We start from the raw sequence: 70,589 nt of genomic DNA on the forward strand, positions 1-70,589 counted from the left end.
GGTTTTATTGTCATTTTGTAAGTTTGAAGTTTCAGTGCCTTAGGTAGACTAATTTGACACTCACTGACTGGATAGCTACAGGGACAGAGGCAGGAAACAATAAGTTCAGGGATGCTCTACCACAGGTACATGAGTGTGCCATAGCCTCGTCACAGTGGACCACAAGCGTGTGTCAGCACAACTGGACTATAAACCCGGTGAGAGCAGAATCGCCGTCTGTCTTCTTCACTGATGTGTGGATGCCCAGCACAAAGCCCTGGGATCTGGTGTTGAGCACAGGGTCTCAAATGTCAGATCACTGGGGTTCAAATCCTGGGTCAACCACATAGCAGTTCTATGACCTAGTAAGTCACCTCATGCCATAACCCTTGCTATCCTTATCTTAAAATGGGGATAATAGCATTTGTATCTCATACAGTCATTGTGAAGATCAAATTTTCCACCAAAGGTTTTTTAGCATAATACAGTAGAACTCAAAAAGGCCTGTTGTTGAAGTAAAGTTACTCAATAAGTATTTTAAATGGTTTATGTGGTTATGTGGTTCTAGGCCCTCGCTCTTCCTGACCTTAAGGTCCCCTGACATCTGGGCAGTGTTCCCCATATGGAACCAACATTTCAGATGGGATGTGATGGGTGAAACTCCAGGAAGCCTGACCATCCCTCTTGCATGGTCATCTCTCTTGACTTGTGCTTGCCAGACCCCCAGAGTTTTCTCAAATGTGTGCCACTTATTCATTTGTCCAGGGAAATCCGAGGCTGGAGAGAGAAACTCACCAGGCTGTAATCTAGCAGGTGAGCTGAGAGATTTGGCTTCAGAATGAGGTGTGGAACTTGAGGGCAAGATAGAAAGGACCTTGCTTCCTTGGTGACCCAGAGAAGTGAAGAAAATGACTTTGGAATTAGAGTTGGGTCTTGGGGGAAAAAGAAGTCAAAGGGAGGAAGTAGGATGGTGATGACAATGAAGACTTACTCTATGAGTCAGCAAATGCAAGCGGGAGTAATAAAACTGTGCTTATAATTACTCACCCAGATACGGCGTGTGTACCGAGAGCTTACATATTGCAGTAAAGGGTCTCTGAACATGAAAACAGCTCTGGGGAGGGGTGGATCGGGTGAAGTGATGGAGAAAGGGTGTGGGTTCCCAGGCCTGAAGTGGAGGAATGACTCCCTCCTTTCTTGCGTGGAGACAGTGGAAATACACTCAGCAGCAAGAGTAGCTGCACAGCCTGCTATTTGGGGGCTGCTCTGACCCCCTCCTTTATCACATGTTCACGGAAGATTATGTGCCTTCACCAGTCCAGATGGATAGCACCTGTTTCTGCGCCAACATCCTGAACTCGAGGGCACTGGGCTGGAGCCAACGGGTTATGTCCTGACTACACCATAGCAGCGGGCTTGAGCCCTGACATTGAACCAAACATTACTTCTGTGCTCTTAAGGCCACTCTCTGGAGGGAGGACCCCATGGCCCAGGCATTCAGGGCAAAACCAGTACCTCCCTGCCCTGAGGTGCCTCTGAAGCTGAGCCAGGAGAGCCTTCACTCTGGTCTTGTTTGGAATAAATCCTTCCTATATCCTGGTGTCTTCAAAATGCATAACAGGTATTTGTTTAGATTTGAGTGGTTGGTCAATTGATTAATTGAAAAGTTGCCTTTAAACTTATGTTTTTGGCTTTTGCAACACAGATTTAAGCCTGTGTTTGCTCTGGCACATCCAAAAATAAAGTTCTCTTTTCTCCCAAACTCAAACCTCCATGAGAAACAGAATGTAATATAGAGTCATGTGATCCAGTCTTCTCCCCAGGTTGCATTGAAGATACTCTAAAAACCAGAAGATAGGTAAAGTCAGACAAAAATTGTCTCATCTTTATTTGACTTTAAAAACAGTTAAGGAGATATTGTTCTGACTCTGCAATATTTCTGGCACAGGCCAAACTTTTCAAAGGTAGTAGTTTTGCTTATGTTTTTATCATATTTTTCATTTATTATTTTTTATGCTCCATTCCCCAAGTTTCTGCCTCTCAGAGGCTCTGTCCTGAAACCCTAAATTCCTTTGTGAAGCCCCTGCTGAAGCACACATTGTGCCTGAATTACACAGAAAGTCTTTATCAGCTAGGAACATAAGCTAAATCAGTTTATCAGGTTGGCTTCAATCACTGCCCAGAGTCCAAAGTAGCAGAACCTTGGATTCCAGGCAGCTCAAAGAGATTTCTGCCCTCCAAACTAAAAAGCATTCAAAGAGTGCTGGTAAGAGGCTCAAACCCAAGTCTAAAAAAAGGCAACTCCCTTTAATGATTATAGTAGGAAAATAAAAATCCAGCTATATGAAGTCTCCAGTCTTAGAGACTGGAGAAGCAACCACCTGTAAATGCTGTGAATGTCAAAGAAGATAAATTCATAGACTTGCTATGTCATAGAGCAGGTGATGAGACTGCAATTAGAGCAATGAGGTCCTACTCAAAGTTATCTTCTACAAGAAGCACTGCAAATGAAGAGAGGATGTCTCTAGAATAACTTAGAGAAGCATTTCAATTATTCAATTATTAAGAAATACACTGAAACAGGAGGTCAACTCACCACCCAGCAGAAATTTTCTAGTATTATCTTTTAACAATATCCCAATCCTAATTCTAAATTCTGCACTTAGCAAATAGTTTTATATTCTCTACTTTGCCACAGTGTGACTTCAGTTAAGTTGCTGAAACTTCTGGGCATATCTTTAAACATTCAATGAAAAGACTCGAGTGGATAATTGCTACATGACTTTCAAGTGCTAAGAGTTTGTGTAAATTAATATCATTTGCAATTAATATCTCCTTAGCAGAACAACCTGCCAAGAAGCTGGTAAAAGAGGAATAGTTCCATTTCTTAAGATTTATGTAATGTGCATTTTCTCCTATTTATTTATGTTACTACCTCTGTTTGTCTTCAATTTGGTCCTCTTATTCTACTGCATTCTAGCAACATTATTGCTCACCTTGAATATGCAAAGTTTTATTGTTCCAGAAAAGAGGCTGTAGAGCAGTGTTATCAGAGAATGTGGATTCTGGAGCCTCGGTGCCTGGGTTTGAGACCTTTTCCACCTCTTCCTGGTGCATGGCCATGCCAAAGGGATGTCAATGGTACAGACAGGATAGAAGAGAACCTGTCTCCTAGGGTTACCAGGAGAATTGAAAAATTGATACATAAAGTGCTGTGGACAATTACACAGACCATAGAAGCTCCCAGGCACCATTGGCTACGACATTAATTACTATCATATCCATTGATCTTTAGGAAGCTTAGCAGGCATTTCCAATGAAACAACTTGAGGGTAAGACATGTTGGACTGATTGCCAAAAGCCCCCCAATTAAGAAGTGTGCAGTGATCTCTCTATACATGTGGAACTAGGGGCTGGAGCCTGACTATTGGCTGATCTGATGGTCTTCCCTTCAGCAGAATTGCCCCTAGGTCTCACAGCTGCACCAGAATCCCACCTGACATCTCTGGATGTTATCAGAGCTGGAAGTTATCAGCTGGAAGACTTGCAAGCAGGGTTAATAGCTATAGAACTTTCCATGGTGACAAAGCAGGTATCGTGCCTCCCAAAGGCAGTGCCTTTCTCTCTTCAATAGACATCATTGCTGCCTTCTCTTATGGCCTCACCACATCATCTCAGATGGAACAATCCATCCTTCTCCCACTCCACATCATCCCCCTTGGCTCACATGGAGCCCTGTACACATATTTACCTGTGACACTATTCACTCTTTGAGTAAACCATTGCTGTCTTATTCTTTTTTGCACCTGGTTATGAACTCTGTAAGTATTTGGTGATTGAACGGATGAAAGAATGCATGCCTACCTGAAGTATTGCAGCATTTGGGTTCAAAATCAAACCCCTGCCGAGAGACACAATTTAATTTGACGCAAGTCAATTTTGAGTGGTGAAAATGTGCTTGGCACTGTACCAGGTATCACACAGGATCCAAAAAATATGTCATCGTCTCTTTAAAAATTGTTGGACAGGCAAGACTTATATTCATGAAGAAATTATACCTGAGGGGGACAAGGAAAATGATATAAGAGAGAACTGGCAGCCCTTAAATTATAATGTTCTCCCCAAAACTCATTTAACTTAATTGTTTGAAATTTGGACTACATTTTCCTATGAAAACATTGTCATAAATTATGGTCTATTTTCAGTATCAGTCCACATATTTTACTGGAAAAGTCAGAGATGGAAAAGGCCTTAGAACAGGTCTGGTCAAACTCTCTACTTTGATAGAAATGCAGTGACATTGTCAGTGAGTGACCACACATGAGTGACCTGAGACTGGAATCAATCCCTTGACTTCCCTTGAGTGTTCACCCCAGCAGCATTCAGTGTGAGCAATAGGAAAAGCTATCGAGAGGACAGTGATCTGTAGACATAAATAATCGACAGACACCCAGCCCATGCAGACATCGGGCAGCCCTTCGGGGCAGACAGCATCCTGATGCTTCCCCTTCCTCTGCTCCTCTTGTCATGTTCAGCTCATTTTCCTCACACTGATCCCTTCTTTTTACCCCCACTGTCCTCCTATAACCTTCTAGTTCAGGCCATCCTGTCTCTGATCAGGTCAATTAGAGCCACTTTCTAAGTAACCTCCAAAGTAACTTACCTAAATTAGCTCCAAATCAAGTCACAACATCTCATGTCTCAGCATGTCAGATAAGATTCATGGTCCCTGATGTGTGTGCAAAGCTCTCCGACCCCTGCTGCCACCTTTGCCCCCATGTTGGGACACAACACTGACCTGCGTCCATTTCTCTGCGCAGACATTTCCTCCCTGTGCTCACATCCTCCCCTCTGCCTGGCGCCCCTACCCCCTATACCTGGCCAGCCCCTGTCTGTCCTGGGCAACAGAGGTCCCATTTCAACTGGGGAGTTGTTTCAATGAGGACCTTACCAAGGTTCTGAGCACCTTACCAAGTGGATGTGATAGAAGAAAATTTGAAACAACTCTTCCTCCATCCAACTAGTGACTAGAAATTTTCTAGAGATTTCAAGTGTCCAGAAGTATTTCTTCCATGAGTCAACTCAGGAAATCCATGATCTTCTAGCTTGACTGAGCTGTGGTCACCATCTTTGAGGCTGGCCAGAGCATGCACAATGACTTGGAGCCTCAGAAAACAGAGTGGCCAGGTCCAGATGTGGACAGGACAGCTTCCCTTCTCAAGAGCATCTCAACAGAATGGTCCCTTAATGCAGGCACTTCTTCCAGCTGCCTGACCCCTGCACACCAGCCCTGGCCACCCCTGGCCCCTGTCCTCCCCCACTCTGTAACTCCTCTCTCCTCTCAGATCCTCTCCAAGAAAGGCTGATTCCACCCTCTGCTCATAGGGGTGTTCATCTCTTGGGGTCCTCATATTTTCCCAAAAGCCTCTTCAGGAAGCTGTTGTCTAGGCTGCTCACAGCCGCCTGACCATTTCTCCTACCCGACCTCTGAGTTATGGGTGCTCTTTTACCCCAGGTGCCATTCCCAAGGGGCTCATTTTGCGCTGATTGGTGTCTCTCTAATCAGAAGGAAGCTGCTGCACTTGTTTACAGCAGAGTGTTTTGCTGAACTTGGAGACCTGGCCCAGCATCACCACTGACCGGAAGCCTCTCTGTGGGCTGGGTGTCCTGCCCTGTGCCTGGAAACAGGCAGATGGTATCTGTCACTGTGCTCGCCATACTTTGTCACGATCATCTGTTTATATGCCTGTTTCCACTCTGCCTGTGTGTTTTTGAGAGCAGAGCTGTGGCTTATTCTTGTCTGTATTTTCATCTCAACAAAAGTGCCGGACACCCAGTGAATGCTCAGTAAGTGCTGGTTGTTGCTTGACTGCATTTCACTGACTTTCTTTGATATCTGGAGCAAGCCAGAGTCACCCCCTGCCCTTGAGGAACTCACATCCGATTTAACTTCATCATGAACATTATGAACAGTGACATTTTCCTTCTATGAGGAAAGAGGAGACACCAAGAATTACTATGCAGACGGAAGACTCATAGAAGTACTTTTAGCGAACCCACCAACGACAGCTCAGGCCAGCTGCATGGTCCTTTGGGATGATCCGACATCTGTCAGAGACCCACAGAAAGAAGCCCATGAAGAACCTGGCTATTTTGCACCCTCTCCCGGGATCCGGATGAGGGGTACACTTTGTGGAATGTGGCAGTACTCTGCCCCAGAGTCAGATATCCAAGGAGTTTTAACCAATATTGCTTTCAAAGCAGCTCCATGACAAGGAATAATCTTAAAGTCTAGATAAGAATAGATATAATAATAAAAAAATAAATCTAGCAGAGTCTCAGGCATGCATGAAGGGTGATGATAATAGGGAGTCCTCCCGAAACTTTCGTTCTTACAGAAAAGATGAGGCCGGCACATGGGCAATTAGCATGTAGTTGTCTCTCTAATCTCTTTTCTCTGAATTGCATAAATTGGCAGAGAGGCAAGATCTAGTAGTGATGAGGGACTTCAACTAGCAGGACATCTGCTGGAAGTCTCGTGCAGAACATCTGATGAATTCTCGCCTTGCTGACAACTTAATCTCTCGGTAGGTAGGAAAAAGCAATGAGGGGGAACTGCTATTCAGGACTTAATTATGACCAGTAAGGAAGGCCCCCATTTTCCAATGGCATTTCTGAAAACTAATAAATGAGAGGGTGACCTCTTATTTAATAAGATATAACATCTCAATTCCTTTTGAGAAGCAGGCAATGTATGAATAAAGTAATTAAAATATTCAGATTGGTGTACCCCAGACATCAGGGCAGATTTCTAAAATTTTAGAGTAAAGAATTATGATCTTATGACCTGCGATAAAAAATAGTGATGGAACACCATTCCTTAATGGGATGGGCATTTCTTAGAAATGGAATTCAAATAAAATAATCATCAGTCATCTTGATAAAAAAAAAAGGAGCAGGCAGCTAACAAAACCCATGGGATTTCATAAAGAGCTCTTTGATGGGCTCAGATTGAATAAAGACCAGCACAATGGAGAAAAGGGGGAAGGCATAACTCATAATAAATCCCAAAACTCACATGATCCTGTAAGTACAGTAATACTGCGAATGCCCAATATTTACCAAGGATTTATTGTTTGCCAGGGATCATTCTCAGCATTTTACATATATGAACTCACTGATTGTTCAGAAGAACATTGTGAAGTAGGTGTAATATTTATCATATTTTAACAGATGAAGAATCTAAGTAACAAGTGGGTAAATTACTGGCTCAGGGTCAAAAAACCAAGAAGTAGCAGAATTGAGATTTCAATCCAAGTCAGCTAGCTCCACACTCAGCATTCTGAGTCTCTGCGTTTTATTCCTACTTACTTTACACCACTTCTCAGCACAGCATGTTATGGATTAAAAAAGCAGAGTGCATTGATCTTTGGAAAAATAATAATTTCATATGGCTTTTTCAGGGGATAGCCCACGTAACAGGAAGAAGGACATAATGGGCTTAATGGAGGTGATAAAATAGGAACAGATGTCAAAAGAAAGGCAGTCCTGTTAAACTCTTATTTTTGTTGCTATTTTTTCTAAAGAGATCTCTAAGTTGAAAAAGCTATATAAACATTGTCATAGTATTGAAAAGGAAATTAAAAGGAAAAGGCTTCTAGTTGCTCCCATTAATTACTGTACTTGGATTCTGGGGGGTTTAGCTGGCCAGGAAGAAAACAAGACACACGGATATTGTGGTGCAGTGCAAAATGTCCAGGTTGGAGGGATAAAGGAATAATAGTTACAGAACCATAATCAAGACCCTGAAGACCACCCCCATTCCAGCTCTGTCTCATTGCCATACAGTTGATTAGACCATGCTCATTCTGGGTGAATGCTTTGTGGGGAGCATTCACTAGCCATTCCACCCATGTCCAGAGGAGTCACAGGGTGGCAGAGTGAATGCTGTGCTCTCTAAGAGCTGATGGAAATGACCTCTCCTGTAGCTCTGGATACAGCCTTTGTGTGCCACTCCCCATACACAAAGCACTGCCACACACATGGTCTTCTTGACCTCCACACGGCTCTTTTACTGTGGATGCCCCTAGCCTATTTAACAGAGGGTTAGTGCAGAAGAGAGGGTAGATTTGTTCAGTTAGCTCTGTCTGGGCTCTTAAAAGGCAAGCAAAACAGCAGACAGCACCCTGACCCAGGAGTGTTCAAGGGGAGTCGAGAGATATTATAAAATCTCTCTACTGGGTAGAGGCTGGCCTGATAGGTCCTCAGACTCGAATGTCATGAACAAAGCAACAACTATAATAATAATAAATGGAGGGCTGACACAGGATTAGCTGTCTTTATCAGCTCATTTGAAAAAGAACATTGGACACCAAAGAAAGAAGAGTCTACTACTAGATTATCTTTTTTGCTTTTACATTTCACTGCATATTGGTAAGAAATTTGTCACACACTGACAACAATCCACAGACCATTATTTGGGAAACATTGGATTACAGGGTTTTTCAGGTTAATTCTAATTCTAAAAATTGGAGAACTCGAAATCATATATTTTGGGACCTAATGATGCCTTGCTTTTTTTCAGCTAACATTTTGAAAGGGCTCTGTGCCAAATAATGTGTTAGGTTCATTCCATGTCAGCTGATTTAAGGCTCCAAACAACCCTATGTCTTAGGTACCTGCTCATCTACCATTAGCAGAAAGTGAGATTCAGAGAGGTTGTGTGACAAGTCCCATGTCACACAGCTGAGAATTCACCTTTGTTCTCTGACTTTGCGGTCAACAACTGTGTTACACACCTTCAATTATTCAATACTAATAAAATATTTCAAGTACTTGCCTAGGCTCTGAGATGGTTCTTAGATGCAGGATGTGTACATTTTTAATTTCTGTGTCCATGATAGCAGCTTGCACAGCCCTTTACTGAGTCAGCAAAATTAGCTAGTATTTGTTGAGTGCCTGTAGGGTTCAGCTAGTGGCACCTCAGAGCTGACAGAGGTGCTCCAAGATCTTAGCTGATTAGTTAATTGATAAATTTATATACGAGAATGAGGAATCTATGAAATTGGTGAAATAGTGCACTCATTTAACTTATATGTTCTCTGAGTCTGCAATCTCCCAAGAACTACCAGCAAGGAGGTCTTATCTCTGCCTTAATAATCCAGAGGAGAAGGGTCCGGATGTCCTGCTACCCTTCAGCCTGGTCTCAGTGCAGGAGCACAGGGCCAGCCCGCTTGACTTCCTGTCTCCTCCAAGCATCAAGTCATGCTGCCAACTAGTTACAACCAGAACCTGGCAAACAAGTCTCCCTCTGGGTCTTTTTGAGGCTCTAAACCCCAGGCTGCTTGGCAGAATCCACTAGGAGCCAAATCGTAGAGAGGGGTCGGTTCTGTGAGAAGAGGTGTGAAGATGTGGGGAAATAGGGAAAAGATTCTAGGGGCTCCTGGAGCCGGTTGTCTGGCTTCACAGCTCATATGCCTATAACGCTCATCCCATGCTCACTGACCTGCTGCACTCGCTGCCCCACAACCATGCAGAAGTGTGGGACACGCCAAGAACATCTGCTCAGTCTAGATGTCCCCTGCCTGCAAGCATGGCAGATGCTGCTGCTGGGAGGACAGGAACCCGGGCTGGGCACAGTGGTCCTCTTAGGGTGAGCACAGCAGGTGTGATTCTCTATGCACAGTGACCCTGCTCAGGGCTGTCGCTGTCTTCCGGTGAGCCCTGAAGGTGTCATTGTTGGGGGTCACTTGGCTCAGACCTTGTCCCTCTCTCACCTCCCTTCCCACCAGAATCGCACACACTCATGGAGTGTGGGGCTCAGGGCTGTGGGTGGGTGAGAAGGAAAGTGAGAAGAACAAAATCTATCCATGACAACCTGAGGTGCAATAATCACTTTTACTGAAAATCGCCTGAGAAAGAAAGGCTGGATGTGTGCATTTGCAAGCATATGCAAATGTATGCAAATGCACTTGACTGCTTCCTCCAGGTGGCCGTGGCCCCTCCAGCAAGGCCAGAGGAAGTGGCTCCAGGTCTGAAGTTGCCTGTTTTCCCTCTGCTGAGGGGGTGGCCAGCAAAGAAACTTGTCTGGTTTCAAGCCACCACCTCCCAGAGCTGGGTTGGGAGGAGTTAGGGCGCCCGAGCAGGCTCACGATCAATAAATATATAATCTTGATTCTGCCTGATTTGATTGGAGAAGGTGGACTCTGTTCATGTCCCCTTCCCAAGCCCAGTCCCTCTCATCCCACAGGCTAAGTCTTGTCCTATTTCTCCAAGGTCACCATAAAAGGGGAGCATCCACATGTCCCAGTCCCAGCCGTCTTGTGTGAAACAAGAAGCCTGAACCCCATTCACCTGAAGATCCCTCCAGGTGAGGTCTCCACCTGAATCCAGGGTGGAAGTACAGCCACCAGCTGACTCAGGGCGGAGGGAGGTGGGCCTGACCTGGCTCTGGAGAACAGATCTGTGTTCATTTCTCAGTAGTTTGCAGTCTCAGCAAGATACACTTGGATAAATTGCACAATTGCTAGCATGAAGACTATTTTCCTTGCTGTGAAGAGCCCATCAGCCTGCAGAGGACAGGTACTTAACCTCTGTCCCAGGTGCAAGTTCAATGATAAAATGCACACCTCATGCCCAGCAGGGCACAAGTTTCTGGAAATGCTAACCTAAGGAAGCATAGACACCTAAGTCACAGGCCAGCACTCTGGACACGGGGCAGTCACTCTCTGCCCAAGACACTTGGGGAGCATGGCAAGGTACATGGCAAGGTACACGCTCACCAGTAGAGGACACAGAGGATGATGGCAGGTAAGCAGACAACTGTGCCAAGCCTGCTGGACAGGTAGGCATTGGCCAGACAAAGGGAGGTATGCAACACAGCCGGAGGCCTGAAAGAGGAGCTTGCCATAGGAGCAGCCTGTCCTGCATCGTGTCAGGTTCTTGTGCAGCTTGGGGAGGTGAGAGAGGATCACAGGTTCTGGGGAAGGCTTGGCTTTACTCTGGGGAGAGGCTCGGAGTATGATGTGGACAGGTGGGCAGAATCTCTCCAGCAAGAGGTGAGTTGTTTGGGGTGGGCCAGGCTAGAGTCTGAGAGCCCGTCAGGAGGCTGGAAATGTGGCCCCCACACCTGTCCCCTGAGGAGTTGGATCTGTGCCTCGGGGCCAACACCCCACACCAACGCCTGCACGGCTGCTCACAAAAGGGCAAGGCTGGCCATTAACCTTGGGCTCCCTCTTATTTTGCTACTCATTCCCCATCAGCTACTTGATTTTCTCCTGTTTCCTCCCTGTGGCAACATTTCTTATAGTGCTCTTAGTGTCTGCTGCTTGATTTGTCGCCCCCGAGAGGAATTCCATGTTCTGAGAGAGAGCCCTGAGGTGTTTCAGGCCTCAGGGATGCACATGGGCAAAGGGGTGGACATGAGTCCCCCCACCAGCTTCCACTCAGATCACATGGCATATCAGTTCCTGCTGACCCCAGACAGCCACTGGGGTCAGCAATGCAGACAAAGCTTGGCCAGTGGAATGGGGAGACGTGGCCTTTGTCTACAGCTCATGGGGCCTAGACACAGGTTCTGAAAGGGAGGTCACAACTGGCTGTGCACACCTCTGCCTGCAGAGCACAGGATCTGGATATGCGGGTCTGGAAATGAGGGGACAGGAGAAGGGACCGTTTCAGGGAGCCAGGGCCTGGCCTCGCTGGAGGTGGGGATGACAGAGGACCCTGAGTGGACACAGAGCCGATAGAACATCCAAAAGTCTGCGGTGTTCTCAAACCTCAGTGGGCAGACAACCCCTGCATTCTTATTCTAATCAACAGGGGGCCTGGTGGAGAATCTGCATTCCCTGCAGGCTCTTGTCTTGCCAATATTGGGATCCACAGCCCACACTTTGAAAGGCATGGGTGTGGAGTATGTGGCTCTCATCTTTTTCCAAAGAGTTTGGAGGAAGCTTGCAAAAGCTGAAAAGCTGATTCTCCCCACTGCTCTACCATGTATACAGGGAGACTCCACGACATATATTCCAGGGCAGAGCCCAGGAGGGACTTGTAAGGGCTGGATGCAGTCACTTTGGGGTCCCTGGTCACCGCAGAGTGTAATGAAAGACTTTGCCCAGGTAGCATTGCTTCTTGATCACTAAAGGACATTTAATGGGCTGTTCCAAATAATACTGAAAGGCAGGAAAACCATCACTCCCACTTCACCAACAGTCCCTCTACCACTTCACCCCCCTATCATCACATCACCCCACCAGCTCACCTCTCCTACCTCAGAGTTTTCTATTGAATTGTCTCAGCAGATGCTCTTGGCACTTTGGTTCAGGGCTAAGTGAGACAGTGGACAGGTCTTGAGGAGAAGATGTTGGGGGGCAGGGATAGGAGTCACACATGGGTGGTAGAAGTGGGGGGAGCAAAAATGGGGAGATGGGCAGGAACAGAGGTGAGGGGATGAGGTAGGGCAGTTTGGGGGTATAAGGGGTGAGGGCAGAGGTGGGAGACAGAGGTGGGGCTAGACATTGGAGGCCAAGGATGAAGATAGAAATGGGGGCAGGGGTGGGGACAGAGGTGGGGGCAGGGTGGGCCTCCCAGCAGCCAGTCCCTCCTGGTGCGCTGTTGTTGGGGTACCTTCTTCTCACCACTAAGTGCAGTGCTTCCTCCTGGCTATACCTGTTTGCACAGCTTCCACCCTTTAGTCTTTCTATGGAGCTGTGAGCCTGGTCAGCAGATGCCATTACCTGCATTTTCTTAGATGAGAAAATGGAAACTCGGAAAGTGGTAGGTAAGTGGAGGACTCAGAGGCCATGGCTACTCTCTCAACTAAACCTAGACTCACCCAACACCAGCCCACAAACATCCTGTGTTTTTCCAGGCAGTTGGAAAAGATCCCTTGAACCCCTTGTGGATGATGGGTGCCCAGAGGGCTGTCTACACTGGTTCTAAATTATCTTCATCAAAACCATCTGAGCCACGGCAATGGGGGAAGGCTTTGGAGAACAGTTCCCTAGCTCTACGGACTCGTTCTTAGTGATGACTCAAGCGAAGAGTTCCCTGCAGTGTGTTTTTAGCCTTCTTTGCCGCTTTTCATGGGCTCCCCACGCTCTGAGGTTGCAAGCCACTCTGGCCAAACGCGGGTCTGGAGAGAGGAGTGGCAGTGGCAGCTTCTGACCGCTAGAGGGACCCCAGGCTCCAGCAACACCTCTGCAGGGTGGGTAACCAGCTCGACACTGTCTCCTGCAAAAATTCAGGTCAGGTGCACTTTGGCTCTTAGTTGCTCTACAAACCAAATCCCAAGATACCAAAGCATCCAGCCCCAAACCAGAGCAATTTAATTCCAGGATCCAAGCAAAGAGATTAAAGTCATCCCAAGTGAGACCCAGACACCAGAATCAAAGAGTTTGCAATTTTATTCTCACTCTTTTTGCCTTACAAATTGTCACAGTCTTTCAAGAGACTTCTGGTCCCCCCAAATTCTGATTCTCAATATCTTGAATTGAGTCAAGGACTATTGGAACTCTCTCCCTGGACAAATCTGATATGCTGCCAGTTTGGGTGAAATCTGCAGGAGTGGTTCTGGCTCCACCAATGCTAAGGGCAGCCTCTCCTACAGGGCAATGATTTCCTTCTGTCCACTCTGGCCTGAGTCCTTCCTGTGACCATAAACTCGACTCAGATGCTTCTGCCCTCTTAAGCTCTCTTACAGCAGATTTGTAACTCGTCATATGTTTCTGTGTCTAATCTCTGCCTCTCATATTTGTCTCTAAACTCCACAGGCAAGGCCCTTAACTGCAAAGCTCATTATTTAAAACAAGGACACAGTGCCGTGTGCAGTGCATGGCGGTGCATGTGTGTGCAGGCACGCGCACCTGTGCTCATGTGTGTAATTGAAATGAACGACAACGCCACAGCCCATCTTGTGATCTGCCATCCAATAGCTGTAAGCCCTTCCTAAATGTCAGCAAAATCAAGCTCTGTTATTTCTTCCTGTCTAGTGTTTCTAGTGCTTTTTTTCAGTTTTGTATTTTTTTTTATTGCAGTAACATTGGTTTCGAATGTCTATGTATACGAATTAGAAATATAGGTTCACACTTCTTCAGATACATGTTACCATCCCCACCACCAAAGTCTCCATCATCCTCCACCACAGGCCATGGCTCCCTCCCCCACTTTGCTCACAGCCACATATGTGTGACAGCCCTTTCACAGGGCAAGTGTCCAGTTAGATAAAGAGAGATGGACACCTTCTACACTTCTCCATGGCCAGTGTCTCCCACCCACCCACTACCTCTCCCCTGTCCCCATTCCAAAAGAGAGGGATGTCTCCATGACCCTCACTTTGGCCCTTTCTGCTTGGGGTGCCCAGGGCTGAGCCTGCTATTCCCACGCTGGCCTGCTGGCGGCAGGAGAGAGAGCTTCTCCCCTGCCCTGTCCACTGTCTGCAGGCAACATGAGGCTGCATTAGCTTTTTGACCACCACATACCCTGTTGAATTATCTTAGCCTATGGCCAAGTGAAACTGCTAAGGCTTTTTGCATAATAACCTCTGTTGAGCCAGGTCTCTTCCATTCTGTATTTTGCAATCACTTTTTAAAACACTGGCTTGGTATCAATCTCTATTAAGTTTTATTTAAGTTCTGCCTCAGTGCCTTCCCTCCAGCTTGCTCCGTTTTTGCTTCCAGAGCTTTCCATGGATCCCATGCTGTTTACCACTAGGCAAGTGAAGAGGGAGGCCTGGTGCAGGTTGAAGGAAAGATTACATCATGTTGGGAGGAATAAGGCTCAGAGCCTCCCTTCTGCTCGGGTTGTAGAAAAGGGCCAGCAAATGTGTGCAGTTTCTTGCTACAGTGCTCCACACTTGGCCTGCTCCTCTGGGACACTGGCCTTCATGGTTCTGGCTTCCAGAATCTACCCCGCCCACCTCAGAAGAGTGTGTAAGAACAACGCCTGGCTCCTACTCCTTCTCTACATCTGTATGTGTGACAGTGGAACAGGGACTCTCGGGACAGGGGTTTTGCAGTTGTCTAAGGTCTTCGGCCCTGAAATAGAAGCCTGGACTGAAATACTCCACTCAAGGAACAGGAACCGCTTTCGGCCACCAGGACTCAAGCTTAGTACGTGTGGGAGACAAAGCCAGGGTCAAGTTGCCCAAGCCCTGCAGGAGTGGGGATGCATTGTCTTCAGTGCTAAGTGCAGAGGGGTGGAACCGCATGCCACAGTCAGGGTGTGGTGCTGTATTGCTCATGAAGTTCATCAGATTTTCCGGAAGATCCTAGTCCTCATCTCCCAAAGATTAATCCTCCTGCTTTGGAGGGAGCTATATGAGAGAGCTACTTCAGAAAAAATACAAATTGGCCCTTCAAGAGGGTGAGGCTGGAATCTAAGACATTATCTGCTAAACCTTAGGGTGCAGGCAACTTTGAGTGCCCTTACATTGTGGCAGAGACATCCAAAAACTGATGGGAGAAATACCAGTGATGGAAAGTCGGGGTGTCCTGCTGGAAACCAAGCCCATAAATACCTGGCCATGAAGGAGAGATGCTGGAGAGTGACAGGACTCCCCCTCTCATGCACACGCATGTGTCAGAGGGTTTCCTGGCTCTACGAGTGATACAGAGTCCTGAAACACCCCAAAAGCAATGTCCCCAAAGTTCCTTAAACCAAACAACCAAAGGCCGGTCTGTCTGTGGATTGCCTTGACCTACCAAACAGTTCTAAGAAGATGAAAGTCGATTTCTGAACCTCCCCCTTGTGGCTACCCTATCCCCTCCCACCCAAATCACCTAGATGTGTAGAGATGATTTGGAAGGACTTGGACTTGTTAATTAACCTAAACAGTCACATTCATCTGCAAGGTGCATTATTGTTAATTAAAGCCGCGATTCTCCTTGTGCCCAGACGGCGGTCTGCGGTTGTCAGAATAATTAGATAGCATACGACGGTTTTCATGCAAATCCCTGGCAATTAGAGCTGGCGATGAATTGGGTTTGAAATCCCAGTGAAGTTCTCAATCAGAATTCCTCTGAGAGCACTTCTGGAGGGAGGCAATGATGAGCTGGCCATACAGCAGCGGAGCTGGGGGAGAGGGCATGAGAGCCAGCTATGTGTTTCTGAAATCCTCTCAAGGGCCGGCCTGAAGTGAATGGGCCCCTGAAATACATGGGCTGGGGGGTAGCCAGGATCCTCTCTCATCCCCCCTGCATGTGTCTCTCTCCTTGGAGACCGGACCCGCCTCCCCAAGGGCTGTGTGCTCCCGCCCCCTGGCCTCCTTGCTCTCATTTTTTCGAGAGAGGACTTTTTCTTTAGCCTGGAGGCCCAATAACTCATGCACAGCTAAGTCCCTGCCAACCTTAAGATTAAATTCTTAAGGGCACTAAGGAAACCGGATTTGTATTCCTGAAGGGCTGCAGAAAAGACGCCAGATTCAGACCAATTTGGGAGTGGCTGGTGCTGCTCCGTGGGTTAAACGGGGAGTAAGACAACCAAGGAAAGCCTTAAAGAGGTGACCGAGGTCAGGGTTAGACTCAGAGAAGAGATCCAAAGACAGCCCAGATAAGGACTGAGAAAGGCCACCGAGGGGCTGCGGAGCCAACAGGGGAGTTGGGGAGGCGGCTCGGTCTGACCTCTTATCAGCTGCAGGCGGCTGCCTCTGCGGTCCCTGGGAGAGATGTGAGAGCTCAGAGCCCTGGGGTCTAACTGTCCCCAGAGGAGTGCATTTCCATCTGGAGGCGCGGCCGGGAGCAGATAAGCCAAGCCCCCCAGTCTGAAATGAAGCCTTTCTGCCACCTGCTGACCCTGGACGATCCGGGAAGGGAAAGTCCCTCATGCTCCCCTCAACTCGGTCAGCCTGGAATCCAGCCTCATCAGGGAACCAGAGGCCGGGTGAGCTGCGAGCCCGGGCTGGAGGCGCAGCAAGAGAAAGGGGGGACATTCGTGAAGTGTGGTTGCGACCCTCACTCCATTCATCTCCTTTTGCTTTTTCTCCCCTGCCTTTCGGTCTCGGAACGTCTCCCGCAGCGAAAGTCGTCCCTGAGTCCCGCCTTTGAATTTAGGAGGCGCCAATCAGCAGCTAACCTGGCAGTTGCCAAGAGACGGGAGGCGGGGACTCGGAAGCTTTGTCACCGCACCCACCTGGAAAATCCCCCAGCCTTTTGCAAGCAGCTCCTGACCGGGATCCTCTAAGTCATCTCTCTGCTCCTGTCCCGCCGGCTCCTATTTGTCTCCAAGCCCAAAGAGTCGATCAGAAACGGTATAGGGGAGAAGCCAGGTTTAGCACATCTTTGAAAAATGGAAAGACTCTATCTGGATTCAGACAGATGTAAGGTACCTCTCCAGCTTCCCCAGCTGTTAATTGGGTTGGAGGGAGGAGCTCTTTCCGTGTACATAGCATCCTGGATTGAGGGTGACTTTGTTGGTGGCAACAGAAGTTGTTTCCTCTAGAAAGAGGGGCTTATTCCTTGTCTTTCCAATCATCCCCCAATATTGGCACATGGGGGCTGAGAGAAACCCGCCAGTGTCCTGATGACACAGCTAAAACATTGGGGGATATTTTGGAAAGGGGTGCCCGGATAGGGCACGGTGTGGATGGCAGAGGGAAAGATGTGTGGGAGCAGGAGAGAAAGGGGTTTGTTTCCAGAGCTGGGGAAATCTGGGGGATTCTCCCCCAGATGAATCAGACTCCTCCCCTTTAAGTATTTCATGCCTCAAAACTTCTTGATTTTAGTTCCCTCTAAACATCCTACACAGAAAAGACTAGGTATAGAAACCAAAACTCATTTGGGGATGGAGTGAGTCATAAATCCTGCTTCCATATCTCAGAATAAGGACAGAGAGCAGATGGGGCGGGGTAGGGGCCTGAGAGATCAGAGGGCACACAGGTGAGCGGCTGAGCCTCCAGGGAAGCAGCATGTACTGTGCACGTGGGTCCCAGCAGATGGAGGCACGCACACCGGGGTGAGGGTCATGCCGAGCCCTGGGTGTGAGAGCGATGACTCCGAGGAGGCAGTTTTTAGAATTCCCTGGATACAGAAAGCTCCACCAGCGTGCATGTCCCCGTCTCTCTCACTACTCTTGGCTCTAAATGAAGCCAACAGGTGTCAGGGACCCAGAGCCGGAGGGAAGTGGGTCAGGCCAGGTAGGAAGGTCATGCTCCGGCTCCTCTCCCACCCTCTGCTTCTCTCTCCTGGTTCTTTTCCTATTTCATTTGTTCTCAGCAGCAACTTCCTTTTTCCTTTACCTGGGCAGCCATTTCCTCCAGATTTTTAGGCTTAACTCCTCTCCTTATAGTCTGATCCCTCTTTCCTGGAGACAGCAAAAATCCCACTCCCAGGGTAACCTCTGTGTACCCTGGGGATATTGGGGCATCCTTTGTCCTCCCCAGATCAGCTAGGAAAACAGGAGCGTCTGGCGTGAAATGTCTCCCTCTCCCTTCCCCTTCCTCTCCTCTCATTCCCAGATGAAATAAGAAACCACCCACTTCATAAAAGCAGCATAGACTTTAATACAGCTTTGCAGGTGGGAAGGGGGCTAGGATTTGCCTCCAAGGGTGTTCTGATGAGAAGACTGTCCCACTGGGAGAGGGAGGGAGGGCAGCACAGAGCTAGCGGCCTGGTGGCAGGACAGGGCCAGGAGCAGGGGGGTGGCCACACAGTGCAGGATGGCCACGGCTTCTGCCAGGTGCAGCAGCAGGTCCAGGGCCTGCTGGGCCAGACATGAAGACAACAAGAAGGCCCGGGACCTCACTAGGGAGTCCAACACCAGAACCACCCCATGAGGCCACCAGAAAATGAACCAGGCCCATAGGACATCAACCCAGGGACATGGCCCCCGGTTCAAGGCCTTCTTCAACCCCTTGGCTCCCAACAAACCCAGCGGCAACAAGATGAAGATGGCAAAACAGGCTGCAAGGTGTATGGCCTGCAAAGTCCCCCACCCCCTGCTGAGGGTGCAGAGTCCCTGGGAACTGCCACTGACCAGGGAGATTGGCAGTGCCAAGAGGATAGCCGCTCCCCAAAGTCCCACTGTGAGCATCAGAGTGAGACCTGGGACTCGGCCCGCACCCAATGTGGGGCCCAGGCAGGCCCTGCACCCGATCAGCAGAGCCTGGGCAAAGGCAGAACCATACCAGACCAGATGGGCCAGGTGGCACAGGGGGCCGCTGTCAGCACCACCCAGCCCCGGGGCCAGGATGGGCAGCACGATGCTGAAAAGGGCACTGCCCACAGCCAGCTGTGCCAGGACTGGCCGGTCAGCGCAGTGCTGCCAATGGAAGAGCGGCCTGAGCAGCGCGAAGAGGACGGCCCCGCTGGCCAGGATGCCCAGGATGCTGGCCAGGAGGAAGAAGGGCAGCGAGGACTCGTCCAGCAGGTTACAGGAGTGGCAGGGGGCAGATGATTCCAGCCCAAGGTCATCATAGTCAGTCTTGTCATAGGAGATGTTCATGTCCTCCCAAATGTCATCTCCAAGGGTCTCCTGACTGAAGTTCCTATCCACGAAGGCAGAGGAGTCCACCTGCAGGGCATGCCCAAGGCGCCATCAGAGCACAGCCACCAGAGAGCTGGCGGGAGGGGGTGTTGGGGGGGTGGGGGGTGCATCGGAGCCCCCAAGTCAAAGTGTGAGGAGCGGGAGCTGGGTCATGGCAAGTGCGGGACAGGTGTGAGCAGGACAGAGGAAAGAGCACGGATGGACAGGACTGAGAGCGCATGAAGAGGAAAGAATGGGGGCCTGGGAGAGAGAAGAGAGAAGGGAAGACATTCTTAAAATAAGAAAGAGAAAGAAGAGAGCAGAGGAGGGGAGGCGGGAGGCTTCCAGGCTGCCGGAGGGCCTGGTTGCGGGCCTGCACTCACCCGGGGCTGACAGTTCCCCATGGCTCCTGGCTCAGGCTGGCAGAGGGAGGACCGGGCGCCTGTCCTTGGCTGTGGCGCTGAGATAAGTGCGGGGCCTAATGAGGCTTCAGGGTGGGCAGGACTGGGGCGGGTGGGGCATCCAGGAAGCCTTTACCCCACACCCTCTCCTGCCCAAGCCTCAGCCAAATGGGGCACTGCCTGGTTTCCTGTTTTGAGGTTGGATCCTGCTGGTGGGACCTAAGGGAACAGCCCGGAAAAGGGAAAAGGTGGGCCCCGAAAGTGGTTGTTTTCCCGAAGGTGGAAAGGGAGGCTGAGAAGCCAGGGGCTTTCCACCAAAAAGTGCTCCTTCAAGTACAAGGAAGGAAGGGGGCCGGGGGCGAGGGCGAGGCAGAGATAAGACATGCTGGGAAGTCCAGGGGGGCAGCACAGGACCCTCCCATCTCCTGAACTCCAGCCACAGGAAGAGTTCAAAGGCCGTGGTGTGTGGAGGGAGTGGGGGTGGTGTCTGTTGGCTGGGAGGGGGGCTGATGGAAACCATTGTATGGGAGGGGGACTGGGTGTTGCTCTGAGTTGGACACGTGGCTGCTGACACCCCGCGGGTCTTGTGGCAGGGCTCCTGCTGTCAGATGGGGTAGGCGTGTGCTTGTTTGCATTGGGGTGTGGATGTGCTGTCACCTCGAGCACCTCTGAGTGCCAGGACAAGCGGGTGTCTGGGTGTGTGTGATGCATTTTAGGTCTAGATGTCCATGGGGTGTGTGGGAGGCGCGGGGGCGGGCTGCAACATGAAGCTGCCCTGGGTGGCTGGACACTGGCCGAGCCACCTGTGAGCATGGTGGACGCCTCTTCCATCCAAAAGGACATGTCTGACGAATTTCTGCAGGCTCTGGGGACTGTGGGGCTGTGGGGTAACTGCAAGCCATATTTCTGCTGGGTGTGCAAGGCTCTAGGAAATTGCTAAGTTGGCCTGGTCTCTTGGCAAGACATAAGTTTCTAATGGGGAGGGGGTTGCAGAGACTAAGCGTGTCCGCCCTGCAGGTGGACTCCTTAAGCCAATCTCTGCCCCTCCCCAGCCCCAGCCTCTACTCTCCATGACCTCTGCTGTTTCGCCTGCTCCCTTGTCCCCCCAATCTTATGTCCTTGCTTGGGAAAACAGCCCAGTCTTTGGAAGGGGTGAGTCACAGAGCTAGGGTTGCTGGATAAGACAGTGCCTTCATCTGTCCAGGAAAGCAGGGGGTGTTCTAATTCCAATTGTCCAACAGCTGCTCTCCATCCACAGGGGGTTGTGGAGGGAGGGGGGCAGGGGCACCGGACAGATGGCCCCTCCCGGGACACCAGCTCTGCTTCCAGTTCCACACCAGGGATTGGAAAGTGAATTTGGGGGGCTGTTGGTGCTGTCTGGGATGGTGCTGAAGTGCCCACCTCTATTTCCACCTTCCCTAGCCCAGCTTGGCAGATGGCAGTGGGGGTGACTGTCAGACACCCCCAAACACATTAGAAGCAAGGACCCAGCCAAAGGGGTGAATGCACTTCCCTCTCCGGAGAGTTATATTGCTTGCACACAGAGATGACCTTGGGGTGTAACTTGGCAGGACACAGACCCCCTCTTTGGGAGGTGCCAGGTGAGGGGGTACACATACACACACCCTCACAGGAGCAAGAGTAGCAAGAAGGAGGCAACCCAACAACACGGGTAATCAGATATATTGAGGGTGGCCCCTCTGAGATTAGCACAGGAGTTAGAAAGATTATAAAGATACACGACCCAGTCCCTGCTCCCGCCCCCCCACAGACAGACACGCACAGCACAGGCCCTCCCCCCGCCCCCGTACAAATATGGCTTCTGTGTAATGTGGACAGAGTGGTTCAGCTCAAAGAGGAAAAGTCATTTCCCGAAAGCGTGTGCTGGGAGTGGGGGAGCCCTACAGGCCCGGGGCCTGAGGTTCCCTGCTGCTGTAAGAGGAGGGTCCCTGGCTCAGGTGGGGGTGCCTGGATGCCTGGGGCCTAACCAGCGGCTGGAAGAGTCACAGGGCAGTACCTGAACTGAAGGTGAGCAGAGCTGCCAAGGGAGGCAGCTCCCCATCTGCACCCCCTGAGTTGTCAGAGCAGGAGGGTGTGCGGGGGGAAAGGCGGGGGGGGGCAGAGAATGAGGGGGGCCTGGCAGGATGGGGTGGGGAGGGGTGTGAGGGGGGAAGAGGGCTGCCTCATCTCCATGCCAACCAGCTCCCACCAAGGAAGACAGAACCGAAAGCAGGGCGGAGATGGGGGACACTGGGGTGGGAGTTCATTCCGGCCCTTGACACACCAGGCTCAGACTATGGGAAAAAGAGGTGTCATTCCAGGGTCAGTGCCAGGGAGAGGCCTGAGGGGTGCATAGCAAAGGCTGTGGCACTGACTCCATGGCTCCCAGAAGGGAAATCGAGGCGGGGCAGAGTGCTCTGTTTTCGGGAGAGATGGGCTGGACAACGGAGCAAACACATGTGCCGGGCTGTCTCCTCCACGACAGATGGGCACTGGGCTGGCAGGGTGATGCCAGGGTGGAGCCATGTCCCGGGGAGGCACAGAGCCCGACAGGGACCCTCCACGCCCCCAAGCCTCCTTGTCGTGCCCCACGGCCCGCCCACCAGTCTAGGACCCTCTGTCTCTCCCTCGCACCCACAGGAACACACATTCACGTACACACACCTCCACATAGGCACTGACACCCACACACGTGCACACTCACTGACACTCACAGAGTTCACATTATCCCTTAGTTGGGGCAGGAAACAGCTCAGAGCAGTGAAGCGCCTTTAGTATTTTTGTTGTTATATCTGCCTGGCTGCTGCTGAGGGGGCACCTGGGGGACACAGGAGGGGCGCGGCCCGAGGTGGGGGAGAGGAGCTGTGAGAGGAGGGGGACCGTGCAACCATCCAGGGCCCGGATGGGGCAGGGCCCTTGGCGAAGAGGACAGAGCCCCTACCCCCAGCAGCAGCGCCTCTCCCAGAGCTGCCGGAGCGAGGAGGGCGGCCTTGCCCTGCTCTCTTCCAAGGACGGTTCTGTGAACGGGGCCTGGGCTCGTTCCCTGGCAGCAAGGGGTAGATGGGGGCATCTCCGCCACCCTCCTGTCCAAATCCACCCGTCCTGCAGACCCGGCGTCCTTCCGGTGCTGCAGCCTGGGCCCCTGCGTGGCTGCGTGCCCTCTGTGGTCACTCCGGGGGAGCCTGTCCACCCCTCGCCCACTGTGGTGGAAGAGGGGTGTGAGGACGGCACCCCCCTGTCCACGGCTAAAGAGGTGTGACGAAGAGGAAGCCCCACCTCTGGCTCCTGTGGCAACTGTCCCGCTCCTGGGACGTGGGGGAGGCGCTCTGTCATGGGGGACAGGGTGCCGGTGAGACCCCTGCCAGGCCACCCGCGCCTGCCCTGCCGGGACCCTCACCTCTTCGCCTCACACTCCAGGTTTCTGCTTTCCTTACTCAGGGCCCCTGCCCCTCCAGCCTGGAGGCAGAGTTGATTTGGGATTGTTACAAAAATAATAATAACCCAAACGCAGAGAAGCCATGGAAAGGGCTGAGGGCAACCCTCCCCCCGCCCTCCTCCCTCCCCATTCCAAACCGAGTACAAAACGCACCCGAAGCAGACATTCTGTACAGGGGTGGGGGCCGGGGAGCAAGCGGGAGGGCGGCCCTGGGGTCGCTCTGTACAAGTCCGGTTGGTCGTGCCCAGCAGTCCCCGTGGGGCCCGGGGGGCGCAGAAGGTGAGGGCGCCCTAGATGAAATACTCCTTCTTGTCGTCACCACCCGACTGCCCGCCCTCGGCATTGATGATGGCCGTGTCGGCGTCTGGGGCGTCATCGGAGCCTTTTGCCTCGTGAGTCAGGTAGGTTCCTGGGGAGAGACGGTCCACCATCTCAGCGTCCGAGTCCCCTGCTGGCGCTCCCACTCTCCCCTGCACACACCTGCTCCTGGCTTTCTTTCCCTCCTGAGGGAATTTGCACCTGCTGCCAGCATCCCTCACCTGACCACCCCATGCATCCACAGATCCTGCCTTTAGTTAGAATCGCATTCATCACACAGGCACAAGACGGTCCGAGCAGGTATGTATCTGTGCACATGCATGTGTGTCCACAGTCATGTGTATACATGTACGTGTCTGCAAAGCTTGTGCACATGATCACGCACCCACCCACACGACTTTATCCATGCGAGCACGTGCTGGTGTACGTGTGCTGGCAGCTGTACATACATGTGCGGACACAGGCGTGGTGTGTCTGCACGCGCATCTGTTCTGTGTGTGCCTGTGCGTGTGCCCTTGCGAGAGGATGGGTGGAAAACTGTCAGCTCGTGAGTGGTCAGTTGAGCTCTGGCTTGCATCTGGCCAGCCCGTGTGGTCTGACTGCCCTAGAAGCCGTCACAGTGGGCGTGTGAGCGAGGACTGCAGGATGAGAAGAGAGACAGAGGGCAGGGCCACAGCTGACCACATGAGAAGACCTGATTCTGTGTGGATGCCCCAGGTGATGGGACTCTGTGCCGGGTTGCTGGTGCCTAGTTACCACGGGATGGCTGCATTTTTCTTTCCTAAACACTCCAAGGGGCTGACTGAGTCTTGAATGTCCTCCCTGAAACCCTGAGCTAGTCCAATCCCCCCAGACACTCCCTCAAGCTGCTGACCTTTGTGCCGAATCAAGTAGTGTCCGAGGAAGATAAGCAGGATGAGCAGCAAGAAGACGATGAAAGCCACGATCCCGCCAATGATGGCGTGGTAGGTGCTGGGGGACGATGAAGGCAGCGGACTGGGGTCTGCAGGGAGGGGTACACACAGTCAGGTCTGGGGAGACCCTCCCCTGATAGCACCTTTGACCCAGCCTGGAGTCACGGACAGCAGCAGGGAACCTGAACCAACCTTGTCAGGATGAGCGCCATCATTCAGCAGGGAGAAGGCTTACTTGTACCCTAGCTTTTTGCGTAATTTCTGGAACACAGTAATTGTTAAAAGGAATTGGTGTATTCGAGAATAAATAGATAAATCTGCTCATCCTCAGGCTTTTCAGCAAAACTCATGGTACTGGAGCTTGACGTTGGCAAAAGATCATTTCTTCAACATCTAAATAAGCTCTTTCTCACTCTCTTTATTTCTGGGGTATTAGAATATTCCTTCTCTATCCTCCCAGTCTTATCTTCCTGCTCCTGGATACTCTGAATAGCTGCTCTAGGGGCTTCTCAGACTACCCTCTGCACTGGTTCACCCAGGGCAGAAGCAGCGAGACCTGAGGGAACAGGGGAGTGGCTCTCTCTAGCACCACGCCACATATGGGACAGAGGCCCCCATGGAAGGAACAGAGATCCTCCTTGGTAAGAGGGTTCAGGGTTCCAGCAAAGTCCCAGTTTCTTGCCTGCCTGGTCTTTACTCCTATCTTCACTCCAGTGTGTGCAGCATGAACAGGGACAGAGACTGAGAGTTTCTGCCCAGGATGACTCGTTCCGCAGGCCCATCTGCAGAGGGTGGGGTATTGGCCAAGGCCAAGGCCAAGCGGGCAGCGCCAGCCGCAGGCAGGGTCCCAGTGCTCCGGGGAGGCGGTGTCCTCATATGCCCATCATCACATCGGCTGCAGGTATAGCCCTCCCCAGGCACAGCGGTAGGAGACCTACCACTCTTGCACAGACTCAGCTGGAGTCTTGACGCTTCATTGACTCTTACACATCCGTCTTTCCTACCTTATGTCTCCAGGCTTGACTGGGCCAGCATTTTAGTTCCTTGCCCTTCTCCACCTTATTTGAAAAGAAAACATTTGTGCTCTCGTTTTTTGTGCTCTTCTTGGGAGGGAGAGGATGGGCCCAGGCCTTGCATGAAGGGTGGTGCAAGGTTGTCCTCGGAGGCATCAAGGCAACTCACCCACTGGTTTCTTTCAGGGAGCATCTTAGACACAGTCCCCACTAAATCAATGCCGGGCAATCACTCCAGGGGCTATGGAAATGGTAATTCCTTAGATAAGTATAGGTTTCCATTGCCAAATAACCCTTGGGGACATCAACTGCCAGGCACTACCTCCAGGTAGAAAGAACACATTCCAGGGAGTTGAAATCTCACAATAGATGAGCCCACAGGCCCGGTAGAAGATGCAGTAACTGGCTCTACCACCAGGTGTCAGCACTGGGAGCAGAGGCGCCACAGAACCTGCTATCAGCACAGGGTGGTGGTTCTGCAAGGTCCAGGACCCCAGAGACTGTCAACAAGGCCCAGGAGTGGCCCCTCTCAGAACAGGAGAGGAGGGCAGCAAGGCCCAGGACCTCCCGGGGGACAACAAGGCCTCACAGGAGAATCATCAAGATCCAGGACTGATACTTTCAGCAAGGTCCAGGACCCTGGTCAACAAGGTCCAGGACCCTGCTGGGGTGGGGGTCAGTAAGATCCAGAACCAGCTCTCTGGGGGTTGGTAGTGGGCAGGGGTCACTTCCTGGGCACAGGAACTTTCTCTTGCCAGCAATCTGGAGAGCTCTGGGAGCAACTCTTGACCTCAGACCTCAGACATTGTCCTTGCTCCTGGTCCTGTAGCAGCTCGGTATGCTGTGTTGAGGTTGAAGTCAGACCACCCCGTCAAGACACCCCGTCCAGCTGCTCCCCTACTATGTTAACAGGCGTTTCATGGGAGGGAACCTCTAAGGGCCCCCTCCCCGACAAAGCATGGCCCCTAATCTTAGGAAAGGTCTAAAATTAAGGTCTCCCTACAGCTCTCCAATAGAGGGCCCTCTGTGCTCCCTGTCGCTTCTGGACTGGGGTCACATCTTGGGAGGAGCCTTGGGGAAGAAGCGGCACCTAGTCCCTCAGAAGATGCGGCATCTGAGAGAAGACGCAGCAGAAGACAAGTGCAGTGTCCAGAGTCTGCAGAAGAGGAGATGAGGGCGGCATGCACCCACACTCGCCACAGGGGGGCGATCAAGAACAGCCCACTGGAACAGAGGGAGAGGCGGCTACATCTGCAGGGAGGCCGGGGCCTCCACACACAGTATGACTCTTGCCATGGGATGGGTGCAGGGTCTGGAGGTGGTGCCATTTGAGTCAGCATTGCCACACAGGCAGCAAGATCCCACGCTCTGCGGCGCTTCCTGCCCATACCCTCCAGAATGCACTGGGGCGAGGTCCTCGGGGCCCCACACCTCCTCCACATCAGGGTGAGAGTGGAGAACGAGAGGGACAGAGAAGGGCAGGGTGCTGGAGTGGCGGGGCTCACCGTTCACGTTGAGGTTGTAGTAGGCCTTGTAGCTGCCCATGTTGCTGGTGGCCGTGCAGCCGTAGATGCCGCTGTCGCTCTTGTTGAGGAAGGGGAAGAGCAGGGCCCTCTCCTGGGTCATCTTCAGGGGCGGCACGCTGCCCTCCTTTTCCCACAGAAACTGCTGGGGGCTGTGGAGGCAACAAGAGCAGAGGTGTTGAGAAGGCAGTGGGCTGGGGAGCTAAAGGGAATGGAAGCAACTAGGCACAAGGAGTCCAGGGCTGCTTGGCGAAGGACTCCAAATACTGGCTACTCTTGGGGTTCATTTTGGAGAAGAAGGAGACTTCTTCGTTTGCATTTTACTAATTTTGGCTCCTTATGGGAACCTCGGGTGTCACCCAGGGCCGGGCCCCTGCAACTGCCACTTTGCAAGAGACACAATCAGAGGATGGATATGGGTAGACAGGCTCAGAGAAGCAGGGGCTCAGGGGACAGCAGGGAAGGGAGGAGAGCATGGAGCTTCTTACGCGGGATTGCCACGGCTCTCACAGTGCAGCAACAGCTTCTGGCCCTCTCGGGGGTGTGGTGGTTCTGGTCTAATCACTGCTGTCGGTGTGTCTGTAGAAGAGATGGTATCAGTGCAAAAACCCCTCGCTGAGAAGGAGGTCACCATGTCTTAAAACCACTCAGCTAAGCATTGCAGCTTCTCATCTAAAAGCCTCTAGAGCCCAGCAGCTGTGAACAAGACCTTCCGCCAGCTTGTGTGAGCCCTGAATGTGCCAGGCACTCGCCTCACGGAGGTAAAATCCCAGGACTGTGGGACCCAGGGGGTGTCTGACCAGAGAGCAACAAGAGGGCACGAGGATCCTCTGCCCAGCACCCTGCCCAGCGTGCAGATGGATCTAACACATAATTTCAACAGAAGAAATAAACTTGAACTTGCTCATGGGCTTACAGCCTCTCAATCCTCTCTGCTCTGAAAGAAGCTTCAACAGGTAGCAACGCCTGGGCACGAGATACCGATTTTAGTGGTCCATGAAGAGATGAAATGCAGGCTTTGCAACAGTCAGGGTGCGGTGGTTCTCTGATTGCAAAGAGGCACAGATACCACGGAGACAGCCCTACACAGGGGTGACGGCACTTGCCCCCGCCGATGCCCCAGGGCTTCACGGAGGCCAGCTCCAGATGGTGGCTTAGAACAACACAGCCAGATGCTGGTTTGGAACAACAAAGAGCTGCGCCTCCCCTGAGGACAGAGCCAACCTTAGCCAGGAATGAACGTGCTTCCGTCACACCAAATAAGACAAAGAGAACAGGCCAGGTGAGAGGATAGGTGTGCAGGGCCCACGACCACAGGAAGCTCTAGCACGGGGCCTGAGGTATGGCATTGTTGGCTGACTGCTGATCACAGGTGGGCCCGGAGGTCCCCGGTGAGTAAGGCCAGATGGTCTGGAACCTACCTGAGAGAGCTTGGGACTCAGACACAGGAGGGGCTGGGCATGAAGCCTCACAGTCAAACAATAAGCAGAAACACCTCATAGTTTCCAAAGTCCTGTTGGGCTTTTTTTTTGTATACTCATGACAATTAGCAAAAGGAGCAAGAACCACTGAGAATAAATGCTCTGGTGAAAAAAGGCACAGCTTCCAAGTAGGGGTACCGGGTGACCCCAGGCTGCAGGTTCCAGACAGAGGGTCTGTCAAAGAGAAGCCACTCTACCTGCCGCAGGTTCAAGTTTCAGTAATGGGGCAAGCTTGACTTAAATAGCACTGAAGCCAGGCCTGGCTCGTCCATAACAAAGAGATACAGGGTTCTGGTTATTTTAGAAAACCACCCCGCCTTCAGATAAGATGCATTATTATATAGCTCAATACAGTCTGTCTTTGCACTTTATTTTCCTTTCCCCTTGGTTTGTCCATTCAGAACAATTTTTTTTTTTAAGATCTCCAAACTTCCTCAGAGGAGGGGCCTGTTGATACTCAAGGCAGATTCCATAGAGGACAGGGGCCCCTGGGGAGGCTGGGGGCAGAGCTGGGGCACAGAGGGAAATACTCAGAGGGGAAAGACCACAAGTTGTGATATCAGAGAGAAGTTTTCCTGCCTCTGCATTTTCCTGAAATCACAGTATGTTCCACCAAGAAGCCTTGCTGACCCCCATGTTTATCTTCTCGTGTAGTGAAAAAAGAATCAAGCTCAGTGGGCAAAGTAATTTTCTTACCATCACAAAGCCCGCGGAGGTGGCGGGCAGATGAGAACTTGGGCCCCCTCACTCCTGATCTGCTTGTCAGCACAGTGCACACTCTGCTGCACACACGGGCCTCGCCAGGGGCTGGTAAACTCACCCACTTTGTCAATAAAGCTTTATTGGCACATGGCCAGCTCATTCATTCACGCATCGCAGCAACAGCAGCAAAGCAGTTGAGACACAGACCAGGTGGTCCTCAGCCTAAGATGCTGGCTGTGGGTCCCTTTACAGGAAAGTTTACTGACCCCCCGCCTAGTCTCATCCTGGGTTATTTTCACGTGGCTGCAAGTGTGGTGGCTTTGTGTAACCCCTCTACACCCCCCTTTCCCCTCTCCACCTCACCCCATCCTCCTCCTCCCAGGACATACATAGCACTTCGATGCGCTGAGAGGTGGATCGGTCGGCTCCCTTTAGAGATTCATGGTTCACAGAGCACACAATGTCCACTCCGTCATCTTCCCGGGAAACCTGGAATGTCACGGAGCTGCTCACGGTGAAGGTCTTACCATTGGGGTCTTCCTGTGTTCGGGTTGGTTCTCCTAGAGAGACCAGCGCACACAGATAGGTGAGCCCTAACCCAGAGACAGGATTCCCCGCACCCCATCAACAGCAAGTCTCAACTCAGACCAACTCAGAGAGTTGGGAGTGGATACAGACACATGGAGAGTGTGGGCCCTGTGGTACACACAGGCACATGTGTACACACAGCTCACATGCACTCAGATCCATGCACACAGGTGAGCCCACGCACGCACACACCCATGTCCACACGGTTCTATATCGCTCTCTGTACCACACCTGGTGTGCACAGACACAGACTGGTGGGCGGGTGCCCCTCCACCCTCTCCTCTGCTCTCCCCACCTGCCCGGCTCCTCCTGAGACTTACCCTGGAGCACTTGGTCGCCCTTCTTCCACGTGAGCTTGGCTGCAGGTTTGCTCCCCGAAGACTGACAGTTTAGAGTGACTGTCTCCTTTTCTCTCAACGACGATTTGTAGCCTGTGATTATGGGCTTCTGTGGGATTCCTGGCATGGACAGGGCGGTCAGGAGAGAGAGGAAGAACACCATGAAGTCATGCTCAGGTCTCCCTCCCAGGCGGCCTACTGGGGGCCCAGGCTACACAGGCTCTACTTTGGTTGACAGAAGGTGGATGAGTACAGAATCATCTCTTCCTGTGATCTCCTCCACAGGACAGGAAGGGAGTCCTGGGGGTAGATGTGGGGAGATATCCCACCTCGGAGGCCCGATGGAGAATGCATCCATAGCGCAGCTGGGTGGCCACGGACAGGGTAGAGCTCGGGGAGGTGGAGAAGGAAATCATTACGTAGGGTCAGGATGAGAGCAGGAGAGCCACTGCGGGGCTTGTCTTGGGGTTATCAGCAGAGCTGCCCGCACTGCTCAGGATTTCCTCACACCGTCTTGGGAGGGAGGTGGATTAGACGGCACCTTCTGCTGTTATTGGTGAGAAAACTCCAGCTCAAAAGAGCAAGAGCCTTGTCCCAGGGCAAAGGGCAAGCAGAGAGAGGAACCAATGGCCATGTCCATCTCGAAGGACACACAGGATGCCCTTTCCTCAGTGCTGGAGACTCCCCTGGCTCTGCCTTGGGGTGCCAGGGGACCTGCTCCGGGGGAAGGATGCCAGAGGCACAGGGCAGGAGCCTCACCCAGCACGGTGACCAGGGACTTGGCGGTCCTGACGGGCATGGTGAAGATGGAGCAGGTGTACTCGCCCTCGTCCGCCAGGGCCACGTTGCTGATGCTGATGCTGAGCTCGCGGTGCGTGGACTTGACCAGCTGGATGCGGTTGTCTCGAAGGGCTAGAGTCAGGAGCAGGGTGTTACAGCACCTTTCACTTCATCCTCCAGACCCCATTTGGGGGTCTGATTTGGGGTGGTTTGGGGGGGCAGAAAACTACTCCTGAGTTTGACTAGTCTTTGGGTCATTCATTCACTTTTCTAGTCCACTGGGTACAGGGGCTTCAGATCAACTGTGAGAGGGGAGCTGAATCTGGAGGCTTCCCTCTGAAATATGGGGGCACACTGACATCAGCAGTCACTTGGGGTACAGTTACTCCAGTAGCTCGTAGGACACATGTGCTTAGGTCATGGATGTTGACTAGAACCATTGATGACCACTGATGTTCCCAGAACCCATGAAGAGTCCTGGTGGTGCAGCCTCAAGGAGCTACTTCTCATCCCATCCCTCAGCCCCTGGACTCCTGCACACGTGTCGACGATGCTGGTCCCACCTCAGCCCTGGGGCTCCTGGGGAGATCAATCAAGAGGCACTACCTCTCTTCTCTCCGAAGTAGAGCGTCTGCTGGGCAGGGTTGGACCACTGCAGGGATGAGTCCTCGTGTTCTCTCACTTGGCACCTGAGCACCACCGTGCCGCCGGCCACCACCGTCTCGTCAGAGGTCCAGGGCTGGCTGTCTGCAGGAGTACAACAGGGTGAGTCCACAGCCTCCTCTCATGCAGACATCCAAGGCCGGTCTCTGTGCTCTGAAGGCTTCACAGGGAGCAATCGAGGTGTGGGGAGAGACAGGCCTTATTTCCCCTGGCTTTGAATACACAGGGAAACCTCCCCTATGGCGAGGTTGCTGAGTCAAAGTCCAGGGCCCCAGTGCCAGGCTGCGGGCGCCCACCTGTGTAGCCTCCACACGCCTCTCGCTGACAGGGCCCTACCATTTCGCTTGAACACACACACACACACACACACACACACACACACTGTCCTCTACCTCTGCCTCCTGCACCCCTAATAAGGGAGCAAGAAGAGGGGATACTCCTGCCTGAAACTAGCATTGGGAAGCCCCGCCCCCAAGGTGGACATTCATTTGCACAGGAAGCAGCTGGTAAAAATGCAAACAAACAAAAAAGATACAAATTAAAAACTGAAACATTTCACACAGATTTTTCACTTTTTCCTGCAATAACTTCCCGTCAAGCATCATTTCCCTGAACTTACTCCTGTGTTAGGGCTCCCGGCCTCCTGACACACGAGCCAAATCACCATCCTGAGGTTATTTTAAAGAGTAAGGAGATAACGGTTTCCCTCCGATGTGATGGAATATGTTCTCTAGTCCTTCTTTCCTTAGGCAGGTGAACAAAAAGCAGGGACTAATAGGGTATCATGTGGAGGAGCCCTTTGGACCCCAAATGTGCCTTCATTCGCCTCAGGCCTGGCTGCGGGACCCTGGCGACCACCACCCAGCAGCGCCCCGTGTTCCCAGCAGCAGGGACTCCCACCCCCAGGGTTATGCCCGCCTCTTCAGGGCTGATTTTCTGTGACTGAGCAGCACCTACCTTCATAGAACTAACCTGCAATAAGCAACACCGTCCCGTCCTGATTCTGAAAAAAGGCGAGAGGCCTTTTCTAGCCACGTACTTAAACCAGCATCGCTCTTCCCTGGATAGGAAACTGGAGATGCACTTCTACATTGTCTAATCCTCGTGCTCCCTATGGCTCCAGCTCTGCCCTGCCCTGTCCCCTGATCCTCTCTTTCTAGGTCACCAGAACTCCATTTCCAAGAGCTAGAAAGGGGCGCTCCTGTGTGGAAGGGCCCTGAGTTCAGATCCACCAGTGCTGGCCTCAGGGCAGTCTCCACCCTACAGCACAAAGCCTGCTCCTTTTCAGTGCTCGGAACCATGAACATCAGCCCTGAGTGGATCCTAGGAGTCGGGGAGTCCAGGTCTCTCACCTTACTGATGCAGGCAATGAGGCAATGGAGGTGAAATGCTTGCCTAGGACCTGCCTACACGGCCAGCGATCCCAGGGAGGACTAGACGGTTCTGCTCACAGCTGCTCTTTCCTTCATACGTCACTCATCTACTTGAGAATTTAAAACTGGTTTTGAGAGTAGCGAGTTGACGGAGGAAATTTGGAAGTGATAGATTTCTTAAATGTCTCAAAAGCCTGGGAAACCTTTTATTGCCTGTTAGCCACACAGGTCTCCCCGCTCCTCTCCAAAAGCAGAGCTTCCTACGAAATCTTTCACAGGCCAAAATGGTGACAAGTAAAGAAGCATTTCTTTTATATGGATTGTTTTTTGAGCATTTCCAGACCCCCAAAATAACCTACTAAATCGTGACAGGTAACACAGGAAACCTAAAGTCACACTAACCTATAGCAGAAGCGGGCACGCTAGGATAAATACGGAGCCTGTGGGAAGCAGTTCCCGGGAAGGCACTCGGGAGGCCGCTACTTCTGGACGGGCTCTGCAAACCCCACGCTGACGCTTGCCTTCACTTTTTGCCATTTGTTATAAAAGCGAAAATTCCCTCTGATTTCTTTTGGTTACCAAAAACAGGAATGAATGTAGGTCTACCATGAAATGGGAGTGGTGGAACTAGGACTTTGGCCGAGCTGGGGTGCCCGCAAACCAATTTTTTGACCAGTAAACCCCTTGTCCCAGGTTCCTTTTGGTGTAGTCTACCTGCACTGTCTTTCGAGAACCCCTTCCCCCCCACCCCCCCCCCCCGAGGACTGCACTCCTTCTAGAAGCATCTTGTGTAGGGACTCAGCTGCCTCATGCTGTCGTAAGGGAAGAAGGAGTAGGTGCAGAAGTCGGTGGTGTCAAACTAAGAACTAAAATCAAATGGAAAGAAGAGAGCCGTGTGGTGATGAGTGGTGAGAACACGGGTGGAGGGACATGAGTGGGGGATGGTGTGAGGATGCGGAAGGTCTGAGGGCCGTTGAGATGAGGCCTGGTTTCTCACCTTGACTGGCCAGCATGTCAGGGCTGCTCCAGACTGTGGAGCTGATGGCCTCGTCCACTGGAGCCAGAGTCCCCAGCTCCAAATCCTGCTCCTGCCAGTAGCCTGGGGAGAGAGTCTCCATCAAGGAAGAGCCCTGTGTGTGCACTGCTACAGTGTGGGGGCTGTGCTTCACTGTGGGGTTCGGGCAGGCTCGGCCCCCATGAAGAGCTGCTTCACCAGGATCCCTAAGAGAAGGGGCTTCTCACAAAGGGGGGGTGATTACTAGAGTTCTGAAAGGCCTTGAGCGCCTCCTCCTCTCCAGGGAAATGCCAGATGTTATCAGTCACAGAACCTAGAGCCAAGGAGATCTTAGAGGTCACCTCCTCCAGTTCTCCCCCCTCATAGATGATGACAATGAAGCCCACAAGGGTTAAAAGTGACTTAACTGGAGGTTACTACAGAAAAATGAAGGAGAACCAAAGATTTTTTTTCCATTCCTTCTCCTGGATTCTTTCTGCGGCACCATATTGTCTACTAAAATAACAGGTTTGGTGATTAGAAAATATGCGCCCTTGAATTCTTCTAATAAACCTGTAAAGTAAGCGCTCGGGTATTATCATTTCTATTGCAGAGCGGAGGCTGAATGAAGGGACTTTCCCAAGGTCACACAAATAGAAGAATAAAGGCTGGGAATTAAATGCCTGCTTCCAAAGCTTTCTTTGTTTCAAGTAAGAGCCATGTCATTGAAGAAAGACCAATTAGGGCTGAGCAGTGACCCCAGCTTTTCCAGACTGTAACATTTGGTGGACACTCAAATTCACGTATTTCCTGCCCACCCTGTGCCTCTGGTCCACCTGTGCCCCCAGCCCACTCATGCCCCTGGCCCCTGGACATCGCCTACCCTGTGGTTACACCTCTGGCCCAGTCTCCGCCCTCTCCCCCTTCGGCACCTGCTAAGCCCAGCCGGACTAGTGGCTGTGAGGAGTCTGGGTCTGTGGTGCTCAGCTTGGAGGGGCGGAGGGACAAAGAACTCGGCTGAGCGAGTCTTTTCAGGGTCTCCCGCCTCAGCCCAGAGGCAGCCAATCATGTGAGCAAAGTCCGGTGAGCTCATGCTGGGGGCAGAGTCCGGAGCTTCCGGGGACCCAGAACTTGTCGGGCACCAGGGGAGCAGGGGTGCACAAGGGTGGGGTGCAGGTGAGAACTGGGCCTGGGACAGAAGGGGTGGGCCAAGGGGTGACTGAGGGGGACTAGAAAGAGAAGTGGGAGGTGAGTTTAGGGTCCCTGGAGAAGAAAGGGGACAGGACTGGGACAGAATTGCTAATCAGAAGAAGAGGGGGGAGGGACAAAGCTGGGAGGGGCGGGGGAAGAAGGGCTCAGAAACCAGCTTGGACCTCTGTGGAGAAACCTCCCCCTCCCACTGTTCTTCCAGCCCCTTTCAGGAGGTTCGAGACACTTTGCTCTCAAACTGGAGAAAGCTAATATCCAAATGGGGAGGGGAGGGAAACAGAGAAAATGGAAAAGCTGTAATAGGTAGAGATGGAGGCAGGGACCCAGGACAAGGATGGTGTTGAAGAGAGGCAAGAAGGCTAGGACCAGGGCAGGAGAGGGCTGAGGAGAGTCCTGAGGGACCCCAAATCCAGCAGAGCCGCCTGGGGGCCAGGGCCTCCCTGCTGCCCTCTGTGAACAAGGACAAGGACCCACAGACTGAGGCCACCTCAAGCGGTGAGTGTTTCCTCTCCTTCCTGGCTGCGTTTGTGGAGGGCGGTTGTGCTAAAGCTTGGCTGGTGGAGGAACAGGACCATGGGGCCCCTGAGGGGGCTGCTGTGCCCGTGCTGCTCCACCCACAGGCAGCACCCAGAGCTCTAGCAGGCCGAGCTCAGATGAACAGAACAGCCTGGACCCTGCCTTGTAGCTTTCAGCTCACCCAGTGAATTTGCAGCCATGAATTCGTTTGATGTCCAGACAGCCTTGTGAGACATCCAACCAAAGAAAATTGCTTGTCAGAGGCAGAGTTCGAAAGGCCCAGGACTTACCTAAAGACCTACAGACGGTCCCTCTCAGGGCACGTCCTCTCTCTGGTGCCTCTCAGCCTTCCCATGAGAAGGGAAGCCTTCTTGCCGCTCCTGTTTCCCATGCATCTCAGCCCCTTGCATTGCAAGTTACTTGTTGAGTTATCAGCCTCCTCCTCTCAACTTTGAGCTGGTTAAGGGGGCTGCTCGGCTCACTCCGTATCTTCACTCTGAGCTCTGGAGTTTTAACTGGTGCAGTCCTTCTGCTCCTAATCCTGCAGAGACCCCTTGGCCCCCAGCCTGACAGGTCTTCTCTCTCTCCCTCCAGGCGATGCTTTTCCCCAAACTCCCCTTGGGCGCCCTTCTCCTTGTTTATAGTCTTTTCACCCCTCCCCTTCTTCTGCATTTTGCTGGCATTTTTTTTTTCCTGCAGAACATGAATAAATGAAATGGTGATGTAGGTCATTCAAACCTAACTGAATGGTTCAGATGAGAAGCCTGATAACTAAATAATCACCGGTAAATGGCACCTGGTGTGCTTGATGCAGTCTCTGAGGTTGCAGGAAACTCATTCTGTGCTACAATGTTTTAAGAAACTGACTAAGAGGGAGTGGGTTTCTTTTCTTTCTTTCTTTTTTTCTTTTCTTTTTTTCTGGTATCTCCTGGGGATGACATCTCTCTCCCTCTAATTCTGAAAAGTACTTAAGACCTCATGTCTCCTCTTGAGAACTGTCTATTAATATGTCTGCAAGTTTTCTTGCTGTTTTTATAAAACTGTACACCCGTAATGATAAATCCTGAATGGCCACTCCCCTGGGAGCAGATGAGTGATTATAATGCTATCAATGGAAACACAGCTAAGTACAGAAATGATAACCTGGCTTGTGAAAGCCTTGTGCCTTCTGTGGATTTAGACAGTGCCAATCATTTATGACATCAGCATATACTCCCTCCATGGATTCAGACTGCAGAGGAAAATGTAAAGCGTGTCTGAAAGGGCGGTATGAACTTTGGAGTAGAGGTGGTGAGAATTGTGTGCAGGCAGGTCCTCAGAGGAAATACGGACACAGGCCACCGGGCTTTCAGTGAGGGAGGTCGTGCTGTTCAGGTAGAAAAGCAGATGAAGAGCTCCAGACCTGTGGGCCCTACTGTTCCCTGCTTGGAAACCTTCACCGACTCCCCATTGTCACATCCAGATTTGTTAGCCTGGCCTTCAAGAACCTATACGTTCTGATGTGAATAGCTCTTGTGGCTATGTCTTTTCTTTATTCACTGCCCATATCCCAGACATATGATACTATTTGGAATTCTACAGAGTTTTTACTTTCCTGCATATATTCCTTTTTCCTATAATAATTTGATAATGCCCTTCACCATCTTCACATGTCTAAGTCCTATCCATTCTTAAAGCTGACATTTTGGCCACCTCTTTCAAGAAGTTTTCCCTGGTTGTCCCAGATGGAAATCATTTCTCATTTCTTTGAGTTAGAATGCTTTATCTGCTTTTCTTAAATTATGCATCACTCTCTACTTTGTACTGCAAGCTTGGCATCCCTTCTAAATTATAGAGATTCTGAGGGTAGGGTTGATATCTGATTCACCTCTGTATCCTGTATTGGCCCAAATACAGCATAATGCATATAGAAGGTGCTTAATAAAGATTTACTTAATGCATGAATCAAACATGCTGAGCATCTTCTATTGTGAGAACTCAACTCAACATCTGCCAGTGAAGAAGAAAGAGCAAACCACGCAGGCTAGGAAGAAGCAGACCAAGGCAGAGATGGACCATCAAAGCAGGAGCTCCAGAAGTATACAAGATGGAGGGAATCCATATTTATTGATCACCTTCTGTGTGTCAAGATCCAAGTTAGGTTCTCTATATTCATTATTCCAGAACAGCCCCGTGCATAGCTATCATTATACGTATGTTAAGGATGAGTTAACTATGATTCAGAAACTAACTAGGACTGAATAACTAACTAGAAGTTATTCAGTAAGTGTAGGGATGGACAAACTTTAAACGCACATCCCTCTGACCACAAAGTCCAGACTCTGCACATCTTCACTACTCTGCTTCCCTATGCAGAAGCTTGCAGTGTGTGTGTGTGTGTGTGTGTGTGTGTGTGTGTGTGGGGGCAGGGGCTGTGGAGGTGGGACTCCTTCTACATCGCTGGCTAGGGGTGGCTCACCTGTTCACAGCATCCACCTGCAATATGATAAAAATAATAGTGTAGCAAGTTGGAAGTGGGTGCTTGTGGTGGTGGTGTGACTTGTACCCACTGAATTACATTTTTAATTGGATTTCCTAATGTGCTTCATCTTTGGGGGCTATTTCATATACCCCTAAGAGCCTTCAATGTGGGGCTCTACAAGGCTGCAGTCTTGTTCACTTCAAACCAATGGAACCCTCATATTTTTGCTGTGTACTAGCACTTGGGCTAAAACTAAAGGTCATCTCATTTGCCCTCAGCTGCATGGGGGCTTTCTTAATTCTTGGTTTCTTTGCCTCTGGGCTCCAGTATCTTTGGGATTCCCAGCATTCTAATGGACAAATTAACCCCATCATCTATGATTTCCTGATTTTGTACTCACATCAAGGGTAGCAAAGGTGAGAATGAAGACTCACTGGTTTCTGCTCACAGTGTAGGAACACGCACATAGTAAGTACTCAATGTTAACTGAATAAATGAGTGACTCAAATGAATAAAAGTATGTGATGTCTGCAACTTAAGTGACTTTAGTAGGGACATCCATGAGAAGGCACACAAATCTCAATTGCTGCTATATCTTTCCTGTCCTGTCTGCTTGGGAATCTACAGTGTGTGGGCCACAGGGCCATGAACAGGGTCACAGGTACATTTTTAGGATGGCAGAATGAGGGGACAGCTCCCCTCCATGTCCATGGCTGGCCTGGAGTTTCCTGGGTGCAATGCCCCACTTCCCAGGCTGCAAAGAAACTGGCTCCTGAGTAGGAGTTGATGATGATGGTGATGGTGATGATGATGATTCAGCATTTCTCTAACTCCATAGTTAAAAATACTCTTTATCTAGCCTACTTGTTATTCCTCACGACCGCCATGGGAGGTGGGTGGGAGTGTGATCTCCGAGGGAAAACTCTGGGGGCTGTGGCCCAAAACACCGAGGCACCCACTTCAGCACAGTGCCCACTCCCTCCCCCCCACCTTACGCCAGGCCCCAGGCCAGACAGCCTCACCCTGCTGCTGCCCTGCCCTAGGTGGGTTCTTGTGTCTGTTGGGCCAACTGCAGAAGTGACAGGCCGTGGCAACCTCAGAGTTAGAACTCAACCCAGACATTTTTCTTCATGCCAAGGCCTCCCTTTCCTTTAGCAGAGAGCTTCTGAGTTTGCATTTGGTGGAGAGTGGACCCAGCCCATCTGAGTCCTGATTCAGGCAATAACTCCAAGAATTTAGGGGAATCACTTTGCTCTTAGGTGGCGGGAATCACGCTACTTCTCTGAGTGGTTTCCCAGTCTGAGACTTCCAGGGACCAAGTGTCAAAATACTCTCTTTCTCCTTGACTTCCATCCCCCTCCAACTATGTCTGACCCCTGGGTTCTCAATCTCCTAATAGCTTGAGCTTGCTTAGTGGGGGCCTCTGGTGGGAGGTACTTGGCCTCCCTTGCAGGGTTGCCTGCCTATTCACATGAGCTCATCACTTCCTACTGCTCTTTAAGGTCTCCTGGCTCAGATGATTTGCTCCAAGACCTGAGGGCTCAGTCATGCTTTGCAGCCTCTTCCCCGGTCACCTCCCTGGTGGCTTCTCTCTGACTAGGTCCTCTCCAACCGTTGGCTAGGCTGCTGAGACCTCACTCCACCCCCCCTCCTTCTGTACTTCTGTTGCTGTCTGGAGTCTTGTTTACCTACGTTCCCTCTGCTTCCAGCAGTCTCTGGGGCCCCAAGTCACTCCTTTCTCCCAGGAGGCACACAGAGTCTAAGTGAAAATAGGCAAGAAGCAGGATGGCGAGCAGAATCTTCACTGTGAGAAGCTCCTCATATGCCCTTGGTAGAGCATGGCCAATAGGTCCAGAATGTGTAGAATCAAGGATTCTACACGCTCAGATGATCCAAGAGATTGTGGTTTGGAAGGTTCTGAGGTGGCTCAAACAGGTTTATGACTACACACCAGCAGACTCCTCTGGTTCCATCATGAGCAGGTTGTTGGAAATGAAGGCTTTTGTTTCCTGGGCTTGGAATGGAGCGTGACTGAGCTTTTGCAGGCTGAATGAGGAGGCTAGCTTGCCTGTGGTGGGCGTGAGGGTGGGGTTAAAACAAAAAGCTGATCATGGTGTTAACCCTTTTTGCACTGAAAAAAAAAAAAAAAAGAAAACAAAAAAACCTCCCAGCTATTCCAAATGTTTCCCCACATCCAAAATTACAAAAAAAAAAAAAAGCATCAAACTTTAAGTTGCCATGAATTGCAATATTTTGCGTGTTTTCCTAGGACCCAGCAATCCAGTCCACATCTGGTCATTTTGCACCGATCCCTGATGACAGGGGAGTTATTACTCAGATCTTTTTGATTCTGTCAGACACAGGACAGATGATGTCATTTCTGATCCCCTGTTACCAAAGTTCAAAAATACCTTCCCTTCTCTTTCTTTTTTTTATTTCTTTTTTTAATTTTTTAAAATTTATATATATATATATATATATATATATATATGATTGGGGCCAAAATAAGGGGGTTCCTTCTCTTTCCGCTACACCTTTCCCTCACTGTGGTTCTGAGACACACAGATTTTGGGGGTTGACAAGAATGTTTCCCAGCATCTAGTGCAAACTTCTCATTTTAAAGATGCAGACTCGAGGCTCAGAGAGGTTTAAGGAACTGAGCCTGGTCACACAGGCATGCCTGGACTCACCGTCAGCTCTGATTCAAAGGTTGAGCTGCTTTTAGTGTGATTTCACCTCCAGTGACCCTGCCCCTCCTGCTTCTGTCTCCCTGAGGCTGCAGCGAGGACAGAACCCAGGACTGCCTGCAGGCTAGAGCTTGGAGGGAGATGAGCAAGTCTGTGAACACTGTCCTGCAGGTGCTAGTCTGGGGTCTCTGGCAGATTCTAGCTCCCACTAAACTAAAGAGGAGGCCACCGGGCAGATGCCACTTCCACGCCCTTAGGGTTTGGAGGGGCTCTGAGGAGAGCTTGTGGATGCTGGCTTCTGTGTGGTGGGGAGCTGGAAGGCCAGCCCGATTGTGAAGTGAGAGATGAGCCTAAAGAGATGAAAAGCAGAGGAGCGTGTCCTATTCTTGAGCTAGAGAGAGAGAGAAATCTGGAGGCAGAAGTGGGCCTGTGGTAGGCTGAGGGGGCCTTGAGAGTTAGTTAAGATTCTGAGGAGCAGAGACTGGGAAGTGGGTGGCAGGGAAGGAGGTGGGACAGCTGTTGCTTTGATTTGCTGTTGAGTCAGTGTTCTCGGTGCATCGGCACTGGGAGGGAGCCCGGGGCCGGCCCCCAACAAAAACAAGCCTCTCTGTAGCCAATACTGCCTTGTAGCAAGAGCCGCGACTGGGGACAGAAAGGAAGGGGCTCTGATCCCGAAGGAGCTCTAGGACCGGGCTGTGTGCTCTGGACAATCGTCCAGTGTTCTGTACGGAGAGTCTGGAGGAAGGGGGCCGGGGCAGAGTGCACAGCTCATGCCCATGCGGGGAGCTGGTTCCGTGCAGGTCCTTGCTCTCATCACGCGTTCTCAGGTCACCCCTAACACACGAACCCGCTCCCACCGACAGCAGCCCTGAGCCAGGGCAGGCGTGACCTTTCACCCATGTCCTCACTTCCTTCCCGCCAGCACACAGGCTCAAAAACCAGGACAGCTGGGACCTGGGGTCTGCATTCTAACGCAACAGAGTCAGGAGGCCAGACCCTGTCTGACCTGTACCTGTGCCCTGTAACCAGTGCCGGACGTGACGCCCTTTCCTTGAATATGTCTTGCTGCTTTCAGGCATATGTAAAGGAATTGGAGGAGGGAACTCCTCATCTTAGGGAGAACTTGGGAGAAGGAAGTCTACTGGTGAGCATGGAGGAGAGGATTCAGTACAGCTCACTGGAAACAGACCTAGCTCTGGGGAAACTGGGCTGGGAATGGGCAGGGAAGTCCAGGGACATGTCTATGTTTGGGGGCGGGGGTGAGGTGGGGGAGAAGAGCAACTAGTTGCCTGGGGATGAGCGCCTCAGTCCTGTGTCCCTGCACCCTCTCGACCCGCAGGGCCTGTTTGAGTGAAGGATGAATGCCCTTTCTCAACAGGCCCTCTCCTGTTCTCCTTCCTGTTGCACTTTAGATATTTCAGGCTGATGGCTTGGTATGATAGGATAACAATGCCGCGAGAAAGTTTAATTTGTTAGAAGTCAGGCACAAGACATTGCTCTCTGCTGGGTCTGATTTTACTGACTTGTTTTCACTGTTCTCTTCCCCAGGGGATGGGAGCTAGGATGTGGGTGACAGTTGGGGGCAGTGGTCAGGAACACGACAGGGAGAAATGTGTTTTGCTCTTCACATCCACACTGCTCTAGGGCCCCCGGCCCCATTCCTAATGGAGATGTGTTTCTTCCTTCACTTTTCTCACTTAAAAAAATGAATTTTTCAAAGACAGGCACATTGCTCAATTAGCATTACTTGGTGCCTTTCTGGGAATTTAACTCTTCTGTGAAAGAGACACATCCTTCCAAGTCTGCAGACCTCCGAGTCCCCCCAAATGGCAAGCAGTGCTGTTCTGACGCCAGACACCTCCTCCTCCTGTGCCCTCGCTGCCTTCCTCTTCCTGACGTGCACACACCATTTCTGGCTTTCCAAGAGGCGTATATATTCCAGCCCGGCCATTCCATCTTCCCTCAACGTGTCTCCTTCCACACACACATGAAACTCTACAATTTTTACTATTTATGTCTGTTTTCACTTTTTTCCTGACATAAACACAGTTTTTCTCATGACCCAGATGCAGAGCCCTTTTCACAAACCCATTATTAATCAGAACCTCTTATTTCCGGGAAACCATATGGCTTAAGCTCAGAGACTCTTCCCAAAGCAGAATTCAGGTTCTCGCTTCTGCTCTGGCTCCCCAGGAGAGGGCCCGAATCCTCGCCTCCCCAGGGCTCAGGCCCAGTCCATCTGTCACTGACGTTGGACTGCAGGGCTTGGAAACCAGAAGAGAGCTGGCATTAAGCAGCAGTTGAAGATAAATGGTAATATGTGAGGCCCAGGGCTCCGTGATGGTGCTTTTTATATTCACTTAAGATTACAGGGTAGAAATTAGGGGAGGAAACATATATGTGTTTGGAAAGATTTTGTTGTTAAGAACTAGACGAAGAACTGTAAGGATGGGTGTGTACAGTTGTCCTACTGTCATTTTTGTATTTACTGGAGAACAAATGACTAGGAACAGATGGTAAACCTGGCCCCTCATTTTATAATAATGAAAGAACTTGGCCCCAGGCTCTCAAAGATTGACCTAGGCTCTGCTAAGCCCCTTGTTACTTGTCATCGGTGTACTTATTAGAGTCTTGCTGGATTTCCAAGATGTATCAGGTATTTAAGTCAGAGACTCAATAAACCAGTTCACCTTCTGGAGCTTATTACCCCATCTGAGTCTTTGGCCAGAATTCTAGAATCAGAATCAGAAGCAAAGAGCTAGGGCATAGAAGAAAAAAATAAATGCATGAAACAAGGATTTGCACATTCCCAGTGAAGCCCTGTATTGGGAGCACTGCTTGTCCACTCTACCTTACCTGTTTCTGGAATTACATGAAGTAGGGGTAGAGGCTAGTAATGTTTAGCTTAGAGATGAATGGCTGAGATAGCAACTTCGTTTCTTTTTCTATTTTCCCTGAGGCAAGGTGATGATGCATCTGACCTTCCTGACCCTGAACTGCAAGTAAATGAGCCAAAGGTGCTTATAATTAGCAATCAATACACAATCAGTGCAGGTCTAGCTTTGGTAAGGAAAAATAAATCCTTAGAAGAAACAACATCTTAGTTTTTTGTATTATTTAGCTGTCCTAACATCATTCTAAAGATATACAAGAGAAAGATGGAGAGAGATGAGAGGGTTAAAAAATCCCAGAGGTAAAAGCTCAGACAGAAAAATTATACACATATTGAAAAAAAAAATGGTTAGCATCTTTTCTGAAGCATGTCTGCTCTTCATGAGAACAGGGGCTCAGGGAGATGAGTAGATGGGGTGGGAGAACACTCCAGCTGTTACTGTAACCCTAATTCTGTCTTCCTGAAGGCTCGCTCATGGAGATAAATCACTCCCATTACCTGTCCTTGAGGAAGGAAGTTTCTCCTTGTATCAAATGAATAAATGGGGAAAGGGTCCTGGAAATTCATCCTAGAATCCTGCCTTCCCAACTAGATTCTGCTGTAGGTCGTACACAAGTATCGACTATTATGTGAACGATTATGCAGAAATTGACATGGGGAAATCAGCATCCAGGAGAAGAGAAGCTTGTGTAGTTTTGATCTGCTGGGAGGAACAGGCTATGTAGTCTCAGACTGGCAGGGGCTGAGCATTCTCGGCTCCTTGCCGCACTTGACATCATCAGCTTATTGGCAGAATACCGCAAAGACTAGCTGAGTCCAGTTTAAAGATGCATCTCCTGAGATTTCACCAAAGGCTTGGACTCTGCAATTGAGATGGTTATGTTTAAGGCCATTTAGTTGGTTGTGACAATGGGGGACATGATTAGGATTATGGTGCTTTTTGTTGATATCCCTCATATTTGAATTCCTCCATTATCTATTCTGATAACCTGTCACTAGAAATTGTATCTGCATTTAGTGCAAAAGTTGAGGGCTGGGGGAATAAACACCATGACAGGCCAGTTAGGACTGGTCATCAGGCTTGGCGAGGTGTTCAGAGGAGCAGGCTTATAAGCTGGACAGGACTCACTTTGCATTCCATATTTATAGTGTCTATGTGTGTTGGTTATATATGAGCAATACTGTCCCGATCTAAAACACACTTTGTCACTGTTGTTAATCTGTGAGTCCATATATAGCAAAACATTCAGTTCTTTTGAGGCCATTTGAGGTCACTTGAGGCCCTAGTATCTTGAGCATTTCAAATAGCACTTCTCTGCATTCTCAGAATTACCTGCACTTCCTGTCCCCTTCCTACAGTTGATTAGGTGGCTTGGAGTACTCTCCAAATCTATATTTTATGATTTTGTTCCTCTCTTCCTAGTGGGGCAGGTCAGAGATTAAAACCAAGACCATGTGTGTGCTTGTGGCGGAGGGGAGGGAGACTTCAACCCTGTCCTGAGTCTGCACTGTGGAGAGTAAAGAGATCATAAAGCTAGTGTGAGAGCAGGACCACGGAGAGCAACAAGAAGAGCCTGGAGTGTCACCATCAGGGGCCAGCACCATGGAGAGCTCAAAGCACAGGTAGTGGTTCCACAAAGAACAGGCGCACGCCTGGACCAGGCAGCCACTGTTCAACCACACTGAGGGGGAAGCCCTGAAGGATTCCATTGGGATCACACTAGACCCATCACTTGCTGTAAAAGGCCTCCTGAAGGGCTTTGTTTGAACCTGTCAGGTATACACCCAAGAGTATATAAAAAGTGAGGAGCATCACCAGACTGGAGTCAACATAAACCTCAGTAATTATGACAATTACTTAAGTGTTAGTGGTTGGAGGGGTTTTAATTTGCTACAACCAATTGCAAATAAATTATGATTGTCTTCTAGTGAAGGAAACAAAGCCAAGAGCCTGTGTCCCCTCAGAGAGGTTAGGGCCAGAGGAAGCCCAAATGTGCAGTACCACCAGATAAGGAAGGAGACATATCCAGGTCAGACTACTCAAAGGCACCCCAAACTGCTGTGCAGAGTCCTCATCCTTGGAGAAGAGGAATGGATCATGCCTCTTAAGAAGGGCACTGTCTTCAAGACTTAGAGTGCTCTGTGCTAGCTGTGACATTTGCTCATTTTGGGGGGACCTAGGGAAATTTTGGGGAAGGGACAAAGAACTCTCTTGTTAGCACTTGTTGTGTGTGAGAAGAACATGTAGCTTCACTGAATCTGAGTTTTGCAAAACATCGCCACAATTTAAGACTCTGGAGAGTTTGAATCTCAGTGCTGGGAAGGATGGCTCTCCTTGTCCTAACCGGATTGACTGTACTTTCATTTGGGTTATAGGACCCTCAGCATCGACTGGTGTTAACATTGTAAAAATCATCATTACTGTTGGTCCTAGGGGAGACTTGTTCCTCTCCACTTAAAAATCAGATGGAGCGTTTATTGTTAATGTGACTGGGTTCTTACAGACTGGAATCTTTTTCTAATGGTTCTTTTGCTGATGGTTTGTTTCTCTCTTACGAGCATCCCTGTAGGGATTGATTGCTATTCTCAGAGTCTCTGGGTGGAACTCTAGGACAGGACTTCAACCTGAAAACAAAATGTTCCAGTATATGGGCCTATAGTCAAAGGTTAGACAAGAAATATTAAATTTTAACATGAGCAATGAAAGGAGAAGATATAATTAACAAAATACCCCAGGGGGATTTTTCATTCAGTATTATTAAGAAGCCGGTCTGGTCCACATCTTGTTTTCATTAAGAATCTGGGACCTAGATTACTATCCTTAAGTGGAATTCCACTCTGGAGAGTGGGTGACAAAATGGGATTGTTGATCCAGGACAAAGTTCTACAGGAGTAGGAAACAACAGAGACTAAGACTTGTCTTGGCCACAGGGGTTTATTTCTCCGGTGGTAACTGTGAAAACTTTTTCCTTAGCATGAGACTTAAAGATAAGCAGCTTTTAATCCTCTTCTAGTATTGTTTGGACTTCCAGAAAGTAGTAATAACAAGGACTATCAAAATCAAATCTGATTTGCAGTGACTCGCATAAGTACTCTGTCCACTGTTTCAAAGTGACCAGAACACCAAAAAGATGGCATCTGTGGAATTTTATGGCTGCAGAACTATGAGTCACTCCTTGAGTGAATGTCTCCAACAAGGCAATCATGAAATTAGATTTGGGCCTCCTTTCCTGCTTGGTTGCAAGAGGAGAGAGAGAGAGAGGAGAGTGAGACAGAGACAGATAAAGAGGGGGGGGGAGAGAGAAAGAGAGACTGAGAGAGGACATGAATGATAAAGAATATGACTCTCCATTGTCAGTACAGGGGGCAGAGAATTTCAAGCTGCATGTAGCAGAACCCCAGGTTTATAGGAAGCTAAGAAGGGTGAAAGGTTATAGGTCTTCTCTGTTTCAAATGAGAATCTCTTTTGATATGTTTTATTTATTTGATTAAAAAAAAATCCAGCTGCCCTAGAAGAAACTACTAAAGCCAGCAGTGCTGCTAGGCCTAGGAGGAGTTCAGGGTAAACTCCTGGGCATCACTACTGGATAGGCAGGTGATGTGCCCAAGCTGGGCCCCACGTCAGACAGACTGGTTGTTCATGAAATTAAGTAAACTCTGCTATTTCAGCATCTCTCTGATGGGCCCAGTTTTTTTCTGCCCAGAAGATGCACAATCTGAAGGGAAAGCATCTCCTTCCCCAGGGTTACAGCTGCAGCTAGAAAGAGAACAGGAACTGAGACAGAACAGAACAGTTACTGCTGTAACTAGAAGCAGGAACTGGATGGAGCAGGTCTGCCAGGCAGATCCGTGGGCAGCTCTAGAGTGAATGCCTGCTGGGCTCGCTGGCACATTGGGCATGAGCTCTAGCCTGGGCACCTGGCCAGGGGGTGCAGGATGGATGGCAGTGGACAGAAGGTCACTGGCCAAGGAAAGATATTCATGGGGGGGCAGTGCAATGCGGGTGTCACGACTGTAACCTGGTCTAAAGCAGAGGGAGGCTCTTCACCATCTGTCTCTACACCAGATCACCTGGCAGAACATTGGCAGGAAGGAACTTGAGAAGAAGAATCCAAGGAAGGCTTGTCTCAGTATTGGATGTCGAGCTGCCCACAGAGAGAATACCAGAGCATACATTAAGTTCATTGGCCTGCATCCCCCAAACTGCAATTGACAGCTTCTGCAATTGCCAATACTAAGTGGAGAAATGTAAGAAGGAAGGGGTACCCCAAACTCTGGATGCCCAAACCATTTCTGAGCTTCTAGCCAAATGCTCTTGGTCAGGTTCAGAGATCACTATTCACCTTTCTCTAGACTTTCAATCCTGTTTAGTCTCACGGAGCCTAAACAATTCATGCCATACTCCAGGGAGCCATGTACCCCAGTGGCACATGAAGGTTGCTTCCCTTATTCTAAGTGGACACAGCCACTCTCCACATACCTTTGACTACACTAACATTAGTATTTTAGGGCATCTCGTCCTTAAGCTTCCACACCACACCTCTCCTGGTTTTGCTCAAACATTACCAGGTAAGGTATCTCCCTGCCCAAGGGCCCCAGGCCATCTCAGGGGGTTGGCACACACCTTCTCTGTGATGCTGGTCAGAACGGCCTTCATGATTACCACCCATGAGCAGTAAACCTGTGCACCCACCTCCCGCACCCAGTGTGAAATGAGGAGTAGAACTAGTTTAGGTAGAAGATCTAGGGGTGAGTTGCCTGTACATCCATGCATCCTGAGACACTGCGCCCCAGACAGATCCACCATCTGGGCAGATAATGCCCTGCAAGGAAATCAATGTTGGACTTGACTCTTCCTCGGCAACAGGCCTCTCTCCCCATCCAGACTTCCCAACCTCTCCTCTAGAAATTCTCTATTCGAAAATTAGTGCCTTCCAGGCTTTCCCTCCAGCCACTGCTCTGAGATGTCTGTAGTAACAGGAGAACAGAGTCTTCCTCTGAGCCTGAAGCCCCACGTTGAGGACTAGGAAAGATTAGAGCAGCTGGTGAGGAATGTCTTGGCGAGTATATAGATTTGCTCTGATCTCCAGTGTTTACATCCTGGAGTGGAAGACCTCACAGCTTTCTGGGGAAACTTACTTCCTTTTAGCTGCCAGACTGGTCCTCGGTTCCCAGTGCTGAACAGGTGTGGCCCAGGTCACGCTGGCCTCTCTTTAAGGCCGCCAGCAGGACATAAAGGCAGTGCTGTAGCGCCAAGTCCAGGCTTCGCAGAGGCTCATTACTGACGTGCAGGTCTCCTTGCACCTTGCCTGCCCTCCCTTAGGGTGCCCTCCCCGCCTGGCTGAGCTGGGTCACCCGTGCAGGAGCCTGGGAAAGGGGTCCCCACCCGGGGAGAGGAGGGTTGCGCCTCTGTGAACATGGAGCAGAAGCTCCCTTTAGGGACGCTGGTCGGTGGAGGGAGGGAGGAGCCCTCAGGCCGGCTTTAGGAAGGGGACCCCCAGCGTCCCCGGACATGGGGAAGCTCCTCTGTCAGGATGGAGCTGGGCTGGGGGAGGAGGTCAGGCGAGACGAAGCAGTTATTCCTCTAGCACCCTGGCTCCCGGTCTGTTTTCTTGAGATGAAATTCTCTACATCATCCTCCTCAGTCCCAACCCCTCCCCTCGCCGCCACCGCCCCGCCCTGTGCCCATCCCTGCTGGCCGCGGGTCCACCACCCAGGAGCGGCCTCCTCTTTCTCCTCCCCTGCGGCTCTCTCTGTTTTTCCTTGGCATCTGGCCGGGCATGGCCACCACCCTCCCCCCTCATGCTCCCCACATCCCTTTGCTCCGCAGAAGCCCCCTCCCACCCCCCCAGCCTCCCCTGACAGGGTGGGGGGGAGACAGGAGGAGGCTGAATTCCTTCAGTCCCTTCTCAGTCTGCCTTCCCTCCCCTGGGACCGAGGCTCAGAGCTGTGGCTCCCCTCCAGGTCTCCCTCCAAACTGCCCCTGCCACCCCATTAGCCATCACAGCTTGTAAGAAAGCTGAGGTGCCCCCACAGCGCTGACCTACATAGCCCGGCCCAGGGCGGGAGGGACTCTCCCCCTAGCCCCCCACCCTGGCCCCGCCTCCTCGTCTCCCTACATCTCCACAATCACAAACGGAGGAAGGCTGGAGTTCCAGGCTGGGACCGAGGGGTTAGGCACGCGCCCCCCACCCCACATTTGGGGGAACCAGTGCTGAGCCCGGGAGAGCGGTGGCTTTTCTAGGCAGCCTCCTCCCCAAATATCTTGATCCTTCCTTCTGACCAGCCTTCCCTCCGCCCCCTCCTCCGCTGGGCTCCAGTCTGGGTTTCCCTGCCCAGCTTCTGCCACCGCCAGGGACGCAGCCATCCCGGGGCCCCTCCGCCCTGTGTTGTTGTTTTCTCCTCCGAGAAGCCCCCCCAACCCCCGCCCTACCCACGCCCCCCTCAACAGCCTCACCCCGGCCCCCTCCTGCCCACTCTGAGCTCCGCTGCGGGTGGGGGCGGGCGGGGCGCATGAATGTTTGCAGACAGCAGTTTGGGGGGTTGCACCGACTCCCCAACCCCTCCAGACATACATACACAAACACCCCACACACGCCCTGCCTGAAACAGCGATCCAGCTCACTCCGCCCCCGGCACACACCGACACACACACACACACAGACGCTAACACACAAACGCAGAGCCAGACACCGACACAGACGCGCACGGACACCGACAGCCAGACCCGGCGGCTCGCGCAGACCCGGCCGGGCACACGCAGACACTCGACGGGGCCAGGGGGTGCGCGCCCGGCACCTCGCGACCCACAGAGACGCCCCACGATCCACAGAGACGCCCGTGCTTGGAGACAGACACCCGGGCATCGGCAGGGCTGGCGACTTTAACCCGGTTCCAAACAAAGCGCACAGGCTCCCCCGCCCGCCGCCGCGCTCGGGCCCCCTCCCGGCGCCCCCTCCCCGCCGAGGCCCCCACCCCCACTCACCGTCCTGGGAGAGGGTGGCCCCTCCGGGCGCCCAGCGGCTGGCGAGGAGCAGGAGCAGGGGCAGGGCGCAGGGGCCCCCATGGCGCGTCCCGGCCGGCTCCCTGCTGCGCGCGGCGAGCTGGACCCCCAGGGGCTGGGCCGGGGCGGGAGAGACGCTGCCGCCGACCGAAAGGGCGCCCGGAGCCGCTAGGGAGCCCCGGGCCGAGGCGGGGACGGGGAGGGAGCCGGCGCTGCTGCAGTCGCGGGGATTAAATAGGGCGCTCGGAGCGAACCATTCGGCTGGAGGTGGAGGGGGGAGGCGGGGGGCTGGGCTGGGCGCGGGGGGCCGGGCTGCCGCATTCCCAGCTGCCCCCGCCTCCCGCGCCCCCCGCGCGCCGCCGTGGAGCGGTCCGCCGGCTCCCCCGGGAGCCCCGCCAGCCGGGCTCGGGCGTGGGGCGCCGCGAGCGAGCTGCCTCAGCGATGGGACCTGCGCGCACCCCTCTTAGGTGTGGGGTGGCGAAGGGGAGTCGGGCAGGGCCCTAGGCCAGCTGGCCAGAGCGGCCACTGCAGGCCTGGGCAAGGGCGTGCCCACCGGCTCCTCCCGCCCCGCCCTCCATCCTTTGGCAATTAGGGATCCCCAAGAGCCCTGGGATCCCCCTATCAACGATTTGCCTGGGGACATCTCCCCAGTGGGTAGCCAGTTCCCCTGACCATTCTCCTAGACACTAATGCCCTTCATTCCTCTGACCCAAGACCTCTAGTTATCTGTCCAACAGTTGGTGGCCCTGGGCAATTTCCCTTGATAGGGGGCTTGCAGAGAACCCCTAGGCCTGGGAGCCAGTATTTCCCTCCATCCCTGTCAGTGAAAACACTTTCCTCCCAAAACAGAGGCTTCACTTCAGACTCTTGCCCAATCACACTGCAGCCTATAAAAAAAGAGAATAGTGTCTCCTGGTGCTCTTTATATCCACATTTTGCTCCCTGTCCTGACCCCAATATTTTTTCTTAGTTCTTAATCACCCCTGGACAGGAAAAGGATCTGTCCTTGGTCCATTTAGTGAGGTTCCTGGGTGAGTGGTCCGATCTGCTGATCTCAGGGTGCAGCCCTCAGGGACAGCGGTCAGGCTGTCCTGTCCCCCTGGGGAAAATAGAGGAGAACCTGGGGGGGGGGGTGTCTGCCATGCTTTTGGCTCCAGAGCCCGTGGGGTTCGCTGTTCTCTGTGACTGGGTATCTTTGAGAGCGTCTCCAGGCATCTTAGAAAGGGATGCTTCTAAGCCAATTTTGTAAAAGCAAACCAAAGAAATTTCTAAATTTTAAAACCCCCAGATTAAATCCCCAAATTATAGAATTTTATATAAATAAGGGACTTTTAGAAAAAATTTGATCCAACCCCTTATTATACAGGTGCAATGGAGATTTGAAGGGGATTAACTAAGCACCCCCTGTCCCCCAATTTATACAGATAGAAAATACAAGTCTGGGCTAGGCTGTGGAAAATATGAGTTCAAAAGAGTTTTCTAACCCTGTGAGGTCATGTTTTGCCCTGAGATGAGAGATTGGGGCACATGTTCGCCAGAATCACCCCCCTTTCTGCCCTGAGGACTGTGGCTCACCCCTCATGTGTCCGCTTTTCACTTTGGGTCATCTTTCCCAGCCCTCTGTGACTGACCTGCTGTCCCTGTCACCCAGGTATTCAAGGACAAGAAAGAGGAAAGTCCTTTGTAATCAGGAAAGCTCTATATAAACATTAGTCACGGATGGAGAGGCCAAGAGAGAGATTCCCTGAGAGGTCCTTCTGGATGGTCAGAATGCCACCCTCTGTTTTGCCCTTTCTACAGGTTTTGCATGGTTTCTGGGGGAACCCTTTTTTGAGAGCTACTTGCAGGACAGGTTTCTGCCACCTTGGCAGTCTGGCCAGCCTGTCTTGACATATCTCGGTGACTTTGAACCTTTCTGCCTCCCCGGGATTCTCTGAGAGGTGAAATGGAGGACTTGGACCTAAAAGAGAGGTGAAGCTGCACTGTGGGGGCAGAGGGGACGGGGGAACTAGATGGGGAAGATGGGACTTCCTGGCAGGTGGGCCCAGATGGGCCCAGGTTTGGTCCCACAGCCTCAAGGAAGGCATAGGTTGTCTTCCAAGGGAGAGCTGGGCTTTGGAGGGAAGGATCATGCTGTTTGAGTTAAATTGTCTTGATAGGTAAAGAGGATTATCTTTGGAGCTAGAAGAAACCTTCGAGATCATCTAAGCTGGTTTAAGAGTGGACAGGTTGGTGTGGGGGGCCTGGAGGGGACAGTGGGATCAGGGTTCCAGTTCTCACTGATTGCCCCCATTGGCTGCTTGGCAGTGATCCCCTCCTAGCTGCCCCTCCTCCACCTTGATTGCCTGAGGCTGGGCTGGCCAGGGTCCGGACCTCCATCCACTGTGCCTGCAGGCCCAGAACCCGGCAGGAGGAGAGGAGAGCTGTTTTGGAGAGAGAACCAAGAGCTATGAATGGGACCGAAGACTCCTTCCAGGGGGCTCCTTTTCCCTTTTCTGTTCCATCAGTGTCAGTTTGGCACTTTAGGTCCTGGGAATAGGACGTGGTCTTGGCTTTTAAAGTGATAGAATAAAAAAGCACTGAGTTTGAGGAATCTTCACGATGACCTCATCATGGCCACAAGCAGATGAAGAAGGTAATATGTAGAGATGATGAGGAACTGTCCATGCTCACACAACTGCCAGAATTGGGAGTTTTGGGGAGGGAGCCAATGAGACCAATTCCTGGGACTCCAGAGTCATCCAGTTGGGCATCCCTCGCTCCTGGACCTCCCAGAGCGAAGGCGGCTCTCCTGCAGATGCCTTGTCTCTGTTTGGAATCACTCCTTGTCCGTAATCACCCTAACTCCCTGCTCATGTTCACCCAGCATTTTGCAGGCCCCCTATTCTAGGAGCAGAGTTTTACAAAGATTTTACATTTACAAGTTTTACAAAGATTCCATCCCTATCAAGAAAGTGGGCGAAGTCACAGCAACCTTGTTGGATCGGGATTCTATAGCGACTGCCATGTAAAATGCCATGACACATGATGTGTCTTTCCCAGAAACTTGCACAAGTAGCTGTCCCTTGGGTTAAAGACCCAGAAGCCACAGTGAAAGCCGGGAGGAGCAGAGAAGGGGAGTGGAGAGCAGAGGGGTTGCCTCTCGGAGGCCCCATCCACTCAGCAACAGCCCAGGGACTGGGGGTGTGGAATGTGGCGCTGGCACTGGTGCTGGCTGGACGCAGCTGTGTGGGCCCTGGACATTCCTGTCCCCACGCTGTGGCTCTCAGGAGGGAATCTGGCAGGGAACTCAGGGGTGGTGGGGGGGCAGATCTTACAAATATAAGGAAGGGGAACCAGCACAGTTGGAAAAGTTCCAGATTTGGTTTACAACTACTTTGCACCCCACCCTTCCGGTGTGACTTTTCTTTATCAGTAAATTCCACCTAGATTTCCACGTTGCTTTGCTCTTTAATTTTCCACCCAACTAAACCAGTACTCCTCATTCACTTACTTCTATTACCCAGTTTTAATTAACCCCATCCTTAATAATAACCTCTGTGTGCATTTCCATTCAACCTTAATTGAATTCTCATTTCAGTCCTAACCCTAATCTATTACAGACTCTACTAATCTTAATACCAACCTCTAATTTAATGGTCAATTTTATCCAGCATCTTAATTCTAACCTGTTAAAAGCCAGCAACCAGGACTGCAACTTGCCCACGAGAAAAATGATTACAGGTACCGTTTACTGGGAAACCACTGCTTGGCAGACTGTGCTGGGTGCTGTACATTCGCAGCACCTCATTTAAGTACCTGCGAGTCCCTGACACGGTTGGAATTATTAGCTGTCTTACAAATACGAGGAAGCAAAGGCTGAATGGGATTATGGAATTTGTAAATAGCAGATCTAAATCCAGTAGTTAAGGTCCGCTTGACCTTGCAACCAGTGATCATCCCTTTCTCTGCCAAGAAATACGGTTTGATTGAGTTTTTCCTAAAACCCTGATTTTTGGACAAAATGAATTAGCATGCTGTCTCTTAAAAGTACATTATCAGTTTACTGTTTTCAAAAACAAATAGCGGTGTGAAATGGAAACCAAGCTAGAAAACACCAATTTTCCGACCACATATCCCACTGTCAGTTTAAAAAATGGAAATAATATTAATAGGTTCAAAAAATAAGCGAGGCAAGCTGTAATAGGAAGCAAAGTGTAGGAAAAGCCCCTTTCTCCTTCCCCTTCTTCACACGATACCCCCTCCCACCTCTAGAGTCACCTCCCTGGCATCCTGACACGCACATCTGTTGCCCCCCACCCCAGCTGGCAGAAAGGCAGAAAAAGCCAGTAGCTAATGATGAAATTGCCTGGTATGTGTGTGACTAGCACCAGTCACTAGACAGCATGAGTTTGCCAACAATAACCACTATGGCAAGGAGGGGTGGGCTCTGCCGTAGGTTCTTTCCATCCTGACACTGTCACTGTTCCTGGTGCAGGTTCTGCACCAACTTTCTTTCATTTATACAGCTTTGCAGCTCACAGACACCTGACGATGCCTGCATCGTCCCTCTTCACAGGGGAGCACGGCAAGGCCTGGAGATGGCAAGTGGCTGGCCCAAGAGCCCTTGATGGGGGCGGAGAGACCCAAGTGTCAGACACTCCTCTGTCTTTGTCCACAGCCACCTGTTCCCTGTCACTTCGTTGGGAGAGCATCTTACAGGGGTGTTGCCCTGGGCCGAAAGGCGAGAACAGAGTGCGGGGGTTTTGGAAAAGAGGCCCCCAATGGACTATGGCGGGGCACATGGAGGTGGGAGGAGACTGCCAGGGGAAGGAGCGAAGTGGCCAAAGTGAGGGAAATAGTTAAAAGTGGCAGAGCGATGTTGGCTGGTAAGGAGAGACCTGCAGAGGTAAGCAGAGACCTGGGAAATTTTATGTGATAAATTCAACAAAAATGAAATCACGTAATAAACGCATGTGCTACTATGGCTTCAGCTGGAGGCCAATTGATGTGTTCTGGAAGGATGGTAGGCGCACACAGTTATCTGTAAGCAAAATTTACATTTCAGGTACATGGTCTCTGCAGCCTCTCCCAGGTAATATGTCTGCATCCCTGTCCTTGCTTCCTCGCCCCCGCCACATCAAATGGCTTGCAATTTCCCCAACACGGGACCGTGTTTCATGCCTCAGTGTCTTTGCACATGCTGTTTCCTATCCCAGGATTGTCTTCTCATTAAGCCTGATGAAACTTGTGCTTGTATTTATCCATCCAAGCTTAGAGGAGGTGTCACCGCCTCTGCGAAGCCTCCTACCTGGCCAACATCACTCCTTGCCAGGCACTGTCTATGTGTTGGATGGAGGCTGCTGCTGTTACAACTTTCACCACATCTCACTGGTTTGTCTGCTTGTGTTTCTCCTCTAATTGAGAGTTCTTTGAGGCCAGGGGTGATCTATCTTGAGTCTTGTTATACCCAGTGCTTGGTGTGGAATCGGAAAGATGGTCTACCCTGAAGAGTAGGTACTGAGAGAAGCTGAAAGGCTGTAGTTCCAGCCAGGTGGGCTGCGTACGCCACTTTCTCCAGAAGCACATGCGTGTATGTGAGCACGGGACACGCCTCCCGCAGGCATGTGCTGTGTTCACACAGCTACGACCTGTCCAAAATGAGTGTGATGAATGACTCTCACACTCAGGTGCGTGTTTTCATCTACTTAGTCAAGATTCATTTTGTAATCTTGGAATTGACTTTAGAGCCTGCCACATCCTTTTGCATTATCTTCAGTTGTGGAAAATTTTCATCCTTTGAGGTTGGCTTTTAATTTTCAAAATAGCCAAGTGTCTTCGGGACCCAAGGCTTCTGGATATGTTGGTGGTTCATGTGGGGTAATACAACAACAAGACTTGGCTGTAAAGTACTAATGAATGGCTTGTAGGTTGACTAATTTGTTGCTTCTGAGGAGTGGTTCTAGAAAATGTCTGACAGTGGCATTCTGTTTGTTAACAAGACCAAATACGAGTTTGGTCATTTTACGTTCAGACCTGGTAAATGTGCATACTTGGATATAAGAACACACAAAAAAATCCTGTCCAGAATACAATTCCTGACCATCCATCCATCCTCTTATGGTTCATTGAGTTTTTATGTGCTGTGTACCACGCTGGTGGAAGTAGGGTGTTTGACTCAGCTGTTTTCTTGCAGTCTATTAAAACATCTGCACACTCCCAGCTTTTATTTTTTAATTACAAAATAAAATGATCATCTTCAATTCCCACCCCATTTTTGAGCCCTGTTTTATTTGCGGGTAATAATCAAGGGTCAGGGACAGGGGAATATTCAGGGATGCAAAATACTTAACAATTAAGACCAATCTTACTGTGATGGTTGGCTTTTTTTAGAATCAAGAAATACAAGTGAATGTTAAAAAAAAAAATGCAATAGCAAGATGCCCATGTTTGGTGCTCGGCTCTGGAGAAGACAAAACTGAGTGAGACTTGAAAACTACCTTCACAGAGCTCGTGGTCGAGTGGGAGACAGGAGTGCAGACACATCCTCACACCCTGTAAGCAATGCAAAAGCAAGTTTATATGTGGGGCACTGGAGGTTCAGCAAAGATAAGCTACATGGAGAGCCTGAAGGAAGGACTAGGAGTTGGCTGGTATAAAAATGATCTCTGGTGGTACAAGGGATTAAGCCTCAGCACTGTGAAGCAATCCACAGCCACTGCAGCACAAGTTCAATCCTCGGCCAGCCCGGGAGGTGACCCACATGACATAGCAGACCTCTCCTGTCTCACTCACTTCTCCTCTCAGCAGTGTATTTCAGTCAATCCGCCTATTCTGCTCCCCACTCTGTCTCTGGTGAATCCTCTCATCCCTCTACACCTCTGGCTTGCACCCCAGCTCTTGTATGCATAAATAAATAAATCTTTAAAAAAATGAAAAGCATTATAAAAGAGGGAACAGCATTGGCAAAGTCAGCCCAGCAAGAAGCAGCACAGTCAGCCCAGCTGGGGCCTGCTTATGGAGGGGATGCGTGCCAGAGATTGCTCTTTATGCTGCAGACAAGGAGTCATTGAAGGGTTTAGGCAGGGAAATGTCAGTGCTGGATTTGCATTTTAGAGTGATAACTGGCGGTGGTGGATGGATGGGCTGGGAATACCCACCATTTGGTTCAGAAGCCTGGCCCTTCTGGGGACCATCCGGACCATGACCTTGAATTGGCTCCACTGAGTGCAGTCTTGTCTGATCCTACGGGTAAAGTGAGATAATGCCCACAGCGTATTGTGCAACCCAGACATCAACAGACTGTAGGCAAAGTGTGAGCACGTGACCCCGCCGGTGGGGCATGGCAATGCAGCTGTGTAGCCTGGGGGCTGGCATGGCAACCAACTATCCCACTAGATGCAGACAGCACTTTCCAGCACTGCCCCGGCTAAAACTGGGGAAGTCTTGGACACACAGGGCTATTGGTCACCCTCAACAGAAACAGCTGGCACTGGGCGGTACCTGCTTCTCACAGTGTTGCCTTGGCAACCCTCTGGGGGTCATCTCGGGGGCAGACTGGAGGGGGGAGTTGAGTGCACTATTTTCTGCCTTGGAGGAGGGTAGAGGTGGAAGGGGGAGGGGTGCTGAATCAACAGCCAGGCCAGATGAACACAGGAGGAGGAGAGGAACGCCGCCGAGTAGGAAACAGAGGGTGGAGGCTGATTTCTGGCCCAGGACCCACCTCCTCCCTCTGAGGTCCTGGGCTCTGCTGGTGCAAAGAACATTCCAGGCTCAAAACAGCAGGCACTGCAGAGTACATGAATATACTCAGCTTTCCCGGCAGGCATGGGTTCCTTGCATCATGCACGTGAGCATTCACCCACCAGCCCTGGAGCACCAGGCACACGTGCCATCATGTGCTCTCCACGCATGACCCTGTCACTTCTCGCCATGCTGGCTCCATGTTACAGGTGGAGAAGATGCTCAGAAGCGCTCACAAGTCACACGTGAGTGGATGGGGCTGAGATCTTAACTTAGGTGTCTCCAATGGCCCGGTCCTTCCAACAAGCCTGTGGCTCCAATTCTGCCCCTGAGGTGAGAGTTACATGGGACACAGCAAAAATATCAATAATACAGGTTCCCAGGAGACGCTGGTGCCATCGGCTAATAATAAAGGTTCCTAACCTTATGTTAACAAGTGCTCCCAGATGACTCCAGGCCCAGACGGCAGCTGCCTCTTTGTACAAAGAGCTCACAGGCTCCTGAGAGAAGCTCGTGTGTAAATATCTCATCAGAACACAGATGTGTTAAGTTTTAAAACTAAAAACTATCACCAGATATTTCAAGAAAATTTTTCGTGCCTCTTCCTCTGCCTTGTTTCCAAGGTCTAGTGCAGTCGACCTTATCCATCTTGGACTTCCGGGCCCTGTTCTGTGTGTCTGACCACGCCCACTCTGAGCCTTCCCCGGGCCAGGGTCCTCTGCAAAGCTGCTTCTGCTTTCACATCAGCTTGCGTCCCCCCCTGTTCCCTGGTAATCACTTATCATCCTTGGCAATTTTCCTATAATTTATCTTTTGTATACCTGTTGCCCGTGTCCCTTCTTGCAGTGGACATAAGCGTCACGAGAAAAGAAATCTGTCAGTTTTGATCAAATCAGAAATGGAAGGGAGGCTTGACTTGACAGTACCTGGCACATAATAGGTGCTTATTAAACATCGGTGAAAGCAAGCTGGGAAGTTGACATTCACTCATCACATCTGGAGTAGAAAATCTATGGTCTTCAATTTTATATTTTGATGTTATAATCAAGAACTTTGTCTGAGGCCAAAATAAGTTTCCTGTTACCATTTAAGGTGTTTCTCTCTGGTTCGTGGACAAAGAGTCTCTTTCGCTTTATTGCATCTATATAATGTCCCCCCATGACCTCCTGTCCTAAGGCCTCACCTCAGCACCCCTAAGAGAAAGGGGTGGGAAGAACAGGTGGTCTCAGAACAGGTCCTGGGAGGTAAGCGAGGCAACCACGGGTGACTCTGTTGAACACCAGGTGCTATTCGTGTGTGCTTTCTGTTGTTCTTGGTTTTTAGACTCACTTTGGCTAACCCACCATCACTCATGTTCCATTTGGTCCTATGCTTTTCGGGAGTCCTAAAATCCCACAGCATGCTGAAGTAGTGATCTTTGGGGATGGCCCCAAGGAGATTTGCCCCCCAGAGCTTCAGGTCTGGGCTCTGAGTCTACAGTGGGGCCAGTGGGGCCTGGCAGTCTCCCTCCTACTGCTCTGTGCTTGGCTAGAAATGCAGGCAGATACCTGGGGGTGAGTCTCCGGCCTGTAAGGCCCTGGCGGCGTTGGTGTGGACGAGAAGCGCGGGGGCCTGATATCTGCTCTCAGAAAGCTGAGCAGCTCTGGAGTAACCACCAGGTGAGTCCTGACCCCGCTGAGGGACAGTGCCGGCAGCCAGAGCCAGGGCTGCAGAACTGGTCCCTCTGGGGCTCGGATACCGCTGGGGAGCTCAAACGAGGATAGTAATGCATGTGAGCTGCCTTTGTCTGTGCCCTTCACCTTGGAACAGGGTGAGGGCTCCTGCTCTGTCTCCCTGGCACCCATTCTCAAAATATGTTAAAATCCTCCCACACCGGCACATTCAGTCCCTGCAACTTCCCGCGCGTCCTGCTGCCGCATCTTGGCTTGCTCCCTACCGCCCTCGTGTGGCCGCTCTCACCAGCCATTCCCGATCCTCTGCCGCCCTCGTGTGGCCACTTTGCTGTAATACAGCCGCTCCCCTAGCTGAACCGGCTCCCTGATGGGGTTTCCAAAGTATTTAACACTTTTCAATGTTATTGGGGGGTGGGGGTGAGGGTGAGAGTGGGGAGGGGGGTTGTAGTAGGGAAGGTGGGCAGACTATCTGGGACCCTGTAAGCACATTGTCGTTTTATGGAAAATTTGATAGATGAGAATAAAGGGAAATAGGTTTGGTGAGGTGGCTTTAATCGAGTTTGTGAAGGTCACCTTGAAGACTGGACTCTGAAGAGTTTGGTCCTCACAGGGCTTTCCAACATTGAGTCAGCATTTATTTATTTATTTTTCTAGATGATCAAGACATACGTATTTATTATATGTGTATAAGCATGGATGCCAATATACATATGTATTTTCTTGAACTAATTAGTTTTATTTTATTTTTGGTCAAAGTTCTAACAAACGTACCAAGGGAAATAAAAAGAAAAGTAAGTCTTCTTCAATTCTACACTACTAGTCCTACTCCCCCCAAAAGAAATACCATCATTAAAACTCTCTTCTGCAAGACTACCTGACTCAACAAGTATTTGCATGTTGTGTGTGTGTGTGTGTGTGTGTATGTGTAATGAATGTCTTTTTCATTTATACAAATGGAAATATCCTGTATATACTATTTACACCTTGTTTTTGCTCCTTTGTTACAGTCACAATGGAACAAAGTATGTCACAATCGAGTGGGCATTTAAAGGGAGAGCTTTAGATTCTGTGAGGTAAGGCTGTCAGTTCTTTCTGTAAATTCAGCACAGTCCCAAAATTTTAGGTTATGGGGCTCAGTCGATTCTAACATTCCCTTGAAAAGTAAAGTCAAGAACACTCATGTTTTGTTTTGTTTTTTTTTAACACATGGGCTTGGGCAGGGAGTGGGTTTTCCAGTTCTCCTAAATGACTTTAAAGTTGTAGCAACAACTTGATGCACTGCCAGGGGCACACACAGATCTAGAAACAGGAGAAAAGGCGGGGTCACACCTGCGTGGGGACTTGGGGGGAAGCAGAGAGTGACCACCACCTCCCCTCCCCGCCCACCTCCCCGGTCCACGGCCCACATGAGTGCAGCCTGGCCTGCTGATGGTCTGCCTACAGGCTGGGCCTGCGCGGGGAGCACTCATGTCACATGCCAAACAAATTCAGAAATCTGGGCCGGAGGACCACATTTTATCAGCAAAACAAAACAAAGTGAATTTGTTAATTATTATAATAAAGAAAAATCAAAATCAACCAGCAAGTATAAACCAGAGACACACTCACAGGGCGGGGGCGGGGGAGGAGAGGAGGGATCAAATAAGGGCCAAAATAAGGGGGGTGCGAATTGCATGGAGAATGTAACCAAGATGAAAATGCATACACTGTACAAAAATGAAAAATGATGTAAGAATTATATAAAATAAAATAAAATATAAAAAAAAAAGCCATAGGAAAACGAATTCCACCTCAGAGTGGGAAAGACTTTCCTAAGTGAATGAGAACCCCCAGGCTTCAAGGCAGAACTGTAGACACCCGTGGTGGAATTTAAAAGTTAAGTCACAGGTTTAAGCTTGTCAGGAAGCTCAAAGGAGGACACCGATGCAGAGTTCATGTGAGCTGCCCCTGTTGTGCCCTTCACCTTGGAACAGGGTGAGGCTGCTGCTCTGCCCTCCCTTAAACCCCACCGTGCCAGTCACCCTGTGTCCACAGGGAACTGCCTTCTTAATCTGTAAATTCCCAGAAAAAATATAGTTGTCAGTGAACACTGGCAGAGATGATCCACTGCATCTGGATTTTGAGAAATACAAGTTAAAGCAACAAAGATCCATCAGATCCTTAAAATGAAAACAATGGACACTAGCAGCATTGACAAACATCTGAGAAATAAGCACCTTCATTTAGTGCTAAGTTGTGCAGCTTTGGGGAGATATTTTGGCAGACTTCATCAAAATTAAAAATGGAAATACCAGTTGCATTATAGCAGCGCAAATTTGTGCAATAGATCAGTTCACCCAAGAGCTGTGATTTATGTGTGGACGTGGGGACCACGCCAAGGTTTCCACTAGTGAAAAATGGAAAACAACCTCAACATCCATCAATAGTGAATTGGTTAAATAAGTTATACCCACATTTTGTAATAGCACATAACAGTGAGAAGAATGAGATGAACTTACAGGTACCCACAGAAGAGATCACCAGAATGTATTATGTGCAAATACAAAAACAAAAAAATACACATGCTGTTATTCCTTTTGGGCAAAATAGGAAAAAAAAAAAAAAGCCTAAAACAATGTGTGTCTGTGTTATAGTCATATACACACACGAATGTGTGCTTAAATGAGTAGCTACTTACTGACTGTGGCACATGGACCTCGATGCTTCACTTCCCAGTGTTTGATTCTCTGGAAATTGAGAATGTAAAACAGAGACCATGATAGCTTACGCCCATGGTTGTTTGATGTGAACATTCAATAAATGAATCAATTCAAAGGGTTTTGAGCAGTGCCTGGCCATCAGGGCCACTTGATGAGTTCTCTTATTCAGATACATATTAAACTTAGACAGTTATTATTTTGAGGTGGAGTGAGACTTAACGTGTATGGGGACTATTGCCATTTATATCATATACTTAATTTTTTGCAGTAGTCGTGTGCTTATGTGTTAAGTGATTAAAACATTTGAAAGGTGATTTGTTAAAAAAGTGATGATCGACTCCAGGAGCAATATCGGAGGGCCCTGAGGTTGTGGCCTCAGGATGGCAGGGAGGCGCTGCCTCTGGGGTCCCTCATGGGAGCCAGCGAGGAAGGGGGCAAGGTGACTGGCACAGTGGGGGTTGAGTGAGTGACTTGGAAAACACTGAGCCATGGAAAGAGATCGTGGTATCAGGAGACTATTTCTGTGTGGCCCACTGGGATGGAGGGAATTGGTTTTGTTTCCAGATGAGTTCAGTGCAGGAGCCGGTGGGGTGGGGATCAGGCTGTTGGCTGCATGTAAACCCCAGTGTTCTGCAGGAAGCTGGATTTTTCAGCGTGGAGGCAGAGCTGCAGAAGTCTCCATTCTTGGGTCTCCTATAAGCATTCTCTTCTGTTATTTCCAGTATAAAAATCAGTCATTGTGGTATTCTGGAAAATCTCTGGGTTAGGAGGACAGACACCTATTATAGTCCCTTTGGTTATTTTCTTCCTCAAATTTTATTAATTTATCAGTTGTTTGCACCGTAACATAAATTAGGGGGTACATTTTCACACCTCCATATGTGCGCAGGCTTCTCTTACCCTCTCCCAAGCCCCGGGGCCAATGTCCGCTCTGGTCCCAGGCCCTCCCCCCATCCCCTCTGGTAGCCAGTATATTTTTCTGAATCTAAGAATTATTTTTGCTGTGCTTTGCCAATTTGTTTTCTCTGGTTATTTGGGAAACAGTATCAGAGCTCCTTAAAAAAATAAAAATGGGAATACCATATGATCCAGCAATACCTCTGCTAGGTATTTACCCAAATATGAAAACCCTAATACAAAAAGACTTAGGCCCTCCTGTGTTCTGGAAGCACTATTCACAACAGCCGATTTGTGTTTATTCTTTTCCCCCAGCAAAAAGATATTGAGTGCCGACCGTGGATCAGCTCTGCTGAGTGGATGGGTAGAGGGAACCCAATTTGATCACACCTGGGGGAGAGCGATGTGCACAAAAGTGATGGCAGAACGGCATGCCAGGCTGGTGGCCGCGTGCATGGGGCTCGCTGGTGCCAGGGGATGGCTGTGTGTACATCTGTAGGGAGATGTTACAGACAGCCAGGCCACTGGGCTGAGTCTTCTGGGCAGATGTGAGGGTGAGGAAGAGGGAAGGCATTCCAGAGAGGGGGAGCCCTGCTTCCCCAGGGCAGCTTAGCACTGACTGAGAAAGAGTTTTCTTTTGCATTTTAAGGAGCTGTAAGCCTTGGGGCAGAGCACAACTTAAGTAGGCTTGGGGGCGGGGATGCTGGGGAGCACAGAAAGTTAAGCTTAAAAGAAGGGCTAGTTTGCCCTCATCTTGGGAGGATGACCCGCTGGGCCATGTCAGCCTTGGACAGCCTGGTTTTCTGGTTCTGTTCTTTCTGACGGCAGTTGGTCAAGGGGCAGATGTGGTGACTTCATTACCCTTGTGTCTCCAGGCTGAGCACGTTTTCGGTATCCAACACTTGCTTATGGTTTTGCGGGATAAATAAATTAATAAATAAGTGGGAAGGGGTGACCATTAGCAAAATGAGCAGATTGTGAAGAGTGGATTTATGAGAAAATCTAAGTCTGGATTTGCACATTTGAATTTGAGATGCCCAAGAGTCGTGCAAGGCTGGTTATTTATTTTTTAAAGATTTATTTATTTATGCATACAAGAACTGGGGTACAGGCCAGAGGTGTGGGGGTTGAGAGGATTCACCAGAGACAGAGTGGGGAGCTGAACAGGCAGACTGACTGAAATACACTGCTGAGGGGAGCAGCAGGAGAGACAGGAGAGGTCTGCTGCACCATGTGTGTAGCTCCCTGGCCAGGGATCGAACTCATGCTACAGTAGCCGTGTTTAGCTTCAGAGGTTGCATTTTAACCCCTTGCACCACTAGGGAGGCCCCAAGGTTGGTTATTTAAAGAAAGTAAATATGCCCACTGGGCTTTCAGGTCAGATACCTGGCACTGAGGTACAACAGGGGAGTTTTTAGACACCCCCTTCTGCCCAAGTACTTGGTAGTACATGCTGTGGTGCCATTCGGGTTCATTCAGCGGGGAAAGAGAAGAGCACCAGGCACACGTTAGGGCACGTTTTTGAACACAGCCCACAGGAGGAATTATTTCCTTATTATGGTCCTAAACACACACTTGTACAAATAACACGTAGGTGCAACTGGAATGTCGTAAAGTTTGAATTTGCACATTTGCAAATCCCAATCCTGCTGGCGGGCCCTGTCTCAGCCTGCCCAGCCTGTGCTAGTCCCTGTCTCTTCTATTTAGCACAGATAGTCCTGCTTTTTCAAACTTTCTGTTACACCGCTTTGCTTTACACCTTTACCAAAGACCCACCTTAGTCCCTGTTTCGCTCACTTCAAGAAATCCAAAGAGGATTTTTGTTTTTATGACAAAAAGCAGTGAAAATAGGCTTGTTGTGATTTTGCAGCAGGTCATACCCAGAGCTGCTGTTGAGGACACTGATGTTTAAGAAGGAAGAGGTGTGCTGGGCCAGGATGCAGGACAGAGTACATGCTGCAGAAAGTGGGGGTGCATTCAAGAACGCGGCGTGGTCACCATGTGGGATGTGCAGAAGGTGAGGTGAGACTCGATCTGGTGACTGGGAAGTGGAGGTGACTTTAGGGAGAGCGTTCTAGTGGCAGCTGGGCTGAAGTCCCTGAGGGGCAGCGGGGGTGGAGAGAAGGCTGAGCCCCTCATCTGTAAGTGTCGAGACTCTCAGCACTCGGGGTCTCCTTTACTCCTAGCAGCCTAACCGAGGTACCGGTACTGTGAACTGGGTGACATCATACTGTGTGATTTTAGGAATCAGACACAAGACCTGAGTCAGAGACTCACTTCCGTGCAGGCTGACAGAAACGTCAGGCCTCAAGTCTCTCATTTCCAGTGGGACTGCGGTGGTCAGTCTATTTTTGTAATATTGGGTGAGAGATTTAGTTTCTGTGGGCCTGCATTTACTAATCTATGTAATCACAGATAGAGAGAGTTGACAAAAATTATAGACTACAGAAATAGAGAAAATAAAGAGCATCGTTCACTGCTTAGCATTATCAGTGTAACCTTCAAATTAGCTTTTTTTTTTTTTTAAATTTATAAAGGCAATAAGCGTGTCCAGTAAAAATGCCCCCGACACCTAAGGTTGAAAATGAGACTTAACTACTGAGCTTTCGGTGATCTAGAAAGAGGTTTCTTGGTCCCTGCGACGTCCTGGGACTGTTCAGACTGAGCTCTGACCGCCCTCCAGCCCTTCTGGCTCCCACACACTCTTACAGTCTCCAGTGGGGCCCCAGAGAGGTTCTGGACACCACAGCCCTGAGACAGAAGTCGGATAGTGGGACCCAAGTTGCTGCTCTGTGCACGGCCAGCCAAGTGATGCAAGGCCGCCTGCGCAGGTGGAGCTCACGACCCTGCATCAGGAGGTCACTGAGGGAGGATGGACCTCCCCAGACCAGATGCCCTTCAGGTGCTGTGCCTTCTGTGTCCTGCACATGATGGGCAGGCTGCTGGGTCCCTGGGCCCTCCCACACCTGCTCATTCCCTACTGCATCCTTCCCTGAGTACTCCATCCTGTTCCTGAGGCCTCCATCCTCTCCCTGAGACCCCATATTGTCCCTGAGCCTGCTGTCCTGTCCCTGGACCTGCTGTCCTGTCCCTGGGCCTGCTGTCCTGTCCCTGGGCCTCCTGTCCTGTCCCTGGGCCTCCTGTCCTGTCCCTGGGCCTCCTGCCCTGTCCCTAGTTTCCCTGTTCTCTCCCCAAAGCCCCCATCCTGTCTCTGGACCCTTCCCAGGCCTGACTAGCCCCTCCTGTCCCTGTGCCAGCTTCTGAATCCTGGGCACCACCTACAGTTGCAAAGGTAGGAAGAGACTTGAGGTAAAGGTCTTAGAACTCAGGCCAGACCATAAGGGAGCAGCCCGTGCCCAATGATGGTGTCCTCCAGAAGGCCTGCCTGGACAGTGACAGGGTGACAGAGGTCAGAACACGCAGGACTCTCACCCCAACACCCCTGAGCCCAGCAATGCTGGACAAGGTTTTCTTTCATAAGAGGAGGAACATGGTAGTTACCCCTCCACAGCCTAGCACAGTTGTAACGGTGAAGTGAGACAGAGAATTCAAAATACTTGTATCGTCATCACGACGTCTGTTCAAACTGCTTCTTAGAAGCACAGGCAGAAGAACGGGTGAGGAAGGACCCTGGGAATCACTGTGCCAAGCCTAGCCTGAGCCTGCAGGGCATTAGCGGGCTGGTGGCAAGCTCCCCAGGGACCCTGTGTGCCGAGTGTGGGCTACGTGTCCTTTAGGACAGACTGGAGGCCGGTCATGCGGACAAGGATAAACTGCACAGACCTGGTAAGATTTGTCAGCAGACGGTCCTGGGGAAGGACACCCTAGTCCCCAGGATTGGAACTGTCTTTTCATTTAAACTGTCACATTACAAAGGATGAACATCTCACCTCAAGGCTCCTTCCAGACCAAATGGGGTGGGACCTATCCCCGGCCAGGTGAAAAGCAAGGTCCAGTTTACTCCTAATGTTAGGGAAAACCAATGTGCTTACACCCCTTGGCCTAAAGTCACAGAGTCACAGGCCTTTAGAAGGCCCATCTATAGCAGTTCTCTGCAGGTATCTCTTTTATCTGTCTCCTTTTCCTAACAAGCTTGTCCTTTTAAAATGTAAAAAAGAAAGACAGGAGGGAGGGAGGGAGAAGAGAAGGTTGCCCAGGCCCAGTCTCTGTGGCAACCACGGTGAAGACCCAGGCGCCAGGTTGCCAGCCATCTCTTTGGTCACTTCAGGCTGGGGATTAGCAGGTCTCATCGGGGACCTCCCAATTTCAAAGCTGCAGAGCCCCAGACAAAGTAGATCTAGCACAGGTGTGTGTGGGGCCAGGAAGACCCCAGATGTCTGGAGTGTGTGTGGGAGCAGGGTCTCTGGACAGGCCCCAAAAGGCTGGCACCACATGGATGGGAGATGGAGTTCAGAAGAACAGTGCTCTGTGCTGAAGGAGAGGAAAGGTCTGGACTAAAGGGGCAGGGCGTGGGTCATGAGGTCTGGAGAGTGAAACGCAGTGGCAGGAAAAGGGCCTGAGGATGAAGGGACGATGATGCCAAGACTGCAGGGACAGCAGCGACGGGGGCGCTGGGGCAGGGGTTGGGATGCACGGGAGCTCTGAGGAGAATGGCCAGGGAGGTGGGGCAGAGGCAGAGGGGAGCAGGGGGCTGAGCCTGGGAGACCAGGCTCAGTGGTGTGGATGCTGGATGGTGCCCTCGGCCATGAGAACATTGGGGCTGTGACCAGGAGTCCAGCATCACAGAGGAGAGGGACTTAATGGCAGGGCTGGGGCAAGCCTGTGGCAGAGCGCTGGCGAAGTGAGGCAGCATGGAGGAGGAGGTGCAGGTGCCATGGAAGGGGGCAACAACCAGGATGTGGCTGAGGGCGATGGACCCTGTGGAGGGAGCAGAAATGGATGGACACTTGAGAAGCAGCCGGAAGACAGGACTGGGGCTAGAAGAGAGCATGAGGCGGTAGCCTGGGGGTAGGAGCAGGTCGAGGGAGGCCACCTTCTAGGCCTGAATACAGGGTAGAAAGGGACTTGCCCGTGGGGTACTTGCATGAAGCAGAGAGAATATTTCCCCCAAGTCCCCAGAAAGACCTGGTGACACATGATGGCCATTGCCTGTCCTCACCCTTCTTGTCCACAGAGAGAAGTCACGTCCTCGGAGAGCCTCACTTGAACCCTCAGCTTCTGAGATGTTGAGAAAGGTGGAGGTGGAACCGCTGGGATGGGGAGTTCCTGTCTCCAGATTTTCCTCCTTCCTTTAAACTCCCCCCGAGCTTGGCCTCTGCCTGGGCCCTGCTGTGGCCTCCACCATCCTGGGAGGTCCAGCCCATTGGTTCCCAGTCTAGTTTTGGGGAGATGTGAGAGGCCTGTTCCACCTAATTGGACTGGACTGAATCTGCAATAGTCTCCAAAGTTTGCTCTGTGTTTTCTTTCTTTAACTTGATTCCAGTTACTACCCAATTATCTCATTTCTTCCTGGTTGGAGGGCGAGAAAGGGGGTGGGGGAAAATGAGCCTTCGGCTGAGGAAAAAAGCAAGGAAGAGGCTTTAGGAACATAAATACTTCACTGTTGTGGGTCAAAAAATGTATGAGAGGATTAGACCAATGAGCAGAGGCAAGACCCCAGAGGATGAACTGCCTGAAAAAGTCCTGGAGGGCTTTTGGCTCATGGGCATGTCCATTTTGCCTTGCTCCAGGGGCTGGGGGTTCTGAGCCAACACCTGTTAGCTCTGCAGAGGGACCTAGCACCATAGACCTGACACTGCAAAAGCACCTTTGGCAGTCTCCCCGGAGGGATGGAGGAGGTGGGCTGGCCCCTGGCGGGGAGCTGGCAGCTCAGGACATAGGAGATGGTGTTTGGAAACTACTTCTAGAGGATTTGCCCACAGCAGATGTGAATTACTAAGGACACGTAAGGACTGAGAGGAAATCACAGCCTATAAGGGTTCTGTTCTCCAATATTCTCCCTCTGTCTCACTAAATCCAACACCCCTTGGCATTTAAAACAGACTGGTTGGATAGGCACCTTTCGGGAAGCTGTGAGTGGGATCACAGGAGGATGTGGGATTGAATTGTTTTTGTTTCTGGTCCAACGCGGTAATTTTTTTTTTTTTTTCCTGGCACTTATGGTCCGTATCCCAGCAACACTTTATGAATGAAATAATGTGTGAGCATCCCCAGCTTGTCTGTGGGTCAGAGTGATATTCCATTGGAGACGTGAGCAATGTTTGAGTCACAGATCTTTGGAGAATTACATCAGAATCAATTTTTTTTTTGGAAGGAAATGGCTTAATCTTCTTGAGGGTTTACATTGACACAAATGCCATTGAAATGAGGCAAAGATAAAAAGTTGGACCATATTCAGTGATTTTGAATAGCTCAACCTCATCTTTCCTGCCCCCTTAAAACTACTGATTTCTTTGATTGTTTCCCTCCTTTTTTAAATTGAAAAACTTAGTTCAAAGGCATCATTCACACTTATCGAGAAGTTCTATCTGATTTACGGGAGATGGAGTGAAACAGGAGATGTCAAAGAGACGGCTCTTATTTGAAAATAGCTCCTGGGCCGAGAGCAGGGTATTTTTGTTGATTGAGGATATTACAAGGGGTCCTGGGAAGGCGGTTGTCAGAGTGTTTTATGCTCCAGTGGAGAGGTGGCTGGGGGCGGGGAGAGGGGAAGATAAAGAAGAGTGTTGGGGGGTAGGAGACAGCCCAGACAACAGTCAGGAATTATAACTCCTGGAGCAGAGTGCACCTTGAGATCTCAGCTGCTGTTTATCAAAACCATTGATCATCGCCTCCAGGGCCGGCAATGAAGACATGGAAGACTGAAAAGCTAGGTGGTTTTCTCAGGATTTTGAAGCGAGTAAGGCAGCTA

The 70,589-nt window shown here is 50.6% G+C and overlaps 2 protein-coding genes across 2 annotated transcripts; both read right to left on the reverse strand.

Annotated features, from left to right (window-relative positions):
- Positions 1–18,468: 18,468 nt before the first annotated feature.
- On the reverse strand, positions 18,469–19,939 carry ACKR1 (atypical chemokine receptor 1 (Duffy blood group)). Its single transcript, XM_037504476.1, has 2 exons — positions 19,818–19,939; positions 18,469–19,482 (listed from the first exon to the last, which is right to left on the reverse strand). The coding sequence occupies exons 1-2, from the start codon at positions 19,836–19,838 to the stop codon at positions 18,499–18,501; spliced, it is 1,005 nt and encodes a 334-aa protein (XP_037360373.1). The 5' UTR covers positions 19,839–19,939; the 3' UTR covers positions 18,469–18,498.
- Positions 19,940–23,253: 3,314 nt separating this feature from the next.
- On the reverse strand, positions 23,254–52,309 carry CADM3 (cell adhesion molecule 3). The gene is made up of 10 exons (XM_054693917.1): positions 52,303–52,309; positions 50,710–50,988; positions 31,535–31,675; positions 30,908–31,060; positions 30,131–30,268; positions 29,612–29,782; positions 27,528–27,618; positions 27,022–27,191; positions 24,464–24,592; positions 23,254–23,680 (listed from the first exon to the last, which is right to left on the reverse strand). Exons 1-10 carry the CDS (start codon positions 52,307–52,309, stop codon positions 23,562–23,564), a joined length of 1,398 nt encoding a protein of 465 aa, XP_054549892.1. The 3' UTR covers positions 23,254–23,561.
- Positions 52,310–70,589: the final 18,280 nt, after the last annotated feature.

This window comes from Talpa occidentalis, unplaced genomic scaffold (genome assembly GCF_014898055.3).
Source record: "Talpa occidentalis isolate TD23 unplaced genomic scaffold, MPIMG_talOcc4v2.1 talOcc4.12, whole genome shotgun sequence".
Classification (NCBI taxonomy): domain Eukaryota; kingdom Metazoa; phylum Chordata; class Mammalia; order Eulipotyphla; family Talpidae; genus Talpa; species Talpa occidentalis.

Bases quoted from the DNA above. Each gene is read 5' to 3' on its own strand.
- ACKR1 (XM_037504476.1), bottom strand. From the start codon at position 19,838: ATGGGGAACTGTCAGCCCCGG. The intron at 19,483-19,817 runs GTGAGTGCAGGC...CATGCCCTGCAG, and splicing joins TGGGGAACTGTCAGCCCCGG to GTGGACTCCTCTGCCTTCGT.
- CADM3 (XM_054693917.1), bottom strand. The intron at 31,061-31,534 runs GTAGTGCCTCTT...TCCTGACTCTAG, and splicing joins CTACTTCGGAGAGAAGAGAG to CCCTTCGAGACAACCGCATC. The intron at 29,783-30,130 runs GTAAGTCTCAGG...TGGTCTCTCTAG, and splicing joins GGGCGACCAAGTGCTCCAGG to GAGAACCAACCCGAACACAG.